Raw genomic sequence first — 72,089 nt, 5'->3', positions numbered from 1 at the left:
TTGGGAATAGAGAAGCGCTTGACCACAATCTCGCCTGATGTTAAGCTGAGATGTGGTTTAAGATGGAACGCGCTTCCCTAGAAGGTACCTGTTCACTCTACGCTTGAAGACCCCCACATTTTATTCGTCGGGGAACACAGATTCAGGAAGCATATTCCAGTCAATTTATCTGTTTATTTTCAGTGATTATTTCGATTCTCATACAACAAGTATTAACAACTGTAGTATTTGATGATTTACCTGTATTGGAGTATTTGGGTTGCGGGGAGTGTCCTCGTACATACGTCCCTGTTTGTGGAAAAGACAAGAGAACGTATATAAATGCTTGCCGATTGAACTGTCTGAATAGCAAGAGGAAGAAGGAAGACTGGGTTTTTATTGATAGGTATAATTTGCCATTTAAATGTATTCATTGTAATTGAAAAACAAAGGATAAATGAGTAACAAAAATCTTAAATAACGAATAAGTCACTAGCGGTCTTACTAATAAAATGTTACCCATTCGCTTTGCAATGGATTAGTTATTGCAATAACCTGTCTTGTTTTTATGATTGACGTTTCATGTGAGCAAGAGCAGGACACAGCTATGGTAGGAAATGGTAGAAATTTATCCATTGTTTAACTTTTTATTAGTAAGGCCGTAATTAAATATTATCGCTTATTATCTAAGATCGCTTTACTTTTGTTTTTCCAAATCTCTTTTATAAGTGCTTATAAATGAAACTGTAATATCACATAATATAGTTCATAAATACTCTTTGGCGTTTCCTCTTTATTTATTTTAAAACAAAAAAAAACTTGCTAGTATTTCTCTTTATATTGGTAGAAATTAGTAGAAATATGTGTAGTGATATTCCATAGAGGTAAGTCATGAGGTTTCAGATCTATTAATGGTAGTAAACATAGCGTGAGCCTTAAAAGGAAGAAACAGCATTTTATTAATTTTGTGAAAATTTTAACCAATGCAACCAAAGTAAATATGTTACATTTGCCCTTATTTTCTAGAGTATTATATATAGTGTAGAATAAACATTCAAATAAATAGTGGGAAAGCGTTACATAAAATGTTATTACTATTATTTCATAGTTTTTATTTTCTTAAGCTCGGTTTCCTTTTTCAATACTTTTAACTTAATCTGGAGAAACAGGAGCTTAAGGGTTAGTTTTACCAACTGTTGATAATAATAATGCCTATTTAACACATTTTGAAGTATCCTTTTCATTCATTATGTAATTTAAACTGCTAGATAAGTTGAAGAAAACACATCTAGATGCTGTCAAACGGTCATTATTATTATTATCATTTTAACTGACAATTAAGCTATAGAAAACCATATCTATAAGTTGTGAAGCAGCCTATTAATGTTTATAAACAATTTCTTTCAGGTATGGACCATGTATTGAATACAGTATCGTTTTTGAAGCGAAAGGATTTGAATAAATAAAAATAATTTCAACAGAATGTGTATTTTGTTTCTCTAAACATAACATTATTATGAAGACGATATTTGTAAATAATTGATTTTGTTTTAAATTAGTAATTTATACAGGGTGTAATCGTTAAGTGTGCATTGTACCAATATTCAGTGAAATCAGGAGTTACCCTTCAAGAAAAAGCCATTGAAATAACCCATTTCGTTTTTGTACGACAATAATTTGCAGACGAAAATAGCCAGTCGTAAAGCACTTTTTCTGCGAACCGTACAAAATATCACGTACAAACAATAAGGAAAGTAATGTACAGAAACCTTGGTCGGTTTCGTTGCAGGCGATCCAATTTTAGATAAAACTTCCGTATAAACCGTGCATTTGATATTTCACTCATTTTTGTTTACGAACATTGGCAAAGGTTCGCATGTTCGTTTGTTTATTTAAAGATTTGAAACCTTTGGCAGCCACATAGATATGATTGGAAGGAAAAACATGGAAGTAACAGGGAACCTTATTCTACCTATTTTTATGAAAACGTTTTAGATTGCACTTTGGTTATTGAAGTGAAACTTCTTTAGGCGCGTTGAGAGTAAATTCAAGCTCGCAGCATGGCCATACCGTCACGCCAGAGTAAGGCGACGATTTTGGCATCTTTAAATCTTGCCAAAAAAGTTTCACTTCTGACACGTGCGCTCGGCAGACACGCTATTTTTTTACTAATTTGACTATTTGTGTGTATAATTACTGTAATACTGTAATTTCCTGTAATATAATGCAGTACAGGGTACCTTAACCAATAAAATACTTTTGTCAACGTTTGATAAGTCTCAATATCTTGACTTTTGCTGAAGATTCGTACCTCTGAGTCAGAAGTCTGTTTGTAAATTTAAAATTGGTTTAAATTTACAAACGAATACATTTTATATCGATGCATTCATCAGTCCACGCTTAAATGAACATGATACTCCACTTAAACTGATCCAATATTTAGAACTCTAATTCCAATAGCGTTTTAATTGAAGAAACCTTATTTATAATGCACTTAGCTGTAATTAAGGCCAGAAAAATAGTCCTATTCAAATTCTAATGCAAAGTCTTAGCGAATTAAATATCTTTTATCTCTGTTTTACATTTAAAACAATGGGGTCTTCCCTTTGTTTGTTTCTGAAACGAAATTAAAGTCTTGGATTTCCTCAAATGCCACGTCAAGGGGACGCGGTTGTTCATCCTAGCTGATACTTCTGACTTTGCTCGTAGTATACTTTTGTAAGAATTGCATTATTTTTCTTGTATAAAATTTGTCATTTACTCATTACCAAAATATTCATTGCCACTTTGCTCATCAGATAGAAATAGTAAGTTTTGATAAAAACAGACTAGCATTTTCGTGGATTAGGTGGTATCTAATATAGGTGGTAAATTCGAGTTTGATTTTAAGCGTGTATTATACATTGAGAAATTAATTAATTTATGCATCGGGATTTTTGAATAAATCGCGATAAAAATCCATAAAAATACTATAATTTCTGAATGCCAGTGGTAAAACTTGTGGGTAGGAGTTACTAATATCCTTATAATGAATTGTACTTAAAAATAAAAATCTGTTTTACACAGATGTCAAAGCTACACGTTTTTAATATTCCAATGATAATTCATTTAAAAATAAGTAGTTATTCCAACGTTTTATACTAACTTTTCTGTTTCATTTTGCTTTCAATCAGAAATTTTAATGCGAGCAAACTAGGAATATTCAACGCAAATTTTTAAAATCAATATCAGCTTGATTCAATTGAATTTACTGTCAAGTTCGGCAAGTTAGTGGCAGCATTCCGCTAACAAGCTTCGCAGTTTCACTTCACATCCCATTCATATTGTATACTAGACTTGCTGTGCCCCGCGGTTTTACCCGCAGTGCTCCGCTCCTGTTTGTCTTAGCGTGATGATATATAGCCTATAACCTTCCTCGATAAATAGGCTATTTAACACCGAAATAATTTTTAAAATCGGACCAGTAGTTCCTGAGATTAGCGCATTCAAACAAACAAACAATCAAAACTCTTCAGCTCTATACTATTAGTATAGATATAGTATAAACGTTCGGCCATTAACATCACTTGAATGTCGTCATTCAATGAACACGCTAGTCATTCAATCAAATATCCGATTCAACTAGATAACGGCGATATATATTATTCATTGACGAATAATAATGTCTTATAGCAGCATTAATTCCAGTGTGGGAAAGTGATGGCGTTAGACGACCTATATAGCGCTGTCATTTTTCCACACTGGAAAAAAAACGGCTTCAATACATCATGGTACGGGAAATTTCTTGATGACAATATTTGAAAGGTTAATGGATTTTTCCGAGAATTCAATGTAGGACGGGGTAAGGACAAAACAGTAGAAAGATAGTGGGAAATGTTTTGTTTGCTTTTAAATCTCATTTCTAAACAAAGTGAAAATTTATTAAACACAAAAAATGTACCTATACGCTCTCGATACTAATATTATAAAGTTGAAGAGTTTGTTTGTTTGTTTGAACGTGCTAATCTCAAGAACTACTGGTCCGATTTGAAAAATTCTTTCGGTGTTAGATAGCCCATTTATCGAGAAAGACTATAGGCTATATATCATATATATTATCACGCTAAGACCAATAGGAGCGGAGCAATGCCGGTAAAACCGCGGGGCACGACTACACATCTATAAATTAAAAGTAAAATGAAACACATGAGGCATGAGCAAGAGTCATGCCTCTGAGGCATGTGCGTCTTGAAACGAATGAAGCCAAATTAAGAGATATTCAAATTCAAATTTAAACTCAAATCAGTGACGTCATCAGAGTGCAGTCGCATCTTGGTCATACTTTACAGTTTAAAACCTTTAGGCTTAACATATTATGTATTCTGTAATATTAAATTTTATTAGAATAGCCTTAAATTATTCAGTTTAAATATCAATTTCCATGTAACTGTACAAAATTAATAACGGAATCCTCAACCCGACGTTATTACAACACTTGAGAATACAATTAAACTGGATGGAAAACTATTCTACGATATAAAAGGAGAAGTACAAAATAGGTAAAAACTCAGTCAGGAATATGATTTGATTAAATGATTATACAAAACAGTTGTGTTAATTAAATAAAACTATAACATTGATATTTGAAATATTATATTTCATATTTTATCTAATATTTATAATCTGTGGCGTCGTTAAGGCGTGAAAGCATGTCAAACAGAAATACAATTTTTGGCAACATTTATTAATTACCTTATACTTGCATTGGAATATTGAATTGTTTGCGCGCTTGTCAACCCATCTTTTACACGATAAAACATACATAGCTGCATTTGAAAATGGTTTCATAATCTATTAATAATTATTGTATTTCATAATTTACCCAATCATAAACTAGAGCCCGATAATTTTATGATTAAAGAAACATCAAGCTCAACATGTTACCAAAGATCCATCCAAGACCATCTCATATCGCAGCAAATATTCCAAAATCACGCAATCTTTATTCATAGTTATTTCATCGTATTGGAGGTTTAATAAGCCGAGTTACTATAAAACTTAGTAAATAATCAGCTTCATTACTATGCCTCCCTCGTTCCAACTCTCCACACGTACTTCCCCAGATTTTCCAAGAGTTCCCTAATACCCTCGGGTTAGAGAACTAAAAGTAACAAAAAACTGCACGCGATAGTTAATTATGGAGTGAAGTGTTGATGGGTTAATAAGGTCGGTTTTTGCGTGATACGTTTTAAGTGGTAACGCTGAACATGTTAGGCGCATGACTTGTAAATTTTGATCTACGGGTTTTGTTATTTGTTGCGATATTGTTTGTGTTGCCTGATTTATATTTACTTTTTTAAGAAGAAATACTGTGTTAATTCCAATTAATTTTATTTACTTAATTTGATATTTTTTCAGGAATCATGACCAAAGGGATTTGGCTGAAATTATAATTTTCTAAAAACGATTGTATTCGTCTTCTGTTTTAAACTAGAAGTACATTAAAACTTAATTTTGAGCTAAAAGCTCCACAATATACGAACTTATTATTTATTTCCAAATAAATTATATTAAATTTGAGTAAAATCTCAGTGAGATAATCAATAAGTTTTAGTGAGCGTGAGTATATTATATTATTATGTATCATTATAATACATTTTCACAAATAAAATTATTTATCACTGATTTCACATGCGCTTGATTGGTACTTTTGATAAATACAATTATACATTTTAAACAACATATGGTAGAACATTACAGAATCATATTCTAGTCACATTTATATAATGTAAATTAAATGAACGTATAGCATTAAGCAGAATCTTTTAGTTCAGCAATAGCATATGTAATGTAGAATATCTCTTTGAAGTGTAGTTTCTATCAAAACTTCACAAGTTTCTAACTACCTCTGAAAGTCCCCTTTGCTTAATGGGGCAGATGCATTTCACATCTGTTTCACTGATCGATATTCTTTAGTCATTATCTTTTTGTGTGACTCTTATAATCTTATCATATTAATGATAATATTCTTTTATAAGTATTAATTAATAATGTTTTATAGCAGAGTGATGTATGTTCGAGCTTAAATTATTGTTAGACTAGCTTTCGGCCCGCGACTTCTTCCCGTTCCCGTGGGATTTTCGGGATAAAACCTATACTATGTGTTAATTCAAGTTTTTATCTATAAGTGTGCGAAATGTCATTGTAATCGGTTCCGTAGCATCCTCATAAACTTTCGCATTTATAATATTAGTTAGTAGGAGTAGGATAGCTTTGAAATTGAAACACTAATTCGTTTCGTAAATTGTGTTAACACTTAACGTGATTTATTTGCTTTGCCTATTGTTTATCTCGCGTGAATTTTTGAATTTGATATGTCCCTACAAATTGAAAAACATAAATATTTGTTTATGAATAACTAAAAATTAAAGGTTTCAAGCGCGAACACAAGAATACCTTCTGAATTAACAATAATCTGATACTTTGTTCTATACTTATAGCTTTATAGGCACTCTTATTAGCTTTACTTAACCATAAATACATAAATACTACCAATATATTCCTAAAACTAAATATTAATTGCTCTACGTTGGGTAACTAGCCAACTCCCAACCAATATGTCAATTTGTGGCCACGTGTTCGGTAGGCTCGATTGATGTATGCCAGTTGATTAGTTGCTATTTTAAATTGATATTGTTGTATTTATTATAGGTACTTGGTTAAAACTTAATTCATCGAATAATGTATAAAACTACCATTTTAAAAACGTATTCTAATTGCCCGTATTTGACAGTTTACGTGACATTTTAATATTATCGTGTAATACTTTATTGGACGGATAAGTTTTATCCAAGCATTGAAAAATCGGCCCTAAAACAGATATTAAAGGAAATGTATAGTTATAGTTAATACAGGTAAATATACTGCGGTAATAGTAAGAAGAACATCATGAAAAATCCTTGTTATAAACAAGACAAGAGTTACATTTTAGTAGGGGACAAATTGTCTGCAGTGGCAAGGATCATAACAAAAAACATTAAATTAGAAGCATTTAATTATAGATATATTTACAGATTTTCAACACCAAATTTCATGGTAACTGAATTTAGCAGTATTTTCAACATAACACGTTCTCGAAGAACCTACACAGAAAACCATTCCATATAAAGCGCTATCTAAAAGAAAATCTCAATACCGCATTAGGAACGGAACAAGCGCGAAACTATGAGATAAACTGTACAAACATGAGATCGAACAGGCATTATATTTTCGTTTCTATATTCCTGCTGTATTTATAGTTGTTTCATAACAATTCCAACGCTAGGGTGAAACGAAAGACAGATTTATTACACACCATTTCTAGGTACGTTGCTAGTTGAAGACGGCAGAAATAAATCTCTTTTATGTATTCTTTAATTTCTTGAGACGCTGTTTTGATAAACTTAGAATGGTTGCTACGGTGTTTCGAGTTTTCAGTAGTACTTGCGTATTTTAATGTGTGTTTTAAAATCGCGTTATGGTTATGTACTTATTAGCAATTGAAATATACATAATACAGATTGTTTTCTGTTGTTTGTCGATAGAGAATGGAAGTTATATTGATAGTCGTTGGTAAGCAAAGCACTTATACTTAGAAAAAATAGTAAAAGAGGTTACGGGGATCTCATTTCTACTATTAAGTTTCTGTATGAGCACTTTAAGGTGGAAAAAAACTGGCATAAAACTTAAAGAAATTTTAAAAAATTCAATTTCAAAAAACCTGTATGTATATTGTTTTTACGCTCTTCATTCATCACATAAACCGTGAAAAGTGGCAGTGTAAACGGAAATTCAATTAAAAGGAAAATAAATCTAAAATAAGCCATTCACTAAAGTAATGCTAGTATAAAAGTGAACTAACGTTTCAAGCCGTTACACAGCTTGCTTAAATACTAAACGCTAATTGGCTGAATAAAACTAAGGTGTTCTTAGATTTACCGCTGGTAGAGCCTTAAATGAGTTCAAATGTTTTATAGACTGCACGAACGTACGCTACAATAATACGGCTTTTTAGACTGTTTTAATATGAATTCTGTTCGCAGATTTTCACTGCAAAAATTTAGTGAAAACGTGTACATGGTGTGTCACATTTGTACAATATTAATGCTTGGAACGGGTGCAAAAATGGTTAATAGAATATTTGCGTCTCGGTAACACGTGGTTTATTCAATCGGTTTTGTTTGCTTGAGACTTCGTTCGTGGATGTGACTTTTTTGCATGTAAAGCTAGTTTTTATTTACGAAATAAAATTAGTTGAACTAGCCTTTAATATAATGAAAAGGTCTTGTTTAAACAACTAGATTAAAAGTCAATTTTAAATTTAAACGTTTAAACGTTTTTCATGAATATTTAGGTTTAAGGTTAGTAACTACGAGTCTATAATTATATGTAGTTGCTCTACTACAGAAGTAGTATATAGAAATAATGTACAAACTACAGTTCTACCATCAGGTGTTGCATTTATACTTTACCATAAAAACTTTCTACTTTTAGTGTCCATATTACACTTTTCTTTTATAATGTTTTATTTGATCGTAAGACCCGGCTCTCAAGCTTGCGTCTTTCGTTTTACTGCAGCGACCCTTGGGCTATAAGGCTACTTACTATTATTATATTTATTTTATTTTTCACTGAAATTTCGTAATAGATTCTTATGTATAAAGTACTTAACTAGTTATTGTATAAAAATTATGTATTATGTTATATGCAAATTGCTTTAAAGAAAAAGTTTAGCTTTTGTGATGTCCCAAGTTCTCTTTTAGGGTATGGGTCAGATGCATTATTCATTTTTGTTTCACTAATCGATTTTCTTTTTTCTTTACAGACACGAGTTAACATAAATGATTTCATCCTTATTTCCAGCTAGCTATCAGTTTTAGTACATGAAATTAAACAAAAACATAATTCTTAAAAAAAAATTAACCGCTTTCAAATGGTCTGAAATAGACAAAGAACACACTAAACACAATCAGTCAGTTCACCCAATAGAAGTTATATATTAAAATGGTTGAATTGAGAACCTGTTTTTTTTAAAGGCGGTTGAAAAGTAAAACAATCTTTGAAATATAATACTTCAGTTAATTCGCAAGCTATTTAATACAACCAGTCTTTCCATCATTGCACTTGTTAAGAATCACGTTAATTGTCTGAATAAACATAATGGTTAGGGAGCCAGGTGCAAATTTGGTTAACTATTTCCTCTCAAGAGATAATTCGTCAGACGCATGAGAGTATAGTATTATAAAGCCTCGTGAACGTCAGCTGGCGCTCGGTTGGGGGGGTGAGCGGTTGTAGCCTCCCACGCACATAGGAAAAAAAATACATTCATTCATTCATTTCCTCTCAGCTAAAAATTTGTCAAATTGTAGCTAACCCAATATCTCAACGAAAAAAAATAGTCAGCTGGTTACAACATGGTGTATTATACGTCAGCTGGTGTCTCGAACATGAAAGTTAAATTTAAAGTAAAATTTATTTTACGTTATTTCCTCTCAAACAAAAATTTACTTGATGATAGCTTATATGTAACTGTGGATAAATATATATGTCAGCTGGCTGTATCTTGGTGGAAAAACCGTCAGCTGATACGGGAGGCTACAACCGCTCTTCCCCCCAACCGAGCTCCAGCTGACGTTCACGAGGCTTCATAATACTATACTTTGATGCATTTTACTAATTACCGCTTGAGAGGAACTTGGTCATAAAATCTGCTGCTGGCTCCCGGACCATAACGCTCTTAGAGAAATTGCGTTAAAATGTACTGCAATGTTTCGACTTACAGACGAACTTTTGTTCTAGAATTATATATATAGTTTGAGTGCTTGAAAACGAAATTGAGTTAGGTTTTACGTCTAGTTGGCTTGATGTTTTGCGAACATTTGCGGGAATATTTCTTGTGTTAATTGTTTCGTTGAAGGCGTCTTAATTTTGTGGCTAACGAGGTGGAAATTCATTCAATAATTGTTATTTTTGTAACTAAAAAGTAAACAACTTTTGTTGTCAGAACTAGACTAAATTTAAATGGGATTACATGGGAGGTACCAGCTTACAAATCTCCATGCTATTGTAAAGCTGAAGAGTTTGTTAGTTTGTTTGTTTTAATGCGCTAAACTCAGAAACTACTGGTCGGATTTGATAAAGTATTTCATTGTAAGGTAGCCTATTGTTTTATCGAGGAAGGCTATAATTGGCTCTATATCATCACGCTAAGACAAACAGGAGCCACGCTGGTGGTAGCAGTAAAAAATATTAAAATCAGAACGGATTTTAATGTTGAAAGTTCTGTGGTAACGAACTAAAAAAAAACATCTAATTGAGAACCCCCACCTTTTCTGAAGTCGGTTGAAAATACGATTATAATTCACAACGAACTTGATTATCGAAATACGATTTGCGCATTAATAATTATAATGTACATAATTATATAATCAGTGCGATACAAATAAAATAGACTGTCAAATTGAGTGTAATTCATTAATATTGGTTTATCAACGTCAACAAAATGTATGTAATTTATCTTTTGTTCAGTTCAATCAAAATTTAATGTTCAAAATGCTATTACGATTTATAACTATTTTTTAAGATTTTCATGTCAGGCAGTAATAAGGAAAATATTATGGTAACTGTGCAATACTATGCAATATAGTCGTACAAACGTATTTTTATTTTAGTTTCAATACAAATTTAAATTACAAAGATGTTATACAATTTTAAGTAAACAATAATTTTAAGAATACAACGTATTAAAATAATTATTATTTAAACAAAAAACAGTTGAAAGTTCTGAAGTTTGACAAAGCCAGAAAAAAATCTGTCGAATTGAGAACCTCCGCCTTTTTTAAATTCGTTTAATAAAATACAAAAAATATTCCATAGCAATGGATTGATATTCGCTATTAAATAAATATAACGCGTTCAAAACCAGTAATATATTTAAATACAAACAAAACAATCGGAATGCTTTTAACAAGTTAAACAAATCTTTAAATTAACATTGGTTTAGGACTATTTGTATTACAAAATATAATCGGGAATATCATTTCGGTTATTGGCAAAGTTTTGTATTAAATCAACGTAAAAACCATTGGAACGGATCGCTTTATGTTTATATAAAGTTTGTCTATTCAAACTGTTTTCGTTAAATACTTGCTGTAATTGAGAACCTTATAAAAGTTCTCGAACTTACCTTTCTGGGGTCAAACAATCTAGGGAATGAACTTCTTGTTGAATCAGACGGAATTTTCTTCCTTTATAATTATGTTTTATATTGTATTGCGAAATCAAATATTATCTCTATCTATCGGATATATTCTTTATAGTTTTGTCTATGCGAAGATGTTATTATAATACTATACTAGTAGACTAATAATTAATTAAATAGGTACATAAATTGAATGTAGACGATTTACCTATCGGTCGCTATTCCTGGCCTAAGTATATTTCTACATTTTGTTATTTAAGAGCCAAGAGGTAAAATTTTAAACATGATAAAGTATGTTAAAAACTGCTTAGTCTAAATTAGATACCTGTTTGCTAAATGTAACTTTAAATAATATTTTATGTTGAATTAAATAATTACTAGAAAGTTAGCAAAGCAAGGTCGGCCATAATTGGTTAAACTTCAAAGTACCAGGGCAGCATAGGTGTAAAGAAATCAAGTGAAGCCGTCACCTTTATGAGCCCTCTCATATTCCATACAGGAAAGCCCCAGCTAGTCGTAAAGGCACCTCCGTTATAATTCCGAGAGATGAACAACCTTCTGAATTTATGCGGAAAACGCTACGCAAAGGAAGGTACGTTATTTATATTAAAGTTTAAAGCAGGTAGCGCGAGGAGCAAAATTTTTGTTGCGAAATTTGCATCCCACGAAAGACTAAATGAATATTTCAGTGAATTTACATTTTTCTAAAGTTATTCTCTTTCGGGATGGAAATTACATTTTTTATAATTTAACACGATCAGTCGCGTGATAAGCGAATGCAATTTGTTTAAAATGGTTTTGCTTGATGATAGAAAAAGTGAGATTGTAGCTTATTATATTAATTATATATTCTCTTATAGTGGACGTTTGAAAAATGAGCTCGTTTTATTTTCTTCAAGACTATTATAATACGTACATTATTGAATAGTCAAGACAATATTTCACCTTTGAAATAAAGTCAAAACGCGGATAAAATTCTAAGTAGCCCTTACAATTGTAGTAATCGAATTCGATTGTATAATAAGCAACAAAATTTATGTGCACCATCAATTCACCTTACATTAATTAACATCTATACAATAACGCTCTAACGAAACAATTACACCATAAAACGAGGTGTACAACGAACCCAATAAATATAATCCAGACAAAAGAAATTAACGTAATAACACCCCTATTAGTGACGATTTAAAATTCAAATTCGTAACGGTAAAACAACGGAATCCCATACTAATGATGGCAGCACGCGGTCTCAACATTAAAATAAGGAGATAAAATGGCTGCAGAGTAATGGGTAGTGTCATTAGGGGTGATTAGGGTGTCGTGATAAGAATCACGTTACGTTATGATAATTTATTTATAGCCTGATGATACTGTAGTTATCTGATGTAAGGAAACTTGGCTAGTGACCTTTAGTTTGGTACAAAGTAGTTGGTCAAAGCCATGAACTTGGTAAATAAAACCACTGAGTCCCGATATTGATAAGTAAGAAGTTACCGTTTACAATTAGGAGCTAGTAAGTTTTATTAGTGACCAGCCATTCGAAATGGTTTTTGTTTCACTTGTCACTAACTAAATTGTCGAGCTGTTTACATGGTCAGTAACAACAATACGGTCAGGTATAGACTAGTCGCTTAAAAAATAGATAGATCGATTTCTATTATCTTGTACTATTCACCATCACTATCCAAGCACTTATGTCACAGTTCACACAAGCACTAAGCACTTAGTTACTAAGCCCGTGTAAACTGGCCAAAAATCTCTTGTTCAACAGACGGCCCAGCTATAAATTGTTTATAACAAAAACAATTGCTTCAACAACCTGGGCAAGCAAGCACTGGAGGTAAACCATAAAAATATAAAAGAACCTTCGATAAATCGGAGCGGAGCACGACTAGAATGCATTTTATTTTGCACAATATAACACAATAGAAGAGCAAGCTATCCCCAAGGAAGGCGTATTGAGTGCTGCAATTACTTCTTGGAAATAAATGACATATTGGATTTTGTCTTGCGTGTTTCATGTGGACTTTATTGGTAAATACGGGTTGAAAGATGTGATTTCTAATAGTGGTTTAGCAGCTGTGACTGTTATACAATTTTAGAAATAATTAATATAGCTTAGAGTGTAAATAGGATTGTTTGGAATAATAAAACGATATTTCAAAACTATACTTTATTATCTGAAAACATACTTTACAAATTAAAGGTCTTCCGGTTTTTACACAATTGATAAAATCTTAATAAAAATGAATTGCAAAATGTGTTGGTAAGCGCATAACTCGAGAACGGCTGAACCGATTTCGATAATTCTTTTTTTATTATATTCCTTGAAGTACGAGGATGGTTCTTATGTAGAGAAAACGTAAATATGATGTACCACGGGCGAAGCCGGGGCGGACCGCTAGTGTTACAATAAAAAGCTGATGAGCTTTGCCAGTGAAGGTCCTGTTAAGGTCGTTCCATTTCGAAGATTATTATCTGAAACAAAAGAACATACATTTTAATTATTGAGTTATTTTTGTAATAGGTAACCTTTAATAAAAAAATAATAAATTTAATTTAAAATAAAGTTTCAAAAATGATCAGAGATCTACATTCGAAGGGTATGTAATTTATTTTTTAGATATTGCTTTTTGTTATGTGTAAATATTATTTATGCAGATAATATAGATAACATCAAACAGCATCGTTAAAACCGCATCTGTCACCAAAGAAAAAACATTGCAATTATCCGGCTTGAAGGACCATAATACAGGGTGTAATTAATGTAAAAGTTAACAAAGCTGTCTGAAGTGACGCTTCAACCGCATATAAGTGCTATTATGTAAGGAAATATAAAATTATGAGTGCACCATGGATCCTTTACACTGTGGTATATTTTGCGCTCATTTAGAAGTTCTTTGGAATTGTGACTACGAGTGACGATTTTATGTTTCATACACGCGTTTTTGGTCTGTGCATTTTGGACATAGACACATAGACACATTGCTGTTATAATAACAAAACAAATGAAGCCTTAATTATGAAAAATATATTTGATGAAATAAAAATTAAGATGCTATAAGCAAACATTAAATGTGATAAATTGTAAATTGTAACAATATGAGTTTTAATATTGTAATAGATTTTTAATTATATTTTTAAATATAATCATTTTTTTACAATTTAATTTAACTTAATAATAACATCCTGCATAGTGTATACGTCTTCTTGAAACCGATATTCTAGATCTATTCCTATTTCCCGTTCTTAAAAATTTGTCTTTTGGAAGCACTCAACTTACCATACAGCAAACACTATATCAACACTAGTTTTGCATAAAAACGTCAGCAAACAAAATTAAAACGAGCTTAACTTGATCGATGCAAGATAAATATACTCGATACATATTTATGAGCGAATATGTAATGAGATAGTCCAGCTGGCTAAATCCCAAGTGCACTGGTTCTGGCATTCCAATTTTCTTATATTACATTTGTTTGATATCATATAATATAGTGTTAGACGTAACTTTTGATTTAATATTTTTGTGGATGAATAGTTTTGTCAATGTAGTTGTCATTATTTCATGTCTGAACATGCTTAGCTGTCGAATACTATAAAAAGCCGCTTTCCTTTGACGCATTCGTGGCGCATTCGTACGAATCGGACGGCCTAGGAGATCGGACGTTGTTTATACGACGTTCGACCCAACTACCCTCACTTTGCTAATTAATAGTCGTTGACTTGCTGCGATTTGTTATCAACTACCTACAACAATTAGGTAGCTGTGTAGAATCGCAGTATATTCTTATTACATTCAAACTAATATTTAACCCGGTCTCGCGTGTAATTTCTTATAATAGCACTATTAATATTCTATCGTGTTCTTGCGTTTGTATGCAATATAATAGTATTAAGTTTATCAGTATATGAATAAATCACAATTTAATTATTCTAAAAATTGTTCGATTTCAAATCTAGGACACAAAAATAACCAAATATTATGATTGTAGGTTTATCTGTATTTAATGAATTTAATTTTTACTTTTTTTAGTCACTTGTTTTAAGGTAGCAGGAATGAATAAAATGGCACATATTGCTTTTTCCAGCTTTCAAATGGTAGGTAAGTATATCTTTTTTTTTTTGAAATTGTTTAGAATTACAGAAATATAACTCACACATGTTTACGTAGTTTAGCTACCTAAAAAAACCGGCCAAGTGCGAGTCGGGCTCGCGCACAAAGGGTTCCGTAGCAGCAAATATAATAAATTACAGTTAAATCAACCTATCTCAAAAACTATAAGAGATACTTTGATCAAACCAAAAATCGTTGAAAGAGTTAATTAGCATGCATCACCTCTATTTTTTTTAGAATTTTATACCCCGTAGTTATAAAAATAGAGGGGGGGGGACATACTTTTTACGACTTTGAGAGCTGATATCTCAAAAACCGTTCACTTTAAGAAAAATGTTTTTTAGAAAACTTTATATCATTTTAAAAGACCTTTCCATTGATACCCCACACGGGTATGTACATCGAAAAAAAAAATTTCATCCCTCAGTTACATGTATGGGGGGCCCCACCCCCAATTCTTTTTTTTACTATTTAGTGTCATATTTTTGTAGCGGTTCATACAACACATATTCCCATCAAATTTCATCACTGTAGTACTTATAGTTTCCGAGTAAATCGGCTGTGACAGACGGACAGACGGACAGACGGACAGACGGACATGACGAAACTATAAGGGTTCCGTTTTTGCCATTTTGGCTACGGAACCCTAAAAAAAGATTTTCTTCCAACAGCGGCCTACGATTTTACAATATACAAGATATTAATTAAATTCGTATTAAAGAAATGGAGCACAGATTGTAATATTACTAAATATGACATTTCCCACAGCGTAAGCCTAGTTATGAACAAGGCTTAATTAAATTTACTACGTGTAAGGTGATATTATACTAAAATTATAATGGAACTACTTTCTATAGAAAACTATGCGTTGTGAATTCTTTACTATAACAAAGATTTTATTATTTATATCAATTACTAGCGGTCCGCCCCGGCTTCGCCCGTGGTACATATTTCCGTTTTCTCTACATAAAAACCATCCTCGTACTTCAAGGAATATAATAAAAAAAGAATTATCGAAATCGGTTCAGCCGTTCTCGAGTTATGCGCTTACCAACACATTTTGCGATTCATTTTTATATATAAGATTATCTGTATTGTATTATCCATATAATTTTCAATATTGAAAACGAATTCACATGCTAGGAAAATTATTATCTTGATAAAATATATTATTTTACGTATCTACAAGTTTATAAAATTTAATATTAAAGCATAGTTAAATTAATATTCCAAGTATTACTGTCACCACATTTTCTGGTAATTGTAAAGAATAATTTTCGAGCAATTCCATTAGCATGACATCATACAGCGAAAAGAACTTTCTGGAACTTTCTTTATCTTTCTAGAAGGTAATGCTGGTTCTAGAAATATATATTTAATCACCCGCATGGCTCCGCTCTTGTTGGTCTTAGCGTAATGATAAATTGCCTATAGCCTTCCTCGATAAATGGGCTATCTAACATCGAAAGAATTTTTCAAATCGAACCAGTAGTTATTGAGATTAGCGCGTTCAAACAAACAAACTCTTCAGCTTCATAATATTAAGTATAGATAAAAAGATGTGTGATACGACTTATAATTTAACACTTGTAATCAAATGCACGACGCATGTCTATTAATCAATACTAATTGTTCAACGACTGACGGTCATACTAATCTTAGTATTACTATAGTATTATAATTATCCGTGGTATTACCTGATATTGTTGACAAGCTTGCTCATTAGTTAATGATGCATGATGTCACGCAGTCAAAATGTGGATTTAGGCTTTATATTTGTACTAGATTTAGTAGGATTTGAGAGAATAGACGCTAACAACGCTATCCTTTACATTGTTTTGAGTTACTAATTATTGAGTTTTTGCAAACTTACGATATTGTGTGTCATTTTTTCTACTGTACGCATTAAATATGATCTTGGAAAATATACATTTCTGTGTATTTAAAACACGTTTTTTAATCAAATAAAACACATTGTGATTTTGAATGCTCTTATTAAAAACTTTTGACAACCTTTTAACTTTACCGAGAGATCAAGATCTGTGTTGATTGGTAAATTTTTATTTAAATTTTCAATTAATATCGGTAGCATACAGTTTTTCTATTGCGTATTTTATACGTTTCCCATTGGTTAAGAATATAATATAAGAATTATCTATTTCTGATAAAAAATAATACGAGAATTGAGACTATTATAGCATGTAATGGAATTGTACAAGCTGAAATAAAAGTAAAAGAAAATTTCCACTCGCATGAATCTAAAGGAGAAAGAAATAAAGAGGTTGTGTTTAATTTGCTTCTAGACCATTTTAGTATCATTTTATTTAACACTATAATTGTACAATAGCTTGTAATTTTATTTTATAATGTTTAAAGTGGTCATAGATAGCATACTCAAATCTGTTATGTTTATATTTAATAGATAAATAATAAGTGATTATCATATTTAGTCATTACAATACACTTTAGTAGACATATTAATAAATTAATTACGTAGGTAACCGATTTGAAAGTGACGAAGTAGCTTAAGAACCACAATAGATTATTTGTTATCATAATTATCATAAATGAAGATTAAAATAAAAAATTGACATGATAAAAAGCAGCTATAGAGTTTTTAATCGGCTCTGAACGGTAAGAACTGCTTTCCGACCGATGGTAAACATTGATCTATGTGTTTCAACATTTTAATAAGAATTCTAGTTCAATAAATACATGTTTTAGTTTGCGTTTGATATCTACAAAGAAGGAATTATGTAATAACGACGTAACACTTATTTCCTCACTATAAAAACAAATTTGTCACCTTCCGTACCCGTAAACATGCCCATAATCCGAACATTTAACCCAAATCTCGGGAAAACCCGTAACAATCTTAATACAAAGATTTTTTATAACCCCGTAAATCCTGAAGTGGACTGACGGATCCGGGATAATGCTAAAAACCCGGCGAATTTGCTGACGATATTTAAAAGAGATGGAAATGACCCGGAAAAGTGGTGTAATTCAATGAATGGAGTCTATTGTAAAACTCTTAATGTGATGAAGGCTATTTTGGTAAGTATGCGTTTTTGTTCGGATACTTTTGCCGCTTTTGATAAGTAATAGAGTTTTGTATTTGCGTTTTAATGAACTGTTTCATGGGATATATAATATATTTGTGTAGTATATGTGGCGCAAGTTGTAGTAGTAGCTATAATTGTAAGTGTATAAATAAGGTAATACTATAATACAATTTTATTAATATTTTCTAATAGCTAGATAAATAATGAGATTTGAATTTTGTTACTGAGCTTCTACAATCCGATTAGTAATTTTAAAGTTTTTAACTATTAATATGAAAGAAAATGGACTCAAGAAATATCTTGACTTGTGTAACCTAACTCCTTACGTAAAGTACCTACGTAATAATAAGTTTATTTAGGTAAAAATCATTAAAATTAAGCTTGTAAATGTGGTAAAATGGATCGATCCAAGGAACAATGAAAACTCATTTTATCTCCCAAGTTTTTTATTAAAATATCATATAAAAATATATATTAGTACGGGCCCTCTCTACCACCTTTACGTCGAAGGCAATAGAACAAAACCGTCAAACCCAAAACTGTTATAATTAACAACGAAACAAAATCCATTTTTATCGCATGAAAATTGAGGTGAAATCGAAATAACTGGAAATTTTGTGCAAAATTCTTTCACATTTCTCGTGACATTGATGTGACAAAAATTGCTGTATTTTTCTGATAGTTTTTTGTTTTTTAATTCGAATTCGAATTGAGGACTATATAATGTAAGTGCACACAGGTGGGTTTAAAAAATATGGAAACAGCAATTTTCGTAATACTAGCTAATGTTATTGCACATATTTTGTCTCAAAATTTCCATACACTAAATGGAGTGTTAAATATGTGTTTCTATAATTTTATTAAAAGATTATCTTGTGGAAAGGTTGCATGCGTTTTACATGTATTTTCTATTCAGATTATAGCTATTTCAGACACTAGTGTTTCACAATGAAAATGCTACTTATTTAGTTCGTTTGTAATAGTTTTAGGTTGTGAAGGCAAATAAATGAACTTTTTATTTTATTTATTTTTATTTTCTAAGATTTATTTATAAGTATTATTAGGTATATTTAATTAGAAAGAAGGCCTAGAAGCCGCGTTTTCTATCCCATTCTTATCTTGATTTTTTGTTCTTTATCATATATATATAAAGCTACACTACCACTCACTGACTCACTGACATCGCTTTTCTCGGAAACTATGCGGAAAGTGGGGGGGATAACGACGTGATCGTGTAGAGGTGCGCCGAGCGACCAGAGGAAAAATATAGCGATCTCGATCACCTTCGAATACCGAGTGGACCCCTGGAGGTGCGCAGAAACGGTGGCACCTGGAGGGGGGGTGTCTGAACAAAAAATGCTCGGAACTGGTGGCGATTACCAGGGGTGGTGGAAAAATGGGGATTTTCGCGAAAACAAGATGGCCGCCGTACTTTGCCAAAATCGCCGTTTATGAATCCTTACGTCTCAAATTTGGCACACGTGCTCTGTTCGAGCCGGCGAATCGATCGGTGCCCCGTTCGAGTGGCTCCGGGCCCCAGTTTCCAACTTTCATACAACGCAAAATCCAACGGCCCGCGGAAACGGTGCGAGTTGGGTGGGGGGTCCCGGAACTAAAAATGATCACCACCCTGGGACGCTACCAGGGAGCCGTAGTGGGTCGCTCGATTTTGGAATTTTTCCATTTTTGGCGCAAACATAAAAACGTAAATTTAGACGAGGTGGCGCAACGGAGAAATACACCAATGATGCATTCGTACTCGCCCAGCTCCCAGGATATCCAGAAAAATACGAAATCTTAAACTTTCCCTCATCTCTCGAAGACGGTCAACGGCCCGTGCTCAAACTAAACTTGTAGTAAACCTCGAGCAATTACCACAGATAGTGAAAAAAATTCAAAATGGCGGAAAAAATGGCCGCCGCCATACAATTTCTAAAACGGCCATTGCTGGACCGATCACGCTGAAACTTGGCACAGGGGCTTTAATCGAGCCGCACATTAAGGTGGGATACTCATAATTGAATTTCCACGGCTGGTTTCCGAGTTTCATACAACGCGAAATTCGACGGCTCTCCGAAACGGCGCGAGATAGGTGGGGGGTGTAGAACTAAAAAATGATCAGGAAGATGGGGCGCTACCAGGGCAATGGAGAAATTTCAAATTGGACGTAATTTTTTTTTTCAAAAATGGCCGATTTTTCGAGGCAAGATGGTGGCGCCGGTTACTTTACGATCGGTCTGAAAATTGACTTTTGTGCTCTGATCGGCCAGATTTACAAAACTGCATACTCAGAATTTCTCTCCGACCCCCGGTTTCCATTTTCCATACATCACATAATTCAACGGCTCTCTGAACCGGTGGCAGGTAGGTCGGGGTCGCCAAAGTAAAAAATGCTTCAAAACCTGGTCCGCTTCCAGATATATAAAAATTTTTGTTAAAAAGCGAAATTTTTTTTTCGAAAATTTTGTATGGAAATTTCCATAGTAGGAAGGGTAATTGAATAGCAACGGCAAAAGACGGCACCGCGGGCTGCTTGCTGCCCGCGCACCGCGCAACCTCGAAGGTCGACAGCCTCCCGGAGTAGAAAATATTTATTAACTTTTGAACTACCGCACGAGCCAAGCGAGCGAAGCGAGCGAATCACGGCAGCGGCTGGCGTAAATATTCAAATAGGTAGCGAGGAGCGAAGCGACGAGCGAGTTAGGTTAACTTTTGAACTAGCGCACTAGCCAAGCGAGCGAAGCGAGCAAGTCACGTCAGCGGCCGGCGTAAATATTCAAAGAAGTAGCGAGGAGCGAAGCGACGAGCGAGTTAGGTTAACTTTTGAACTACCGCACTAGCCAAGCGAGCGAAGCGAGCAAGTCACGTCAGCGGCCTGCGTAAATATTCAAAGAAGTAGCGAGGAGCGAAGCGACGAGCGAGTTAGGTTACTTTTGAACTACCGCACTAGCCAAGCGAGCGAAGCGAGCAAGTCACGTCAGCGGCCGGCATAAATATTCAAATAGGTAGCGAGGAGCGAAGCGACGAGCGTGTTAAGTACACTCTTTAACAGTTTATTATGAAAAGTCACTGCCCGCTATCGATTAGACACCTCAAAATGATGAAATTGGGGGATCACGTTTCAAGAATTTAATAATCACTCCTTGCCGATTTCGGCTACAGCGACTGCTATGTGTCGTCGTTACGGTGAGTCAACAATGCCCTGTCGTGCGCTCGGAGATGGCTAATATAGCCAATTTTAGCGAGGAATGTGCGGTCACATTTTGGGCAGGTCAAAACACCTCCTTGATAATTATAATAAATTGCCACAGGTGGTCGGGCTTTGAGCTCATCGCGTTTGGCATCCAGATCCCTGCAACGATCTTCCTCAAAAGCATTGATGTTTTGCTTTAACAGGTGTCTCCACTTTGAGCGATCATTAGCCAGAGACTCCCATCTTGAGGAATCGATGCCACCTTTTTTCATGTGCCGCTTTAACACGTCCTTGTACCGTAGCAGTTGCCCTCCGTGCTTACGTTTGCCTTCCTGTAGCTCACAGTAGAAGATACGCTTAGCTATCCTTTCTTCAGGCATCCGGAGCACATGGCCACACCAACGTAATTGTCGTTGCATGAGAACTGCTTCTATACCGACGGTGTTAGCGCGGCGAAGTATTTCTGTATTTCTGACACGGTCAGACCATTTAACACCTAGTATATCACGAAGGCACTGCAAGTGGAAGCGATCAAGAATGCGGATGTGTTTACGATAGAGGCACCAAGTCTCCGATGCATATAGAAGATTGGGCAATACTATAGCCTTGTAGACTGACACTTTTGTCGCCACTTTAAGATCATGAGAGCAAAGTACCTTCCGTCTCAGCTTACCAAAAGCAGCCGACGCCGCGTTAATTCTAGCATTTATTTCGCATTCGAGGTCGCACGTCGAAGATATGATACTACCCAGGTACTTAAACTTTCCTACCGGCTTCAGGACATCTTGGTGGAGACAGATATTCAATGGTTGGTTCACTGAACCCGATGACATTACTTCGGTTTTTCGGATGTTAATCTTGAGACCGAATTTGCTGCATGACTCACCAAGACCAGTCATGAGCCTTTGAAGAGAGTCAGAAGAGTCCGTTATAAAGCACAAGTCATCCGCATACATAATTTCAGTTATTATGGTATGAGAGACTTTAGTACGAGCACGTAGTCTGTCCAAATTGAAGAGCTTCCCATCCGTTCGAAACCTAATCCTTATTCCTACAGGAGCCATTTCGATGCAGTCCTTAATTACGACTGCAAAGTAGATTGCAAATAGTGTTGGTGCAAGAACACAACCCTGTTTAACACCACAGCTAACAGAAAAGTAATCTGATTGCTCTCCACCAACAGCGACGCAACATCTCATGTCGTCGTGAAAGAGCCTTATCATTCGAAGAAACTTCTCTGGGCATCCTACTTTTTGCAGTACTATCCATAAAGCCTGACGAGGAACACTGTCAAATGCCTTCTCTAAGTCAACAAAAGAGAGAAACAATGGTCGACTTTGCTCGCGACTTTTTTCCTGAAGCTGTCGTACAGAAAAAATTGCTTCACAGGTTCCTCTGCCAGGACGAAAGCCAAACTGGGTCTCCGGAAGGAGCTCTTCTGATAGTTTAAGAAGACGGTTGAGCAAGACTCTAGCAAAGATTTTACCAGGTACAGAAAGGAGTGAGACACCACGGTAGGAATTGCAATCTGATCGACTACCTTTGTTTTTGTACAGAGTGCAGATGCGAGAGATCTTAAAATCAGGTGGCAGCAGTTCTTCGTTCCACATTCGCACAAAAAACTGCCAAATAGTAGTATGTATCTCATTTCCACCATATTTAATCAATTCGCCAGGTATATTATCCACGCCAACCGCTTTTTTATTACTCTGCCCCCTGATGGCTCCTATTACCTCCAGCAACGAAGGTGGTTCTTCCAACTCTGGAACTTCCGGCGAACTAGGGAGATTATTTATGTATTGAAAGTTTGGAGTTCGGTCGGTATTTAGTAAACTATTGAAGTATTCTGCCCATCGTCTTAGAATATCTTCTTTGGCAACAATAAGTTGAGTGCCGTCATGAGACCTGAGGGGCACACTGTTACGCGGTGTTATTCCAACCAGTTTCCTTAGTTCAGCATAAAATTCACCCAGCTGCTGGGTGCTGGAAAGCCATTGTAAATATTCGGATTTACGGAGCCACCAGTTGTCTTTAGTGTCACGTGTTAGTTTTCTTAGGTCTGAATTACTCTTTTTAATTTTTTCCAATAGATAGTTATTTCGATGTTCATTATGATCATATTGTCTAAGGAGGGTGCGATGGTGACGAAGAGCTTCAGACAACTCGGCATCATTCTCATCAAACCAGTCTTCATTCTTACGTTTCGTAATACCTAAGGCCTGTTTAGCCGTTGTTACAATTTGTGATGAGAACTTACCCCAACAAGCCAAGAGGTCATCGTCGTTATTCCCCGACAGAACCTCATCATTTAACATATCTATGTACTGTTGGCGAGTATCAGGATCCCAAAGCTTATCCACATTAATACCCGTGGGCTTTACTCTGCAGGATCTGCGTGGGTATCGCATGCGGAGCCTTAATTTTATTAATATTAATCTATGATCTGACCAACAATGAGCACCACGCATCACGCGAGTTATAAGAACCTGGGACATGTCAACTTGTCGAACAATTGCGTAATCTATCAGATGCCAATGACGTGACCTAGGGTGCATCCATGTAGTTTTATATTTGTCTGGGAGCTGGAAGTGTGTGTTAGTAATAGACAGGTTAAACTGCGTACACAAACTTAGCAACAACTGGCCATTGCTGTTCATGTTCCCCACGCCATGTTTCCCCAGAACTTTGGGCCACGCCTTATAGTCACAGCCAACCCGCGCATTAAAGTCGCCCATCAGTAAAACTTTTTCTCTAGGTTGAATCTTCGCAAGAGTTCGAGTAAGTTCATCATAAAACCTGCCTTTAGTTTCGTCGTCCTTATCTAGTGTAGGTGCATACACACATATGATGTTGAGATAATTGTTATTGGTCATATGTAATCGCAAAGATATTATGCGGTCTGATATGTACACCGGACACTCCTCAAGTCTATTTGCAATTAGAGTCTTAATGGCAAATCCGACGCCAGAGCGCCTGGGTTCAGAAGCTGAGGTCCCTTTCCAATAGAACTTGTATCCACCGCCTTGTTCTACAAGCTCGCCCTCGTCAGCTAAATGAGTCTCGCTGAGTGCAGCTATATCCACTTTGTACCGGCCGAGTTCACGAGCTACGACGGCAGTCTTTCTTTCTGGACAGAGATTTATGTCAGAATCGAGTAATGTACGCACATTCCATGCGCCAAATGTCATGAAAGATGTAATTATTTGGTTTCTCTTAATTCTTCGTCGACCACGTGGAATTTGGGATGCCTTGGTAGCCGTGGTTACTACCACCCTTTAAGTTGTGGGATAAACATTTTTTTGGGACACCTTTTCTAGTCCCGTCCCCGGCTGGGCGGGGGAAGCAGAGTCACCCTAAATAGGGCTGCTTCGACACTCGGTATGCTGCCGAACCTGTACTGTTATCCCAAGTGCAGCGCAGGAGCGACCATCATTATCCAAGCCGCCTGTGTGCAGGTTTCCGACAAAGCCAGGTATGCATCACAACCTGACCTCTCTACTTCTACCTATCGCCACAGGTCTTAAAGAAGTCTCGTAGTCCTTATAGCATAGCAGTCTATTGCGCTACGATATATTAAGGTGCAAGAGCATACGCGCACATGCAATTGCACACACTCGTCCTCTCTCTTCTGAGCCCAGTGGAACGGAGACCGCTACGACTGGAAAAGAGATTGGATGATGTGTCTGGCCGACGGTCTCTTTGGCACCTCAACCGTCGCCCTAAGCCTTCCACCATGCTTTGCTATCTCGCCGAGTCCGCCAGGTCCGTTGCATATCTGCTATGGCTGCCTTCATCGCCGAGACAGTCTTTGTGCACTGTGCAGGAGGTGTCTGCGATTAGACCATGTTAAGCAAACAAGGTCCCCCCTCATCCAGGTTTCGCCCGCGAGCCAACGCGGTTTCCCGGGGTGTGGCCGCTGCATGCACTACAGCTACTTGGAGCCACTGGTGAGAGGATTATGGAACACCTACGGTTTTTGGAGCACTATACCCTCATAATAGGGTGGCTTATAGTACTTCCGTAGATGCCCCACTACACCCCAAGAATTTAACCAATATTTGAATAAGTAATTTATAAACAGTTTCGACTGACTGTAGAATCGCTGTTAGCAGATGTAAAAAATGGACAGGAAATTGGAATGCATTTTCAAATGACTGAAGATTTCTGCCCTGGGATGAGCCGCGAGCTGCTTGCAGCTCGCGCACCACGCACCCTCGAAGGTAGACAGCCCCCCGGAATAGAAAATATTTGAATGGGAAATTTATAAGCACTTCCGATTGACTGTGGAATCGCTGTTAGCAGATAATAACAAATTGACGGGGAATTTTAATGCATTTTCAAATGACTGAAGATTTCTGCCCTGGGATGCTTCCGCACCACGCTCCCTCGAAGGTGGACAGCCTCCCGGAGTGGAAAATACTTGAATGGGGAATTTATAAGCATTACCGACTGACTGTAGATTCGCTGTTAGCAGATGTAACAAATGGACAGAAAATTCGGATGCATTTTCAAATGACTGCCCTATTGCTTCCTACCAGGGGCAAAAGGGGCTCGCGGGCTGCTTGCAGCCCGCGCACAACGCACCAGCTAGTTACTCTATATCCTTCAGTAGTCAAACCTTAACAACCGACGTTCAAAAAGTCGAGGCCGTTAGAACTAGAGATTGGACGAGCGTAAAATTTTCAATTTAAATGCACATTGTATATGGCAATATACCTCCTATCGACGAAGAAAATATCGGCCATAGCTGTTTTGTAATAAAAAAAAATATGGCTAACCTACCGATATATTTTTTAGAATTTTATAATATTATTAAAGGTATAGGTTTTTTTTATACATCAATTTCACATCATCACAATCATCATCAATACCTCAATTTTGTAAACATATTCTTCACAAATTGTCTTCAAAATGCATAATCAATAAGTTCTCTTAAAAAAAAAAACCACGCGTATACTTACAAGAATGTACAAAGTTTGAATTAAATCTGTCCCTATAAAGTAGGTCAAAAATGAGTGTTAAAAATCATATTCAATACCTCCTCTTTCATAATATATGTATAGATTCTGTCGACGTGTATGTAAAGTTAGTATTACTTTTACCAATATCAACTATCTCATCACAAAAGGAATTCCAAACCATTAATAGCAATGGAAACGAATAAAAACCATTCGTTCTTTGTGAGGGAGATTGCATGTAGCCAAGGTATTTAAGCCTAGTAAAGCGAGTCAGCGAAGAAATTGCTGGCGACGCATTTCGCCTCGGTGACTAAAACAAATGAGCTTATTATCTCCCGGGTTTGAGATAACGGCTGGCTCGGCCTTACTTTTTATGGATATTTAAACATTTTGTCACCGAACTTTCCTTTGTGTGGTTGGTATTTTGATGACTTTTTGAAATGTACTGAAAGGTTAGGAACAGAAGTTTTGGTAATTTGGTTCAACTTACTTGGTGTCTTTGCCAGTACAACTTCCATAAAAAAATACATTTGCTCTTATGGAAAAAAGATAAAAGTTTATTGAACTTAAATAGAACAAAAAAAAACTAATTCAGTGCTTGATTTATAAAATGCATTTGATAAGGGGGTAACAACGTAAATATTTACCAAATATTACACATTATTATTATTACTATAGGTCTACCAGAATCTGATGGCATATTTATATTTTAAAAATAAAAGATTTTCATGTGGCAACTTTATTTGACAACTATCATATTGGTTGTCAAATTATTGTGTTGATGATTAATTTTTAGGATTTTGTCTTCAAAATCTTCGAAATGTCGATAAAACCGCTGCGATCACAAGCAAGAGGTGTTGTTTACAATGTGTATAGAAAAACATTCGATGAAGAAGGGTCAAACACATCACAATTTTCAATTTTAAAGCGCGTGAAAGATTTTATTGCTAAGTTGGACTTATCCGTTTTGATACTTTAAATTAATAAATAATAATGTTGTTTGTTGATTAAAATATAATTTTATGAAAACTTATTACATGAGTTTCCATTCTTGGCTATTTGTCAAGTCCAAGGTGTACAAGTCAATTTTATAATGTGTTAATACTTACGAAAATAAACATGATTTTATTTTATTATTTTTTTATTTTATAAAAAATTATAAACAATCGTTAATTAATATAGTAAATAAGTTTTGATCTGCATTATCATTACATCCATATTTTCACATGCCATAATAATATACAATATATATTCAAATATAGGTATGTGTAAATACATAATATTATGTATTACCTTTAGAAAAGTAATATGTATATTATACATGTAATAAGTACCTACGTAATATTAAGTGGATATCTCATTATTGAATACAGTATTATTATATTGTTTAATGTGACTAATGATATTGAGGACAAAATAAAAAATACGCAGTATCAAAATCGTTCAGTCCATTTTCCCTAGGGTTGCACACTCAAAATTTTGATTTCTCTAATTGCCATCAGATTCTGGTTTACCTATAAACGTTACATACGATCAAGAAAATTAAAAACAAAAATAATAGTCACCCTATTCAAAATAATAAATCCAAAAAGATAACCAAATGAAAAGGGTACTATCAAACCACTTGTAATAAAAGTCCCGAAGCCACAAACAATAAAACGTATTAGTTTCTAACAAAAATCACGCGATAACGTAGCCATTCATAAAGTTTTGTCGTCAGCAATCGGTTTTAGATCCGCCATTATGAATCCCTCCTATTGTAGTCACGTATGACAAAAACTTGTTCTTTTAATAGAAATGACTGTAAGGATAAACGCTCATTTGAGTTTATTATGTTCACAATTATGTTACAGGAAGAAGAAACAACGTCAACTAGCTACCTATTCTTTATGGTCCCTTTGCATAGGCAGTGTTGGCCCAACAAATGATCGTCGGTGTTTGCCGCCATTACGACCATTATAAAAAACATACAAAGACGGTCGATCATAGACATTTAGGCCCTCTACACTATGGCTATTCTCGCCTCTACTCGTCCAACATTTTTTCAGCAACAAAATTGAATAACATATTTAGGAGTTGCTGTCAACATGTTGCAGGCAACACTGCGTGCTGCAGAGCTGATTACGCATGTTGAAAAGTACCTATGAGTTATATTAAGAACAAAGTTTACAACAATATTGTTGTTCAACTGTTGCCCAACAATTTTTATCATGAAAACAAGGTTCAAAGAATAGTAACTTATTATCATTTTAATTTCTTCTCTTCATACTTCTGTTCTTAAATATTGTCATACCTTATGTTTTTTTTGGAACGAAGTTCCTTATCGCGCGTTGTGAAAGGGGGCTCGATGGAAAAAATTCTTACGAAAAGTTGTCACGACACTTTTTGCTAGAGTTGTAAGCCGTGCGGCGTTCGCGTGGTTCTCTGTCTGTTTCTCTCTAACTTAACACTTCGTCAAGGGACATCCGGATAGAATTCTATCCGGATGTCCCTTGACATCGCTCAAGTATTTTTTTATTCTAGATAGGGAAGCGCTTGACCACAATCTCGCCTGATGGAAAGCTAAGATGCGGTCTAAGATTGTACGCGCTTCCCTAGTAGGTACCGGTTCACTGTTCGCTTGAAGACCCCCATATTGTACTCGTCGGGAAACACAGATTCAGGAAGCGCGTTCCAGTCCCTTGCGGTTCGAATGAAGAATGTCGATCCGAACCGTTTAGTCCGGGTACATGAAACGTCCACCATATGGCGATGCCTAGAATCTGTGCGCCTCGACGATCGATGGAAGAACGGGCCACTGGGATGGCGGAACAAGTTCGTGTAGTTCCGCAGTTAGTATATACAAACATAATACCTTATTTATGTTTGTATTTAGAATATTAGAAACTGTTAACAAGGAATATAATTTCGGATACTTTGACAGTTCGGAATTGAATTGGAAAGCTAAACGTCACAATTGTAAATTATTAGTCTCTAGTATTACTCTATTACGCAAACTACGACACTGTTTAAATGAGGTATTGTTCCTTAATGTCAACGTTTGATGAGTTAATAGTCTGGAGGTAGTTAGTCTGAGGCAAATATTGGCTAACAAGATAAAAAGTAAAACAACTAAAACCCAACTACGACAAAAAAAGACGCTGAAAAAGTATAAAACAAAAGTTAAATTGATGAACTAATAAAGAAGCTATGAACGAAAAGATGTGAATTATATGCAATCGGCCCATGAATACAGGTAAAGTCACAAGCAAATGCTAGTAATATATATATATTCAAAATGTGCAAGTAAAAAGCTTTCAAATGATACCAAACACGGCATATTTATCTTAACTTTATTTTTTTACTCTGTATGTTTTGTCCGCTAGAGGGCGCCACATTAGATTTTGTGAAACCCCATATAGCCTATAACCAGCGGACAATTAAGACGCTTCTAATGATATGTCATTTGTCGAATTCTGATAAGTAGTTTAGAAGTTACGAGGGAACAGATGAACATACATACATACATACATATATACATACATACATACATACATACATAGCCTGTCAAAATCATAACCCTCCTTTTGCTTTGCCGTAGTCGGGTAATAAATGATGAGCTGCTATATAAGTATCAATTGAGAAGATTATATCTCTACTAAATTATAATAATATTATTGCTATTTATTTGTATCAGATACCTATATTATTACTGAAAACGTGATATTGTAATGATAACAATCAGTTCCATCACTTTCTGATGACGTTCCTAATAGCCAATTTACACTTACGCTTACATTATTTATTATTTTAACTAAGAGAATAAACAGAAGTAATAACTATCATAAAACTTCAAATCTAAAGTGTATTCTAGCTTTAATGTACAGACATACAATATTATATTAAAAAAGAGCGTGTATGCCGAGCACAAGTGTCAGAAGTGAAATTTCTTTCGCAAGATTCAAATATACCACAATCGTCGCCTTCCACGACGTGACGGTATTGCCATGACACGACCTTGAAATTTTACTCTCAACGCGCCTAAAGAAGTTCAAAAACACATCATTTTGTATCATCAAAGAATCATGCTCAATGTACGTCAAGCATGCCAAGAATCAATTATATTAATGAAGCGACAACCCTTAAAGAGGTCGGTGTTCGCGCTTTTAGTTGATTGTGGGTTTTATGATGTTGCAAACATTTCGTAAAATGAATCGGAAATTGAAAGAGCTCGATTTATTGTTAAGCGTTTTTGTGACCCGAGGTTGGGAACAAAATATGTAACCAGTTTAAGACGACCTGGGTGGGTGTAGGAGTTATTTTAAAGCAGGGATCATGTTATAATGGTTGATGTTTCAGATTTAACATCCATTTTGTATGATACATTCAGATAAAATATTTAATACGTCTTAAAAAGGAAGAAAAAGATTTTGATCCTCAATATTTTTTTACATTTTTCCATGCTATACCGTACAACACAAAGCCTTCACAAAGCCATTCATTTTGGCATATAATTTATGATTTTATATATTTTAATCTATTTAAGCGTTTTTATTGGTTGACCATAAACTACCAATAGTTTTTTATTACTGTGAATTTATCATGTATGCTAATACGTATTATCTCAATTGCAAAAACTATTCAACAAAAGCATAATCGTCCACAATCTAATTCCCATAATTGAATCAAAACAAATTATCCTCTCATTGAATATTGAACCTTAACGCGTAATCAACGAGTATAAATTTAATTGAAGGCTGTGTCTTCCTAAACATGATAATTGCTATTGAAAAATGAACCTTATGTCTGAGGTATAAGAGTGGTTTTTGGGAGTTACACGTTCCCAATACTTCGTTAGAATTCTTGTCACGTTGTATGGTGCAAAAGTTTAACTAGTTGTGTCGTTCTATGTGATTTCGGCAGTTTGCTTTATTCGATAGAAATGGTTATTGGCATTGTCTGTTTGCAAATGGTTTGGATTTATATGTGGTATAGAAATTTTATGTTTTAAATGTAGTGGCTAGGCTATAACTAAGTGGTTATTGAAATATTGACTAGTCTAGTCTAAAGGAATAAGCTTCCTAAGAATAAAAGAGAACCAAGGAAAAAGTAACACATAATATTTATTAAAAACTAGCTGCTTTACTCGGAATGACAGTAAATAATAAATTAAAGATAAATAAATTCAATATGTATTTCAAGATTTATTTCGAGAAAATATCCATATAACTAGAGGTTTTATAGTTCACAAATTTAATTTGATATGCATTTGTATAAATATATTTTGAGATTCGTAAAATACGTATGTACCCGGCTACTTAGGTACTATAGGTTATACATGGTGTTCACAGTTCAAGCATGTCACTGTTCAGTGAATTAGCCGTCAGCTTATCGGATCCAGTTTCACGTGACTGATGTCTTCCGGACACTTAATTATTTGCTACTATGTGGTGTGTGTGGAGATTAGTGATAGCTCTGGCGTTTCCTTTTGATGACTTTAATATCATTACTAAGTGGTAAGATGAATAGGTAAACAGGGAAATTATACATCGAGTAAAGATATAAAAAAATTGAGTTAGTATAAAGACTGTTTGATTCACAGACTATTATTGATGAAAATATTTTAGTAACTCCTCTAATAAATATTTTTTTTGCAATATATGCAATATACATAATATATAAAAATAAGCATAGTAAGTAAAATATGTATGTGTGTCTCTATTTTTGAAAACTATTTATTTTTTATGGATTCCTTGCAGCCATTAAATTATAATTTAAACAATATCAATTACCCCCTCAATAATTATTCTTTAGAAATATGTTTGAATATATTATGTTTTGAGGACACAAAGGTGTTATATTTTGTCATCGTAACATAATAATAATATTATAGCTATAAAAGTATTTTTACGATACAATTATACAGGATGTTCACAATTCAAGAGTCGGTCATCGGACCGCCGTCGCGTGACTGATGCCTTCCGGACACTTAATTATTTTCAGCTATCCGGAGCGGTTCCGGATATCAATTCTTTTTGTTACGGACGAACGGATTTAACTGTTTGGAATTTAGAATTCTATTTGTGCGATGGAATAGGCGGTTTCATTATTTTTAGGGTTATAGATTTTTATGCAATAATTGAACAGTATTTTTGTATAGCTACATTGAGGTAAGTAAATATTAAACTGCTTGTGTCGTAATTGGTTCATATGGTTAATTTCATATTGATATCAAAAAGCCTATACTTATAATGTTTTAAATGTTAACTTTAATTTCGTTATGAATACTGAATAGCTCCTAACAGGAAAGGGAAAAGTTTGTTTGTTTGAATGCGCTAATTTCAGGAAATTATGGTCCGATGTGAAAAATTATTTCAGTGTTTGATAGTCCATTATAGAGGAAGAATACAACAACATGTAACTATGACGTTGTTGAAACTGTGGGGTACAGTTATTTAGTAATGAGAAACCAATAACTATTCCTAACACTGCACTCTCCGTCATACAAATCGTTCACAAACCATTCAGACAGTGTAACCACGCGTTCACAGTTAACACGGATTAGTCCCAAATATGATTTGGCCACAAACCAAATTTTAACTCCCCGTATTCACCACAATAGCAACTAAACTCGCAAAGCGCTATGATATGTCCCGATTTGGCTAATTAATATCCGTAGTTTAATGCCGTTTGTGGTCACCCTATTGTAAATGTTCGTGTTATAATGTAACGCTTGGATTTTATGATCGCTTACGTCAAATATAGGTTAATTTTGTTTGTAATTTCAACGTAGTGGCGTTTAACTTTAATGTGCCATTTAAATTTATAATTTAGGGAATGTTTATATGTTTGTATTCATATGTATGTGAGTCGTATAAGCGTATGAGCAAGATTTCATAGAAAACTTTGAACTAAACATATTTTATTGAGTGGTTAGTAGGTATACTGCCCGCTATCGACATTAGCTATGTGTAAAGATATTTTTGTCAGCTTTTTCTGTTGAAGCAGCTTTCCGATTAAACAAAATTAAGTAATATTTTAGAACCAGTTAAATATGTAATAGGAATAATTAAACAATTTTGAGTTTTATCTTTCAATCTTTAGCGCAAAATATCAGATTCTCTAAACAAATGAATTCCAAAATGGCATAATTTATACCCAATTAACATTTTATTAATAAAAACGAATTCAATGATAGAACGAAATTACAATTCAGCATTCGTCTACAGAAGTCTTAATATCGTTTATTCTTATTGAAAAAAATCAAAATCGTTATGCAAACGAGCCGTCTTATTGAGTCATTTTCGTTTTATTCTTGTAAGGACCCTTTATTGGCGGGTTATTCGATATATTATAAACGTTTTCATAACTTTTGGATATTTTCGTTTTTGAAGTTACCTAAACTTCTTTAGGCGGGTTGAGATTAAAATTTCAAGGTCGCGTCATGGCAATACCGTCACGTCATGGAAAAGGTGAAGATTTTGGTATCTTCGAGTTATGCCAAAAAATTTCACTTATGACAGTGTGCTCGGTACACACCCTCTTTTTTATCTGATAGTTAAAAAAATGAGGTTTGAAAATTACTGCATATCCTGATAAGTAAGTTCTCAGTAATTATATCAGGAGGTCGTGAAACTGGTAAAATTATTAACTCTTTATAGTTTTTTATATTAGCGATTTTATACATGTTAGTTACACAACGACTGCCTTTAAAATTGAACCAAACTTCTCTTGCATTCAATGATACTCTATAATAATAAAGCGATTAAAAATGTAGTAATAAGAAATAGTGAAAAGAAAGTTCCAATATAGTCACTTATATTTGCATGACAAGCCGCAGGATAAAGGTAAACTTTCAGCATGTTATCTGAATGACAACGTAAGTATATATTTCAATTTTATACATAACTAGCAGTCCGCCCCGGCTTCGCCCGTAGTACATATTTCGCAATAAAAGCCTATGTTCTTTCTCAGGTTCTAAAGATTATCTGTTCCAAATTTCATCAAAATCGCTCCAGTAGTTTATGCGTGAAAACCATACATACATATACATAATTACAAACCTTTCCTCTTTATAATATTAGTATAGATACAGTTGTATACCTATAGTATGGAGGAATGTCGATTTTTGTTAATAAATAATTAATAAATCGCTATAAGTAACACCACACTTTCTCTTAATTCAATTCATTTCGCTTATAGCGCAAAATTCAATGTTCCTATCACGACTTCTTTCAATCCGTCTGTTAATCAACTACAATATAAACTCGATACAAAGAGATTTGCTTATTACTGAAACAATTGAGTATTTATTTTTGCTATATAATATCATTTATTAAGAACAATTATTTCATATTTTTGTGATAATTTTATTTCATTACTAGCGGCCCGCCCCGGCTTCGCCCGTGGTACATAATTTTTACGTTTTCTCTACATAAGAACCATCCTCGTATTTCAAGGAATATAATAAAAAAAGAATTATCGAAATCGGTTCAGCCGTTCTCGAGTTTTGCGCTTACCAACACATTTTGCGATTCATTTTTATATATAAGATTTAGCTTTTACTAAATACTAGGTAAGGATTACTTCAGGAAATCGCACGCACATAGCAAACGTTGAAAGAATGTTTGAAATCAGTTCAGTAGTTCCTGCGATTATAGCGTTCAAATAAACAAACACATCTAGTTTTATATGCTAGCCTATAGATAACTTACAATTGCATTTTTGTTGTAGAAAAGCTATTGATTAAGGTAATAGTCAGAAAGGTAGAAAGTCCGATTCATATTTTAATAACTAGCTGCTCCGCGCGGTTTCACCCCCGTGGCTCCACTCCTGTTGCCCGTAGCGTGATGAAATATAGCCTATAACCTTCCTCGATAAATGGGCTATCTAACACCGAAAGAATTTTTTTAATCGGACAAGTAGTTCCCGAGATTAGTGCGTTCAAACAAACAAACAAACAAACTCTTCAGCTTTAGAATATTAGTATAGATTATTAAGGCGTTACCCGGCAATTTCGACTATGTTCAACCTCTATAAAGTCTGGTACAACAATAAGCACAATACCGAAAAAAATATATAAAATAGGATGGTCTTTGATCTTTAATTGCTCGCGAGGACTTTTTTCCAAAGTTAATAGATTTCTAGAAAAAAAATGTGCCGTGGTCATCGATTTTTCCGCAAATACTCTATAAACTTCGTAACCTGCTGACTTAGAGCTCTAAAAATTTTATGTTTAATAAATTATCAGTTACACAACAGTCCCTGACGAGGATTTTTTGTTTCACTGATTGGTATCTTCTTAAATACAAAATGCGAGGAAAAAAGAAGGTGCAGCGGGAGAGGTTTGAGATCCGTCAAGTATGGTCAAGGTTATTAGCGCATGTTTAAGCCTTAATTACTTACCTCAGTGTTGTAGGACGTCAAGAAGATATAGCACTACTTTCTTTGATTTTAATTATTATTGCTTTAATTTCCCATTTCTCATTGAAAAAAACAACAGCAACTAAATTAGAAATATAAACCTTAAGTGCTTCGTACGTGTTAAGTTTCAGTTTTATTTCGCTCTACTTATGGAGAAGTTATATTTTCTTCGATGTACGTTTAATTTTAAAAGCACACACTTTCTTATAGTTTACGATCAATATTGTTTATTTCTTATACATTAACGGTGATACGGAGAAATAAAGTGAATAGCATTGTGCTGTGAATTTTATAATAATAGTTGATTTTTTTGGACAATTGATTGCCAAAATCATGCTTCTCTTTATACGACTAGCTGCGCTCCGCGTCTTCACCCGCATTGCTCCGCTCCTGTTAGTCTTAGCGTGCTCATATTCCTCGATAAATGGGCTATCTAACACCGAAATATTTTTTTCAAATCGGACCAGGAGTTCCTGAGATTAGCGCGTTCAAACAAACAAACAAACTCTTCAGCTTTATAATATTAGTATAGATTTGTCAAAGACCTAATGCGTAGGAAAGGGCTTAATTAAATCTGTTCGCAATATTTTGTCACGTACGAGATACGTGGGAGGCAAGAATTTTGATATGAATAATTTATTATCGTTTTAATATTGCTCGCTACAAGACATAATTTTATCGAAGTTTTTCATGTGATGAATTTTGGCGGGTTGAATTTTTATTAAAATGTTGATTCGTTGTAATGAGATTTGTGGTATGTATTATGAAAATATATGTAAAAAAAGAATCATTGTCATTGTATGTAGGTTATTTAAAAAATTTAGTAGATTCTAAAATCTATCGTGGTTACACTAACTAACTATTCTATCACATATTATAATTATTTAAAACCCCAGAAACTTACCAACAAAACCGTAATCGCCATCAAAGTTTCAAGAACAAAAGATAGACACACACTCCCACTAAAAACTATAATTACAATATTAATGTGTAGGTAATAGGTATGCAGCAAACACTGAAACACAGACTTAATTTATCGATACAGTAGACCCGCGTTACACCGGCCCCTGGCCTATCCGTCGCCCCGTGTAGGTAATCCGTTATGTTTATAATTCCTGAATCCCTATTTTTTTTACAATTTTACGTCGATAAAGCATGATTGAACAGTGAACAACCTGTACAAAAAAACGTGCCACTACTATTGTGCTCTACTCTAAAATCTTTTATATATAAAAATGAATCGCAAAATGTGTTGGTAAGCGCATAACTCGAGAACGGCTGAATCGATTTCGATAATTCTTTTTTTATTATATTCCTTGAAGTACGAGGATGGTTCTTATGTAGAGAAAACGTAAGAATGTACCACGGGCGAAGCCGGGGCGGACCGCTAGTATTGTAATAATTCCAAAATACATAATGAAGTATGATTTGTACCTACTTCTGAAACAGAACTACCTATTACATCTTATCTTATCATTAGGTCAATAATTTATTGAATTACAAGGTACTCTCGCGTAAAAACGTCCGGACTATAGGAGGATCTCTAGGCAACACCCTATAATCCGAAAATTTCGATACTTCGACAGGGCCCTGCAAAACGATTGTCAGAATACCGCGGGTCTACTGTAATTAATTTAACGATACAAGACTTTATAACTTTCATAATTTACACGCATATAAAACACATATAATCAAACTTCTTTTACAATCCATACTAATATTATAAATGCGAAAGTAACTCTGTCTGTCTGTTACTCAAGTCTCAATCACGCCTTAACTACTGAACCAATTTGCATGAAATTTGGTATAGAGATATTTTGATACCCGAGACCTTTCTCGGGTATCAAAATATCTCTATATAAATTAGGATAACATAGGATAGGTTTTATCCCGGAAATCCTACGGGAACGGGTTCTTCTTTGAAAACGCGGGCGAAGCCGCGGGCGGAAAGCTAGTACCATATAATTACCCTTTTTAAGACATCTCTAAATAAATCTTACACGCTCCCAGCCTCCAATCCTGAATGTCAGAAGCGCACCTGCTAATGAAAAGGATTTAGATGACAAGCAATGTCAGGTAAAAGCTATGTTAAGGTGATGAATTAATTTTTCTAACATTTACGGCCCTTTTTAAACCTTCGTAATTTTTATATTATTAAAGTTGTCGTGATGAAAATTCTTGACAAGAAAGTTCAATAGTAACACAATACGTCTACCGTTTAAGAAACATGATTCCATGATATTTTCTCGATAGAAAAAAAATACAAAGTTCTCATTGTTATTTTTTTATAATCTCTGGCATCTTCAAAATAACAAACGTAAAGTTACGACTTTTTGGATATTAACTATAAAATATACAACCTATACGTCTACCGATTTAGAATTTTGAAATATGCGATGGTTTTGAAATAAACAAGAAATACTTGAAATTAGCGCGCGACCAGCCAATATAGCGAGAGCCGCCCTGTACCTTCCTACCCCGATCGCTGCACGAGTCATTCCCGCTACGGCCGTCACACGGGGAACTTGTGTCGCTCGCGCAATCGTAAAAAAGGGTGACAACACGATAAGACAAAATGGGGACAATAAAGAAAATAAGAAGAAGAAACATAAAGGTTGGAGGAAAAAGAATGCTTACAATTGGAACAAATTAATGAAGTAAGTTGGTTTTATTTTAAATTTGATGATAATTGTATTATAGACGATGTTTGATATGTACCCCTGTTTTAAGTACATAACGAATGTGTAAGATATTTTCATTTATAGCATAGATAATCTTTTCAGAAATCCGAAATCCAGAAGGAAAATAAACCCACTGATTGTTCACAATGTGAACCCACTCCTTCGTAAGTACCTTTATTCAGTCAAAAATGTATGTTATCAACGTTCTACTGGTTTTATCGCATGATTCCATTTTTAGCAAAAAGCAACAAAGTGCAAAGAAATAAAAAATCATGGTGAACTTAGTGGAAGTATGGCGGACATAATATGGAACAGGAGCTCATTGGAGTAGTATTATATTTAAAAAAAATACGAAATAATTTCAAGAATTACATTTCTTAGAAGGTGGTAGATAAGTATGTTGTATAAAGAATTTGATGTTGATATTTATTTCATTTATACTTACTACACCTGTGCGGGAAATTGCTTAGTAATAAAACAGGTTTATATTCATATTTACATAGTAATGTGAGTTTTCATTTCGAAAAATTTTGTGTAAGTATATTAAATTGAGTTCCTGGGTCTGTTAGGGTTCCTGGGTCTCGTTCCTGGATCTGGAAACACAATTGGGCCCGGAAGATGGCGCTGCAGTCACTCCTCCTAATGACATGAACCGATTTGGATGAATATTTGTGTGCACATTTCATTTTTGTGGGATGATTGGTTGATTCGCTTTCACATTAGCTAATATTATGTATTTTTGTTGTTAGAAAGTAAACTTAATTTAATGTTTATAATACAATATTATTGGTATAAATAAGCCAGTGTTCGTCTCACATTGCTGTACCTGCCTACCTACCCTACCAGGGCCTAACTTTGTTCTGGCTATTTTATTTTGATTATTTGTAATGAATAATTACAATTATAATAGAGTGCAAAAAATAAATACATGCGTCAATATATTTTGTGTTTTTTTTTAAACAATTTTTTTATTTAAAAAAATATCATTCCGACCGCGGCTTTGCCCGCGTGGAATTAGGTTATATCGTGAATCCTGTTTTATCCCACAGACGTGTTCAGTTCGGATAAAAAGTATCCTATGTGTAAATCCAGGCAATTAGCTATATTTTATCAAAATTGGTAATGTAGTCTTGACGTGATTAAGTAACAACTAACAAAAAAATATACAAATTAACATCCAAAGTTTCGCATCAGTTTTACTGTATTAGTGATACCTTCCACTCTTGACTTTGACTGAGAAGAATTAGGGTTTATAACTTCTTTCAGAAATAGTACCTTTCATTTCTGGGCATGATGTAATATCTACGTCAGCATCAAATTCTATCTAAATCAATTCAGTAGTCCGCGTTATTGAGTACCATTTCATTTTTTCAGAGTAACAATATTTTTTGTTATTTTAAAGATTATTTATAACCTGTATTATTTTGTAATAAAGTAAACATTACGAAATAATAATAATTATTAATAATGTCTAAGTAGTTGTTAAAAAGAAGATTATTTGTTTATAATTATAAGCAAGAAAATAAAACCAATAAATCAACAATTAAATAAATGTATAACAATATTATAACTGTATGACGACTCCATACATGTTTGTCCCGAGTCGGCCAGCGGCAGCGCGGCGAGTTTGCAAGAATGACTTCGCGCACACCCGCGTTCGCGATAGCGAGCTATTAGACTCCGCCCGCCAAGCAGTGGATTTTTTTTTGTGTATCGTCTTAAGCCATTTGTTAGAAAACGTAAGCTGTATCGAGACTTAGATCTTTATAAATAAAGCTTGTGAATCTTGATAAAAACTAGTAAAAAAATAATTTTCGGAGTTATTTAATCAATATTTGAGGTTGTACATATTGTATAGATATATTGTAGTACCTAGATAGTTTATAATCCATACTAATATTATAAATGCGAAAGAAACTCTGTCTGTCTGTCTGTTACTCAATCACGCCTAAACTACTGAACCAATTTTCATGAAATTTGATATGGAAATATTTTGATACCCGAGAAAGGACATAGGCTACTTTTTATCCCGGAAAAATGACGCAATCCCGGGATAAATCCCATGGGAACGGGAACTATGCGGGTTTTTCTAGGACCGCGCGGGCGAAGCCGCGGGCAGAAACCTAGTTAAAATATATTATAGATAAAGTGCAAAGTAATAAACATGGTGACAACCTTTCTAAAGCTTTGTATGGTACATACTAGTTTACCGCCCGCGGTAAAAAAACCGCATCAAAATCCGTTGCGTATAGTTTTAAAGATTTAAGCATACATAGGGTCATAGATAGGGACATAGGGACAGAGAAAGCGACTTTGTTTTATACTATGTAGTGATGGTAAAAAGTGGCTCGGCCGAACAAATTGCGGAATGTGCGCTTTCGTAGGCCAAGCCACGTCCACACTGACCGAGCTGCTTTCGCGCAGCAATTGCTTCGAGGCTGCTCGCTTTGTGTAAACCCGCCTAATTGATAGGCGAGTGACTTACAATAAAGAAGACTTTATTTCACTTAAAAAAAACAAAAGAACACCTTTGTTCAAAGGTATAGAACACCAATCTCTCGAAATGTAGGTACCTAAATCTTAAATGAAAATAAAAACTAATTACTTTCACTATTAACACACACGAGAACTTTTAAATTAATCCCAAAAAGACAAATACTAGAAATTTGTTTCGTTAATCAGTATGCGACGTATGTCGTGAGTCGTGACAAAGTTTGCATTCAAAATTCTTGGGAACTTTCAATTCTTCGTGTTTAATGAACTGTGCATTCAGCGTTAGTTAGTCGTGTGGAGTGTGTCTGCGGTTTTGGTTAAGAGAAAATGTAAATAAAATATATGAGAAATTTAAAATAAAAGCGTAAAATTTCAAAACTTCAAGAGAAAAATATTATTGTAGCTTTTTTTAGGGCCGGCGCCCACTGCCGGCACGGCACGGCATGGCACGGCAGAGCATCCCGCGGCGTGCAATGGCATCCCGCGGCATGCCGTGGCATCCTGCTAAAAGCCCCACTAATGCTGCATAAGTTTCAACTTTATTTCAACTAGCTAGCAATCATAATTCCTCGACCCCAAAGCAAGACACGTCATGCCGCCGCATCCTGCGGCGTGCCGCGTCATGCTGCAGCATCCTGCGATACGTCGCGGCATCGTGGCATCGAAATAAAGTAACTTGAATTCTAAACTGATTGAAATAAGATTCAAAATAACTTCATTAGTAATAAAATCCTCTGCCCTGCCATGCCACGCCGTGCCGGCAGTGGGCGCCGGCCCTTAAACAACTTTCAAACACAGATTATACCTACTAATAATTTGCTGTGCCCCGCAGTTTCATCCGCATTGCTGCGCTCCTGTTGGTCTTAGGGTGATGATAAATATAATCTATAATCCTCGATAAATAGGCTATCTAACAACGAAAGAATTTTTCAAATCGGACCAGTAGTTCCTGAGATGAGCGCGTTCAAACAAACAAACTTTTCAGCTTTATAATATTATTAGTATAGATTATTTTATATTGCATTATTTAGTTTCGTCCTTTTATATTTAAAAGGAATTTGGTATGCAGATACACTCTGACACATCCTCGTAAATATAGATATGCTAAGCAGCTACGATATTATAGTGTAGGCGTCACAGGAAATACCTAAGAATGTAATATATAGAAATAGACAATTAATGAAATAACATTTAAGTTTATCTTTTTGAATTTAAACCTATATCATCATCCAAAAGCTTTCAGAAAGGTTTCTTCACAGTCATATTTCTCTGATTGCAACTACACTATAGACAAATATTATATTGAAGGAATAACATTTTTAGAATCGTTATGGAAATATATTTACAGAATAACTGAAAATTCTAGGATCATTATGGAAACATATTTAAATACCACGAAATATTTTAAATTCTCTTACGTCTAGAAATTTCCATACAAGGAAGGTTTAAAACCACTGAGACAGTTAAAAACGCGTTAACATTGTAACGGTTAACCTACGTTCCTGTTGCCACAAGGAAAAACTTATTTTCAGACTATTTTAAAACAATTGCCAACTCCCAAAACAATTTAAATTTGGAATTTAATTTATAAACTATACACGAGTCTACATTGTTGCTATTTACGCTAGAAAGTTATTATAATGAAGTGATATTATTGTTATTATTTTAAATATAGAATCGTTAATCTTTTTCTCATGATAATACTGTCATAGCTCGGGTTTAAAATGCTTATACCTAAAATTAAAGCATCATAATATGAAAAGATCAAACTCAAACTCAAACTCAAACATTTATTTATTCAATTAGACTTCTTCGAGAAGCACTTTTGAAACGTCAATGTATCAAATGTATGATCGTATTGTATTACCGCAAGATATCGCAACACAAACACATCAAAATATTTACGATTCGTTCATTATTATCTCCTAATAACTTGACCGCATACAAATCTAGAGACTAACCAAACTTGCTGGCAAAAAATTAATCTCCACCATTATTATCACAAGTATGTATATATAGTCCCTCTTGTTGCGTCTCGCCTTGTAATTAACATTGCTAATGCATATGAGCAAGGGCTACAATTTTTAATTACAACCCAGTCATTTGAAGTGTATTGTAGGGAACGCTAGGGTGCGTACAGACTTGCTACGTCATCGTATTGTACTGTGCAGTTTTATGGATAAACCTTTTTTTTTTTGTTCAAACTTATAATGCCTGAAGACGTGAAGATTGATATTTAGTTTATCGTGAACAGACAGGTATAGACAGACTGTTTTATATTATTATGTAGAGATATAAAACTGAATTCTAAATATAGTGCCGTTCGACTGGTAAATTATGAGAAGTTTTTGTTATATTACATATTTATTGAAAAGTGTGAGTAAGTATGTTGATATTTTTGAAGTGAAACTTCTTTATCGGGGGTGGACAAAAATTTTGTGTAACATTTTTGCGTTACGCCGCGCGCGTGACATTTTTGCGTTACGCCGTACTCGTGACATTTTTGCGTTACGCCGTACTCGTGACTATATACATTATACATGTTATATTAAAGTGATCAGCAAAATCAAAGGGTTTGTTTTAATTCTAATTCCAGTGAATTTCTAAAAAAAGTAAATAAGTAATTACATCTATTTTTCTAATACTTAGGTGTAATAATGGTATTTATTTTTCTAAGTTATTTATGATTAACCTCACTTTTTGATTGTATTTTTCAATACACTAACACGTGGGTGGAATTATGGTATCAATTTTTTCTAATACTTGAATGTTGATTGTGGTATTTATTTTTCTAAAATTGTATTTAAAGTTAACCTCAGTTTTTGATTGAATTTTTTAAAACAACAACACGTGGGCGAGATCATGTTTATTTATTTATAAATTCTTTATTGCACTTAAATAAAAAAGAAATACAGACACTTAAATATAGCTTAAACTAAGTACAAATGGCGGTCTAACGCTTTAGAGCGATTTCTTCCAGACAACCTTTGGTACAGTAGAGGAAAAAGTATAAAATAAAATAAATGGGTAGTGCAATAATAAATAATAATAGTAGGGAAAACATACACATACATATTTATATTGTTATTGATAATAAATAGTGAAAGGGGAAGAGAAATACAAAATACCATAATATGACATAATACATATTAATTAATAATTTAATAATAAGTATATAATATAAGTAAATATTATGTTTGGCTATGACTAAGGAAATGAGCTTTAACCATAGTTTTGAAACTTTTTAAGGATTGAGCATTTTTAATAGAATCTGGCAGGGAATTCCATAGTTTAGTAGCATGCACAGTGAAAGATTCATCATGTTATTTATTTTTCAAGTTATTTAAGCTTAACCTCTGTCATAATATGTATATACTATGTGCGTCATTAATTTCTGACTGTTTCGAGATTTCGACATTAGGAATTTATATTTATTACCTCTATTGTTCGAACAAAAATAAGTTACCGCCTTTAAGAACTTGCCGACAATGTAAGTACAGTATTGTTTCTTAGAAAACATTTTAGGAGTATACGATAATAAATCTATGACTCACGTTAACACGTGTTTGCTTGATTGGTGTTCAATTATGATTTTGTGAATTCAATATTTATAAGAATAAACCTCAAACTCTTTATGTCCAATCAAAATCCGCCTAAGTCGAAATCCTTTATAAGTTGAAAACTCTATATAACTCGAATTTTTTGGCGTCTCCCTTGGTCTTTTGAACTACCGCACGAGCTGAGCGAGCGAAGCGAGCGAGTCGCGGCAGTGGCCGGCGTAAATATTCAAATAGGTAGCGAGGAGCGAAGCGACGAGCATCTTAGGTTAACTTTTGAACTACCGCACGAGCCGAGCGAGCGAAGCGAGCGAGTTGCAGTAGCGGCCGGTGTAAATATTTAAATAGGTAGCGAGGAGCAAAGCGACGAGCATCTTAGGTTAACTTTTGATTTTTGAACTACCGCACGAGCCGAGCGAGCGAAGCGAGCGAGTTGCAGCAGCGGCTGGTGTAAATATTTAAATAGGTAGCAAGGAGCGAAACGACGAGCGTGTTAGACTAACGTATTTCTGTAATATTGTATACAAGCTGTGCCGCGCGGTTTCACCCGCGTGGCTATGCTCCTGTTGGTCTTAGCGTGATAATAATATATAGCCTATATTACTCGTGGATAATGTAGCTTTCGAATGGTGAAAGAATTTTTAAAATCGGTCCAGTAGTTTATGAGCCTATTCATTACAATCAATCAAACAAACAAACAAACAAAGTTTTCCTCTTTATAATATTACTGTAGATAGTAAATTATTTTTTGAAAAATAAGGTCATAAAGAAGTTTCACTTCTTACGTGTGTACTCTAGTACACGCACACATTTTTTTTATTTAAAGAAACATGTATCTAGCTAAACATAGATGATATTATGTAGATAGTTTATTAAACTTTCTTCGAAATTGAGGACATCATCAAAGAAATCACTTTATGGCGACTACTAACTCGCACAGAAATACGTTTTAATCAATAGACAATACGATTTAATATTATTAACCTGTGAAAAAAATTGCTGAAACAAATGTCCTCGTATAAATATGTATTATTAGTATTAAACTATACCAACAACTTCTATTCATATCGATTAAACAGACAAACATCTATAACAATTTGCTTAGAATAAAAAGTATTTATGGGAGTTCTATTTATTTTATTTTAAGTAAAGTTACTCTAACGACAATTCTTAGTTCATCTTGCCCATTCTAGATACACATAAAATCTAAAGCTCAAACGGTCCAGTCTTTAATTAACAGAACTAAATTAAATGGTTCTTTGTCACGTTATATTATGTACAGTGAAGTTACTGACAGTTCTTGTATAGTTTGCGAGAGCAATTATTAATTTCCTTTATATTTTGTAGTTTAATTTTGAACGTGTCCTTGCGTAATTGGAATCTATTATTAGAGTGTAGTTATAAGACTAGTTCTATTTTAATTAACTTTATTTAGAATTGACTGACCGGTTGGCTTGGTTGGTAGTGGCCCTGCCTTCCAAGCCAGAGGTCGTGGGTTCGATTCCCACCCGGGGCAAATATTTGTGTGATGAACATAGATGTTTGCTCTGTGTTTGGGTGTTACATAATAATATCTATATTTAAGTATTTATTTAAAATTATATATGTTTGTTTATCAGCCATCTGGTTTCCATAACACAAGCGAAAGCTTAGTATTGGATCAGATCGTGCCGTGTGTGAAAATTGTCCTGAAAAAAATTGTCCTGAAATTAAGTTTGTATATCACTACATATTATAAAACACTATGTCTACGTCTGTCTGTTCACGGTAAAAATCTCTGCACGAATTTTTCATGCGGCGGAAAGCCATAACTTTTTATTTTATGATGATAAAAATTAAAAACTATGACGCTTCAAAAATGTAATGCAACCTCTCACATTTGCCAATAATAAGGTGCAAAGTATAAAGAAAATAATATTAATTAACAACTTATCATATTAGGATAGTATGTACAATAATTTTTCTATCACAAATAATCTACCTACTCATATTTTTCATCTGTTCGATACTGAAAGGAAAGAATATCGACATGAGTTACCATTTAAAATTAAAATTAATCATACACGAAAACCCTAACTACGAATATGTCTATATATTCTCAGAGGTGTTGTCAATTTAATAGCTTCCATGTCCACTTTACCTCTATCTAGTACTAACATTAATTCACATATTTCAATCAAATTTCGTCCCTACATCTAAAGTAATTAAGTCCACAATAGAGTGCGCCTCACGAAATATGATTTCAGTGAAAATGTCAAATTTTAGTCACAATAATTAATTTCGCAGTAGAGTTTTATAATTATGTTCTTTGATAATGTGGGCATGATGGTTCTGTCAAATGTTTGGTAAGTAATTATGAAGTCACTTGCGTGATTTTAATTACTGTAAAATAATAAATGGGTAATTAAAACGATTCTTGTAACGGATTTAGATTTTTAAATAGTAAATGAAAATTATGAACCTATAAGTAATTTAGAAGAGTAGGTATCGTATCATATTATTGATTGTATTTAACTTTTCCTTTGGCTAAAAGTGTTCGCAATTTAATATGCAGTTTGAAATTTATAAAGAACTAGCGGTCCGCCCCGGCTTCGCCCGTGGTACATATTTCGCAATAAAAGGTAGCCCATGTTCGTTCTCAGGGTCTAAAGATTGTCTGTGCCAAATTTCATCAAAATCGGTACTGTAGTTTATGTGTGAAAACCATACATACATACATACATACAAACCTTTCCTCTTTATAATATTAGTATAGATGAAAAGTGAAGTGATCCTTTATAAAACTGAAAGAATATATGAAATTTGATTGTTCCGGTGGGATAACGGGTAGACAAGAGGCTAGGTGTGGCCCCGGTGGCGGTGTGGCGAAGGACGCGGGTTCGAATCCTGCCTCGTGATAAAACACGTTCTATTTTTTTTTAATTTCTCATGTGTTGAAAATGTAATTTATTTTGACTAAATTAAGTTAAAAATTAGTGATTAATTTTCATCAAATTATTATCAGGGTTTTATGCATAAGTCTCTCATTGTAAAGTATTGTAATACGATTAAATATAATAATTTAATCAGCACTCATACTCATAAGGTTTCCAATTTCATAGTATTACCAACTGGAATATTATAATAATCCCGAATAATATGAACGGCGAATGCGTGGATAAAGTTTTATACACGAAAAGCTAACTTTTTACTCAGATTTGTGCCAAATTCTATTCAAACTTTTGCTTCGTAATATATACTGTGATTAATTATGTTTGAAACAACTAAAATTCTATTTTAATATGTTATCGTTCTCATTTTATATTATATGATTACACACAGTGATGAAAAACCTTTTTACGTATTAAAAAAATGCAAAACTTACAAATAATATTTTAACGCGTAAAAAAACTACGATTCAAACATTAAATACGTACAGTGACATCTCGTGTCAGAAATGAACAAGTACAAACCTTTAACAAATATGTACTACCAACATAATAAGCCTCAAATAAAATTGTATGCAATCTTCTCCCTTAAATACAATGATATAACGTCGAAATTAGCATAAAACATATACAGCGACATCTCTGGTCGAATACAAGTACACAGACTTATATTCATTACAACATTAATTAGCCTTAAATGTAAAAGAAATTGCATGCAAACCTCTCCCTTAAACACAAGAACGTAACGATGAAATTAGCATACGCAATAGCCCCTGGGGTCCTTAATCATCATCACCTAGAAACGCACTCGAGACAATGCAATTAGATTAAATGATACAATAGACGCGCTGGAGGCTGCTTATGGCTCAAGTAAGAGGATAATCCTTCTAATTTAAAATGTCAGTTTGTATGTATCTAAGATAATAGAGCCAGGTTAAAATAAGAATAGGATCGATTGAGCGCCATATTGTGACGTCATAGCTGTTTAAACAAACGCATTAATAATATAAGTAAACTACCTATGTAATATTATATTTATATGTTACGGTTTTCTGCTTCCACAGTAATTGAAAAGCTTTGTTCAGTCATTGTTAATAGCATGCAGATAGTAATCATGATACCAATTAAAGGTTATGATTTGCAGTTAAAATATTTAAGAAACAAGTTCAGATTAGATAAGTACATTGTTTAAATATTCTGTTTGTTTTATAAAAGTACAAGTAAAGCAAAAACAAAACACAATTATTACAAAGGCAAACGCAATAACTTGAAACACAAACGAATTCATAATATACCTAAATCTAGCAAATAATATCATCACCATATATAAAAACATAGAATGTCTTACAAATTCCCATACGTTATAATATTTTCGTTTATTAAAAACATTTGATATTTTTATCTCGAAAACACTTAAATCGCTTCATGTAATAACATATGCCACAGAAAACTCGTGGATGCGGCATTCCGTGACCAATCAGGTCAAGTGAGCAACCGACGCTAAGACTCCCGGCTAATTTACTTGAAATTATCTCTGCCTACACGGTGAGGGAAAATGTATTAAATAACGGGTATGTTTCATACATTTCTATGTTTTATTTTAGCTATATTAATTTTATTTACTAGCTGTGCCCCCGTGTTGCTCCGCTCCACGATAAATCTATACTTAATTACTTAAGCTGTTGAGTTATGTCTTGTTGCTATGAAGCTGAAGAGTTTGTTTGTTTGAACGCTGTAATCTCAAGAACTATTCCGATTTGAAAAATTCTTTCGGTGTTTGATAGCCCATTGATTGAGGAAGGCTATATAATATCATCACGCTAAGATCAGCAGAAGCGGAGCCACGCGGGTGAAACCGCGGAGCGCAGCTAGTAGCTTAAATAACAGTTAAAATATAATGTTTCAATTCGAACGCGTGGTTCCTGAGATTAGCGCGTTCAAGCAAACAAACAAACTCAAATAAATATGTACAGTGTATTTAAATTATACGTAAGCAAGTAAATCATTCTTACATACTAAACACAGATTTTTCTCTTATTTCTATCCAAAATCATAACTCAAACTTTCAGTAGCAGCTCATACGATCACCAATAAAGCAAAGAGATTTGCAAGTCATGTGTATTATAAAAGATACGCTCGAAGAATATCTAAAAGATAGATAAACTACATAATATATGGCATACCAGTTGCTCTTGCAAAGTCATAATAGTTTAAAGGTGCTACCACATTATAACTTTAGATGAGCATAAAGTTTTAGTTACGTAAACTGCGAAATACTCTGTTGTTTACATTAAAACAAGGTGCATTATAGTTATTTAGATTTTAGGAGAATATTTAACATTTATGGACTTGCTTTTATACAGATTAAGACTACTTATTTTAGAGTCTCATTCTAGCAATTTCAATACCTATAATATTATTACCTGTGTATAATTCACATTTAAAGTGTGTAAAAGCATTTAATTTCAAACCATAGGCAGCTTAGAAAAAGTAAAAGACATCAATTTTCCAGTATTCATTATGCCTTAAAATTGTTAACCTCGGGATTGTTTCCTAAATTACAGACTGCATTAATTGGCTGAGTTTCATTCTTTAAAAATAACTTAATTGCAATAGAAACAATCTCTAAATCAATATCTATTCAACCCTTAATGCGTTTTTAAGTGTAAATAATTTTCTAGTCTATGAAGGTTTTTGAAGTGAAACTTCTTTAGGCGTGTTAAAATTAAAATTTCATATTTTCTCTTTGTTAATATTTTTTTATGTCATTTTATATTAACTCAAATATACTTTATTTCAGACAAATGTAGCGTTACCTTTAAGTGATTTTCACTCGATACAATCTACGTAAAATGTAAATTTTACTTGGAAATCGGGAACACATCGAGTTGCTTCAGCAAAAATCAAGTTGACGATGTTTTTCACGTTAAAAAATATATTATACACGTTTTATAAGTTGATTGAATTTCAATAAAAAGATACGTGCTGCCAATATTTTCTTTCGTAATAAATTGGCAAAAGTATTCATGTACATATAAAGATATAAAGACTACATATAAAGATATAAAGACTATAGGTACATATAAAGACTAGCTGCGCTCCGCGGTTTCACCCGCATGGCTCCGCTTCTGTTGGTCTTAGCGTGATGATTATATAGCCTTATAGCCTTCAACTCTGAAAGAATTTTTAAATCTGACCAGTATTTCTTGAGATTAGCGCGTTCAAACGAACAAACAAACAAACTCTTCAGTTTTATAATATTAGTATAGATATCTAGATGTACAAATAGGTCGTTCGTGTATGATTATGAATTCAGTATCACAACGTATTGGATATAAAAATGTATACAGTCTGTCTACGAGTCGAATGTTAATAAAACATAATAAATTGTATTTTTATCGAATATAGAAATATACTTTTATGACTAGAATATATTTGTGAAGGAATATCATTAAGATTTACTAACATAACGATGAAAGAAGAAAATATTTGTTTGTATATGTACGAAAACATTTAAAAATACTTTCTTTTATCAAGGACTACAATACGAGAAACATGAGCTAAAATTTATCTTCCAATTTCTAAAATACAAGTATCATTCGATTTATTTAATGTTGTATAACGAGTTTCAATAAAATCTAAATATATTGAAGTGAAACTTCTTTAGGCGCGTTGTGAGTAAAATTTCAAGGTCACGTCATGGCAATACCGTCACGTTATGGAGAAAGGCGATGATTTTGGCATCTTTTAATCTTAACAAAAAAGTTTCACTTCTGACACGTGTGCTCGGTACACACACTCTTATTATTTTTTTCTTTATTTGGAACTAGCTTTCCGCCCGCGGCTTCGCCCGCGTTTTCAAAGAAAAATCCGTTCCCGTAGGATTTCCGGGATAAAACCTATCCTATGTCCTTTCTCGGGTATCAAAATATCTCTATACCAAATTTCATGCAAATTGGTTCAGTAGTTAAGGCGTGATTGAGTAACAGACAGACAGACAGAGTTACTTTCGCATTTATAATATTAGTATGGATAACAAACAGTATATCAATAAGATATATTATAAGATATAATATAACAACAAGATAAGTTAATAATTAAGATATAAATGTAACTTCGCAATAATATCTAATTACATTATTTGGGTTAAAACAAAACTTTCAGGTTAATAGTGTATTCATGTGCAGATTGTGGCAGTAACAATATAATAATTCAAAGAAATAAAAATTACATTTAACAACAAAGAACAATAATTCCCATTCCTTAAAAGTTTGTTCTTTAAAATTTCTCTGCAAGTGTTTCTAACGGGGATAAAACGTGAATTCTTCTGCAGAAGTTTTGAGACAAAACAAAATAATTTTAAAAGGATTGTTGCGAGTTATGTGGTATAGCGGTAAAAAGTTTAGAGCAAAATGGTTCGATCAATTTGGAAATAAAGTTATTTTTAGAAGAAAGAAATAAAAATTGTAAGACTGGAAGAGATATAATATTAAAAATGTTTTTACGAGCATACTCTTGTATTTATTTATTATCACTTTAGTAAAAAAAATACTAATGATTGTTGCTCTATCATGAAAAATGGTATAACTTGATCCTGGTTAGGAATAGGCAAGGTTCAAATTTGAAATTGTATAAATTTCTTAACATTTTACTGGATTGAAAAATATTTTCTCAAATCAAATTTGAAAATTTTCAGGGTCAATCGTAAATATAAATGTGCTTTTTGTGTAAACTAATTGAATCTCTATATCTATAGATATTATGGTTCCCTTTATTTGATATAGGTATTGTTATGTAGCCGTAGTATTCTAAAGTCCAGTTAACAACCTATATAACACTGATGAAAAGATTATTATTACAGTTTATAACCAGATCTGTAATAGTTAAGAAACTTGTGTAAATTTTCAAAAAACATTGAATACAATTCTTGTACCACAGCACGATGAGACAACTTAAATTTCATACGACGAGGCCTTTAGAGCAACTCTAAAACGTAGCTAGAATATATTTTATTTGTGTCTAGACTTGATCTAGCTTAATCTAAAGTTCTCAGCGTTAAATATGAGCTGGCATCTTAAAACGTTGGCGTTTTGTATAGTCTGTTGTAATTTGTTAGGTTTCAAAGCTAATTTTGTTTGACTTAAAAGGTCACAAATGTAGAGATTTGCAATGAAAAGCCTCGTGGCGCGGAGAAATTCGTCCGTAGTAGTGGGATCACATACGGTCTTGATATTTGACTTGCCGATAAGATGACGGACGCGGGTTCGAATTTCGCCTCATGATAGATTTTTTGTACTGTTTTATACTTATCTACACATATTTAACTGATACAATTTTATTTATGAACTAGCCAACCCGGCAGACTCCGTTTCGCCACCAGAGACACCTTTTTTTTGCTATATAAACCTCACGGAGCCCGAGACCTTTCCAACGAATGCAAAACCGTGGAAATCGGTTCGTGCGTTCTGGAGTTATAGCGTCAGGAAGGAAAACCCGACTTATTTTTATATAGTAGAGAGAGAAGACGTTTTTATTCATCGTTTAATACTACGCTCATGCGTTAACCACTTTACCATAGATTAGTAAATAGATATCTACGTAAAGCGACGACGCTTCATAAATCCTTACTTCTGAACAATAAATACTCTATTTGAATATGCAATAAGAAATAACTCCATTCAACAATACAATAACCCTTAAATCATTTGTTATGTAAATGATCAATCAATGTCCTCAGAGATTTGATAATGCTCGAATGAATTCTTTTAAGTATAATAAACCGAAAAACACTTTGAATGTTTTCCTCGTCTTATTTTTGCAACTTATTTATGTTTATTTTTACAATTACAATGGTCTTTGTTTTGAAAACATTTGAAACATTCTTCTAATTAATTTCTGAGGGTTTATGCGAATTGTTTATATTGTAATGGCCTTGGTTTTTAGATTCAAATGTACATCTTGGATCTAATTATTAAGAAGGCCATAAACATCTTGTAACGTTATTCTTCATCATAACTACATAATATAAAACAAAGTCGCTTTCTCTGTCCCTAGTCCCTGTATGCTTAAATTTTTAAAACTACGCAACGGATTTTGATACGGTTTTTTAATAGATAGAGTGATTCAAGAGGAAGGTGTTAGTGTATAATTTATTATGTTTTCGACAAAGCGGGCGAAGCCGCGGGCGGAAAGCTAGTATTTTATAAATTGTAGGTAGGTATATGTTTAACAGTTACAAATACAATTATCTATTTAAAAAATGCGTAAATAATCGATGTTTTACGTTATCCGTTTTTTTATTATTTTATACATTAAAAATCGATTATTTTTTATTATTTTATACATTTATAATCAAGGTCAAAAGCTGGTTGGAAAAAAAAAGATCCCATTACATTTTTCATACGCCTTCCCCAATTTTCGACTCGAATTAAATTCTAATTGAGGTTAAATACATCAAAATTCATACGAGCAACCCAATATAAAGTATGATCAAGTTTCGCACAGTAAATCGTAAACTTTTACCGAAAATTTGCCTGAAGGCGGTCCCTGAGGAAATAACAAAATTTTGATATGGGCCAGCCGTTCGGAACTCGGTTAGAGGATATTATAATTTCAATTTTAAATATTATTTACTCGGTTTGAACTAGGGTTACTCATTTGGTAAATTTAGTAAACAAAAATTTGTGTACTTCACACAAATTTTTTTTTGTAGGTACTAATTGCCTCGAAAAAATATCAGATCATAACATTTATAAATTATTATATAGTTTGTTGACAAAGCTCTTTCTGCTTGAACAGTTAAAGGTATCTAAACTCACACACACACACTCAAACATATTTTATTATTTGGCCCATTAGACTAAATCATCCTTTATATATAGTCATACTAGTGGGCCGCCCCGGCTTCGCCCGTGGTACCTACATGTTTAAACTATCCTATCTCTCAAGTTGGATCGAACTGCACATGGTGTGCGAATTTTATTATAATCGGTTAAGTGGTTTAGGAGTCCATTGAGGACAAACATTGTGACACGAGATTTATATATATATATAGTCATATTAGTCGTTATGAGCTCTATAATAAAGTATTACTTTAATCAAATACTGGTCGTCGTCTTTAATTAATAATAAATTAGTAATCTCAATTATTTCATTTTAAAAAATAAGTTTTCGAATCGATGAAAGCTTTAAAAACTAGGTTTGTGTTAGTATTTATAATTACAATAGTTTAAAAATCAAAAGATTTAAGTTTGATATTATACACTCTAGCTTATATTCTCAATAACATTTTAATACAAAACTTTTAGCAACATCGAGGCGTAAAGAAAAGTCACACAATGTATCGTAGGTTCAATTAATCAACGTCGTATTCACATGGGATACGAATACAAAACGATTTTTTGTTATAATTCATTGAAAAAACGTTTTTGTGTAGGTACGATACTGAATACATATTATATGTTTGAGATGTATGCGTTAATGTATAAATAATTGGTATCAAATTTTACTTTAAAATTGATTTATAAGGCGTTTTAAGACAAGATGATGTTTTTACATGAATATAATAATACTTGTTTTTATCCTTTTTATAATATGTAAGTAATCGATTGTGTTACCTGATAAAATAGTGTTAACATATAAAAAATGGAAACGTTCTTAAAACAATGATCAATTTTGAGGTCATTTACTCATAATATTATACAGCTGAATCCTACTAATATTATAAATGCGATAGTTTGTGAGGATGTGTATGTGTGTGTTTGTTACTCTTTCACGCAAATACTACTGAACCGATTACAATGAAATTTAGCACACATATAGAGGGTAACTTGGATTAAAACATAAGATAGGTTTTATCCCGGAAATCCCACGGAAACGGGAACTATGCGGGATTTCTTTGAAAACGCGGGCTACGCCGCGGGCGGAAAGCTAGTTGGGTTTTTAAATGAAAAACACTTAAAACAACTCTTTTAGGTGTTCTATCAAGATTGAAAATCATTTGTTTAATAACATTCTACAATAACAAATGATAAAGTAAATTGAATTGTGTCTACTTCGTTTATAAAAGTAAACGAGCAATAAAAAGTAAGTAAGCAGCATTAAAATGCATAAAGCGTAAAGTAACAAAGACAATCTCTGATCTACCTTTATCAATAAGAGTTCAATAGTTCGCAAGTACACACGAGGAATAGTTTGCCAGTCTCTTGTGGCAGTTGTTTAGAAGTTCCTCTAAAACTTTGGAGTTCGTAAGTTGTTATTGTATATTGTTTCTTTGACAATCGCACGTGTGTAATTAAATATTTTAAACATGTCCTTTAGAAGGTGGAAATAAATAAATAAATAATAATAATAAATATTATAGGACATTATTACACAAATCGACCTAGTCCCACAGTAAGCTCAATTAAGGCTTGTGTTGTGGGTACTAGGCGACGATAAATATAATATTTAATATTTAATAAATACATATATAGATAATAACACCCAGACCCAAGAACAAATAATTGAGTTCATCACACAAATATTTGCCCTGACCGGGGATCGAGCCCGGGACCGTCGGCTCAGTAGGCAGTTACTTTACCACTGCGCCAACCGCGTCGTCAAATGCATGATTAGAGCATAGTTTTGTTTACAAAATCATTATAAACAGAGAATGTTTGTAAAATTTTAATTTTAGAAGATACAATTTGGCGCTAGGTTATGTGTTTTTCATTTTAAAATATAGGTGAAACTCACAAATAATCTAAAGATACAAGAGATAAGTTCTATAATATATTAATGTTTACAGACGAGTAATATCGAGTTTTATGATGCAGTAGAGTCAAAATAATAATTGATTTGAAATAAATAAACTGTTGTATATAAGGCCGCCTTTCCATCTGCAAGAAAACTTGCGCAAGAAATGTCCGACAGTCTGTCTGACAGCACCTTGCAAGTCTCCTTGCAGGTGGAAACACGGAATTAGACTTGCAAGCTGCTTTCGGACAGACTGTCGGACATTTCTTGCGGAAGTTTTCTTGCAGATGGAAACGCGGCCTTAGTAATGTAATAATAAATTATTATACACGTACAATAAGATTGCATTACATAATATACTTAAACGCAAATTATAATATCAATACTTAATTTCTTAATGAGTCAATTTTATTGATTGCGATGTATAAATAATATTATTATCTGTCACACAAACTTACAATGTTATAAAAAATACTGTAATTAAAAGCACAGTAAAATACATGGAGTGTCATGATACTCCAAAAGTTCTTAGAGTTATTAACTCCAACTATAGCAATCTCGTTGCCAAATTCTCAATACTCAACAGATGATAAATAGCAGAAAAGTTCCTAGAAAGAGTGGCGTCAGGAAGTTGCAAGCGGTTTATCTCCAAGTTGCAGAGCGGTTGCGGGACTTCCGAAGCACGATATGTGGACATCTGCGCACATTAATATACGTCGTGGAACAGAAAGGTGAGGAGTCGCTTTAGTTTTTTTTTTGTTTGAATTTTTTTTGGAATCTGAAGTAAATAGAGTCTGCTTGATTATTAAGCTGTAATGACATTCTATATTGACTAGATTTTTTAAGCTATTGCATAGCTTTTATCTTAGACTTTGAGCGCGGCGACTGAATGTAAAAATTCCGTTACGAAAAAACCTAACACCCCCCACTCCAACCGGCACAGCGATGCGATGCTATGCTTTACCGCGGCAGCCCTCGAGTGTTTTAAAGTGAAACTTTTATTACATCGTTTCAAACTTTTGGTCTGTGTAGCGCATGTCGCGTGTATCGCGGCTGCCGAGTAGGTATACCTACTCGGCAGCCGACCGTCACGCGACATGCGCTACACAAAGCAGTGTTCGGAACCGTTCGAACAGTTTCACTTTTACCGTGGTTTCATAAAACCACACAACATTTTTTTTAATTTCTCAATTACGTTCATTGTACATAATAATTATGTTTATTTTAATTATTTTTTTAAAACTGTTGCAAAAATGAAGCGATATGGAATTCACAACTGACTTATAACCTCAATGTTGCGGTAAATTTACATGCCGTAATTCTACGAAGCATGAGGACATCTGTGAGCATTAATACACGTCAAATGTAAAACAGAAAAACTATAGAGCTGTGTTGCTGAAATTTTTATTCATTTTGCTGACGACTTTTGTATATGAAAGCTTTTGAATAAAATATGTTAGTTTTTAGTTAAATACATAGTTTAAAAATTTTATGAGGTTGATGAATAGTTTTGATATAATATAATATTTTAATTAACTCTTATTTTAATAGAACGTATAAGTTTATTTTATTAATTGTGTAAAATAGGGAACTTTTAATAATGTCTGTTTATGATGTAAGTACTGAATATTATATTCGTTTTCATTATAAAATATAATATTACAACCACTCCACAAAGAAGTAACTTTTCACAAAACTTCCACAATTTTAACTACACCTGCAATCCTATCCTTTATTTTAATTGTCTATAATTTGAAAGCAGGTCACGCTACCGTAACAACCGCAAAAAATAACAAACAACACCACTCCACGGCTTTATCTGAGACGAGATTGCATTCGTTTTTACCGCGTTTTATTACAACTACGTATATTCCGCTGGTTTAAAATCTTTTGATGTCTAAGCACTGCTAACAGAAGTTTAATTTTAACTGTCATGTCGGAGTAATTTGTAGTTTAATATCTAGTGTGGCTTTTATTTTGCGGACGTTAGTCGCTGGCGGATGCAAGTTGTTATTTAGTGTAATTGACACGTTTTAAGTGTACAGGGAATACATAAATCTTGAAATATTATACGCGAGTTTGCAATGAAAATGTTTGTTTTATTTTATTATTTTAGTTCTATAGCATTCAAATGCTTCATCTTATATATAAAAATGAATCGCAAAATGTGTTGGTAAGCGCATAACTCGAGAACGGCTGAACCGATTTCGATAATTCTTTTTTTATTATATTCCGTGAAGTACGAGGATGGTTTTTATGTAGAGAAAACGTAAATATGTACCACGGGCGAAGCCGGGGCGGACCGCTAGTAAATATATATTTTTTAATATATTGATCAATCGAATCCCACCTCTTGTTCGATTTTTTTTAATGTTTGTTTAATGCATTTAGGTGAAATTGGTATGCAGATAGATTATGGCGTACTCTTCAATTATTTCAGGAGCGACATCGTATGGATGTGTTTATTACAGCACTCTACAACAGCTGAACAAAACTCGATGAAATTATTTATCTAAGTAATTAAGTATCAAAGTAAAATAAAAATAAATAAATGATACAAGGTTTGGTTTACAAAAGCATTTTCGTGTACTAAATACGTGAGTAATAAATGAGTCATATTTTTTTTATTATAATACGTATCAAAATAAATATTTATAAAAATACGTAGCACTAAAAACATTCCTATCTTTTTAACATGAATTCTATAAATGACTCACCAAATAGCTTCACCATTCCTAAAATACATGTCATTAAGAGGTTATTTATGATCCGAATAATTAAAGAAGATATAGATTTATTTAAAGTGTCCTAAAAACATTAGCGGTTGAGATACTTCAGTTAATAAAACATGCTTTTACACGCTCTTTGATCTAAACGATGAATTTACGCAGTTTTAAATTGGTTTGAATGTCTGGTATTTTATAAGTTTTTTAAGTATTACTTGTAAACTACTGCTTTCATTTATTAAAAGCAAATGTTTAATTTGATTTATAAGAAGGGAATCACAGATGCTATTTCGCGGATATTAAAACAAACTAACAAATAAATAAAAACTTAAACTTTTATTTATTCAAATACATTTCTCCTAGAAGCGCTTTTGAATCGTCATAACATAGTTTCACCATTTACCACCGTGTTAAAATAGATTTTAAATTAAAACCAACTTGAGGTCAACCATAGGCTACTTTCTTGGCAAATCAATCCCCACTACGCCTTATACTATCACATAATATCCTACTAATATTATAAATGCGAAAGTTTGTGAGGATGTGTGTGTGTGTGTGTGTGTGTTTCACGCAAATTCTACTGAACCGATTACAATGAAATTTAGCACACATATAGAGGGTAACTTGGATTAACACATAGGATATATTATAGGATATATTATATATAGGTTTTATCCCGGAAATCCCACGGGAACGGGAACTATGCGGGTTTTACTTTGAAAACGCGGGCGAAGCCGCGGGCGGAAATCTATTACATACATACGTAAATACAGTAGGATTGTCTCGTAATTTTTTCTCCCACTAAAGATTATACGAAGGGGATTTATCCGCGCGTAATACAGGGTAGATCTAATATTATAAGTAAATGTATTCAAAAAGTCGGAAATGAGACGCCATAACGAGTGTAATAAATCAGCGCGGACTCCTGTTTCGATTAATTATGATTAATTACACCGTGACAGGCTTCCTTGTTACTTTAAACCGCCATTTTAGCTTTAGTTCATATTTTGGGATAATGTTGCCAAGTGTAAGTTTGCGGAGATTGTTTTGGTGAGAATGTGTGTTATTTTTTAGAAGTTCTTAAAAATAGGACGCAATGAGGGCTTTGAAAAGTTCAATATATTGTGTTAATCAGCTAATCTATATGTTTATTGTGCCGTGTATTAGAGATTAAATCGATGTTTGGTTTTACACGAGTATTATGCATTTAGAAATTTCAGCTAATAAATCATTTTAAGCCATAAGTACCTACTTTTATGATTTTTTCATAGAGCTATGAGCAGAATTAGGCGCTTCAATCTTCATTTTCAAATAGTTATTCAAAAACCATTACGTATAAACATTTAACAAAAATAATATATAAGTATTACGACTATTACGATTTCTGTTTAATAATAAAATTAAATAATGCTGTTTCATTTCTATTGTTCTTCTTATAAAAATTAAAAGAAACATCTTTACAACCGACTTTCACTTTTTACTATTAAAATTATTTATCTTCTAGTACTCTATCATCATTATCCTAGTATTAAAGAACACGAATAGAAATGTTATTTATCAAGAATGTATATCTACTGACGTTAATTTGTGAGTCTGAATGCTTTCCCTTGTTGTTTTAATATAATTTATCATAATTAGAGTAAAAACCTGTTGACAACTCTGTACAATGATAAATTGTATGAAGAACTAATTTATGTACATAGTGTAGGTATAATATAAATATATTTATAGACATAAGACAAAGCTAAGCTATAGTATTTTGTTGTTTGATTTTACGCGAGTGGGTATTACCTATACATTAACGGCCTTACTAATAAAAAGTTAAACAATGGATAAATTTCTATTATTTTCTACCATAGCTGTGTCCTGCTCTTGCTCACATTAAACGTCAATCATAAAAACAAGACTGGCAATAACTAATAATCCATTGCAAAGCGAATGGGTAACATTCTATTAGTAAGACCGTAAGAAATTAAAGATTTTAACGGATTTTCAACATGATTTATTCATTATAATATTATTCCCACGTTTCGCACACTTTGCAGCGAGCGTGATCACGGGGAAAAATCTAAAAATATGTTAAAAATCTTTAGTTTCCAATAGTGTGATAAAAATAGTGTGAAAAAAATTATTTTTTTCGTTGATCACTTACTTTCAGAGATTTTAACTACTGAACCAATCTACTAGATTCGCAAAATTAACCATAATTAAGTCACACGGGAATGTCCCAGGTTGTTGACCCTTATCATTTAATTATCGCTAATGCATAATTCATTGAATAATTGATTAATAGACACCCCCGTGGCTCCACTCCTGTTGGTCGTAGCGTGATGATATATAGCCTATAGCCTTTCTCGATAAATGGGCTATCTAACACCGAAAGAATTTTTCAAATCGGACCAGTAGTTCCCGAGATTAGCGCGTTCAAACAAACAAACAAACTCTTCAGCTTCATAATATAAGTATAGGTAGAAAACTCTATCCAAACAAGAATGTGTAAGTATTTTAGTACTGTTAATACATACACCTATATTTATGTTTCCATTTTAAGCATTTTAGCACTTAAAATATACAAAAGAAGTATTTTGTATCCCGCGTGAATATCGTTTTTACTATTTCATCGTAGCTTTAAGATTATTACCACTTTTATATGTATTCAGAAAATAAGTTATTTCAATTTTCGTAAAATATCAAACCACTTCAACTTATTTCGTATGTATTTTTATCTATACTAATATTATAAAGAGGAAAGGTTTGTATGTATGTATGGTTTTCACGCATAAACTACTGGACCGATTTTGATGAAATTTGGCACTGAGAACATAGGCTAACTTTCATTGCTAAAAAACACCACCGCGGGTGGAAGCTAGTAGAAAAATATTTACGATTTTATGAAATTCTAATTCAACCTGGACGAAGTCGCTGATATTTTATACTTTCATAATACAGATTTCATAATACTTTCATAATACAGACTTTCATAATATTTTAGCATAAAATCCAAATACAAGGAAATCCCCAGGACATAGTGGAATACTAAAAATAACAGCTGTAGAACACGAACTCAATTTACAAGATGTGACTCTGGATGCAAACTTCTCAATCTTATGAGATCAATTTTTCAATTCCCGGTAACCGAATAAATACTGTATATTTTTATAGGACCTGACGTATTGAATTATTTTTGTTTGTGTTTGTTTCTATTTATGCTCTATTAAAAAATATAATATTTCGTAGCGCTTTTTAATGATTTTTAATATTGTTCGTTCAAGCAAATATTTGTTATGGTCAAAAATATGAAAACAAAAAGTTTTGATGAACAAATACCACATACTATGAGATTTACCACTGTATATGGTGAAACTAAACTTACAAAATGACAAATCCTTTTATATTAGAGGAGTAAAATGTATTACAAACAATTAACGAACAATATCTAAAAAACTGCAACTCATAACATTAGTAACATAGTCTTTTTAAAATCTGAATTCTAAGAACGAATAAAGGTGGATTTGTAATAAAATTATTCAGAATTAGGCAGGATGAGCGACATAAAATTTGATTTACGTTCGTAACCAACGTAAAATACGTTAGAAGGAAATAATTTGTCGGCTGAAAGACAAAATGGGCCCTTTACTGTTCTGTAACGATTTATTTACATGCGGACGTTAATGTAATCTTTTTATATTAATATTTTTTCATAAATTAACCTATATTACTTATTATTATGGATGACTAGGTTTCCTTTACATATGTATATACCTATCCTACTAATATTATAAATGCCATTGAGGTATTATTACTACGTATAGAGAGGACACCACGAACAAAATCTGTGCGACAAGCGCGGCGGCGCGAAGCAGCTAGTGAGTCATACACTTTGTAGATATTCTTCCTCTTTTTACTTATAAATTAAAACCAATTAATGCAACAAAAAAAATGGTTTGAGACGATTGACTCTAACTCGTGTTACAAATAGTGTAGTAGCGATGCCCTCTCTAGTACGTAGTACATAGTAACTCAATGATAATGCGAAAGTTTGTGAGGATGTGTGGGTGTGTTTGTTACTCTTTCACGCAAATATTACTAAACCGATTACAATGAAATTAAGCATACATATAGAGGGTAACTTGGATTAACACATAAGATAGGTTTTATCCTGGAAATCCCAAGGGAACGGGAACTATGCGGGTTTTTCTTTGAAAACGGGGGCGAAGCTGCGGGCGGAAAGCTAGTATATTATATAGGAGTAGAAATATAAAAGTTACAAAAGAAAATAATGTGTGCAATCGATACAAAATATGTTCGAAGCCGGCAAGGTTGCGTGATTCAGATAGTTTAAAAAAATGTAACGGATTTCATATTTTATTTAGAAAACAACAACTACGGAGTTTGTTGTTGACTGTTGAAAATATTTTCCAAACAGGTGATACTCAATCGATTTGAACGATTCAAAAGCTCTATTCAAAGAAGTCTAGTTAAATAAATGTTTGAGTTCGAGTTAACTCATAACTCGTGTATGCAGACTTTGTGTATCGGAAACTTTGGGATATAATATAGCGAATAAATCGTTTTTATACAGTTACAATGACATGAATTTTGAAAATACTTACCTACATTTTACTTGGTTAATTCAAACTCAAACATTCGAATAGAAGCACTTTCGAATCGTCAATACATATTTTTAACAATTACCACCGATTCGGAAAGCAGTACCTATCTATGGAGAAGAACGGGCAAGAAACTCCATAGTTGCTCTTTTAAAATCATGTCAATATTACAATTTTATTTTACATAATATGTAACTTATATATAACTACATAATATATCATAATATGCCAAAGAATTAATAAATAAATTATTTTAATTAACTCATAATATCTTGCTCCATAGTATCTTAAATTCCATACATTCATTAGTTGACATAAAACCCATTAAAATGGTATACTTGGTAGGCGGTTCCACACAGAGCAAGCAGCCTCGCAAAGCAATTTCTATGCGAAGCAGATTGGTCTATGAGGACGAGGCAGGGCCGAGGAAAATTACTTCAAACGCGCTTTCCTCGGCCAAGCGACGTCTACACTGACCGAGTTGCTTCGTGCAGCAATTGATTCGCGAGGCTGCTTGCTCTGTGAACCCGCCCTATTCCTAATAACAAATTTATGAGCAATTATCCAATAATTACAACAATTTACCAGGAAATTGTTATAACCCGACCATTTTACGACGCCATTTTGTGAACATCTGAATAAATACAAAATGACTGTAATTTGTAACCGAAGTATATTATTAAGAATGATTTATTATTTCGATGTCATTAGTTCTGGTTTCATAAGTCAATAAGACGAATGGGTTTCGATATAGGTATGTATCACGCAACGTTACATGTCGTACGTTTTAAATGCAGGAACATTTTTTGAGGGTAGTTTGAGAAATGAAAGTAAAAGGGTATGCCCAATGCTCGTGCTATGTTCTATTATAAAAACGATAATAGAAAAGATAATAATAAACAATGTTACTAGATATTCTTAAACAGAGATAATATCTTATGATTTTTTATAGAGACAAACTTAATAGCGCGATTTATTAGTGGTAAAAATTTACGTTTTCTCTCCATAAGAACTATCCTCGTACTTCAAGAAATACTTAAAAAAATAACGAAATCGGTTCCTGTGATGATTTCTGTAAAGGCTGTTTTTCTACATTTTCTACATATTATTATACGACCAGACACCGCACTATATATTCCTATAGTATATCTACTAAAACTATTAAAAAAAAATACGTGTGGCACTCGAGAACTGCCGCGGTAAAGCTATTGCATGCCATAGCATACCTTCAAGCCACACCTCCGTGCCCGTCGGAGTGGGGAGCGTGAGGTTTTTCGTTACGCAATTTCTGGATTCGGTCCCCGCGCTCAAGGCCCGCGATAGAAGCTATGCAATAGCTTAAAATTATCTTCACAGCTAATTTGGTATCGAGAACTCACAGGAACATGGAATACTCGGAATTAGACCACACAGCACGCACGCGTTGCAGTTCTTAGAATTATTGCCAATACTTTTTGGAATATAAAATAACATAATTTGTATGTACTTTACAACTCGCTTATGTATCTTATACATTTTCATAGAACAGTAATAAATATTTGTAACTAGCTGTTCCGCGCGGTTTCACCCGCATTGCTCCGCTCCTGTTGGTCTTAGCGTGATGATACATAGCCTTCCTCGATAAATGGACTATCTAACACCGAAAGAATTTTTAAAATTTAAAATTATTTTAATTTGTAAACAATATCTTTTTACACATACATTTGGATACACTTATAATAAAATGACTCTACAAAACACTTTCAACCTATCATTAACTATATGAATCTTAACTTACTTATGTATAGTATACTAGTGGTCCGCCCCGGCTTCGCCCGTGGTACATATTTCGCAATAAAAGGTAGCCTATGTCCTTTCTCGTTTATCAAAATATCTCCATACCAAATTTCATGCAAATTGGTTCAGTAGTTTAGGCGTGATTGAGTAACAGACAGACAGACAGAGTTACTTTCGCATTTATAATATTAGTATGGATTATTATCTGTGCTATTATCAATCTTATTCAAACATCCTTTTGGGAATCGAGTGAACACTTAAATCGTGTATCGCAAAATCTGATGCGAGAATGCACGTGTATCGAGTATTTGAAAAACTGGAGGGTAGATAGGAACGGTATAATATTCCCATCGGCAGGAGATTGTATCGTGTCGCTGGATTCATAATTTATAAGGATATACCTATGAGTATTGCGACGTACGAACATGGATGTTGGATGCTAGAAGGGACACTGGAATAGATATAAGAATTAATAAAATGTAGCGTTGTTTATGACTGTACGTAGAACATGCGGTTTAGTTCTCCATGACCTGAAAAATATGATGAAATTACTTTTTACAATATTAAATAAGGCTGTTAAACATTATGTTATGTTTGCATAAGTTATATGTACGTACCTACATAAATTAGTACTTCATTATCCTACTAATATTATAAATGCGAAAGTTTGTGAGGATGGATGGATGGATAGACGTTTGTTATTCTTATCCGCAAATAGTGAACCGATTACAATGAAGTTTGGTATGTAGGTAGCTGAAGACCCAAAATAAGACAAAGGCTATTTGTATCCCGGAATTCCCACAGGAACCGGAACTATGTGGGTTGTTACCTTACTTTTAATTTATCTAATACACAAATTATTGTAATATTGTTAACCTTCTAGTACAATTTAATTCCGTGGTTATCTTACTCTCATAGAATCAACACGGCTCCAAATATCTTCGCTATAAGCAAATGTGTACAACATATCGAGTAGTTATAGCACTTTGGCGTATGATTTTTGCGATTGGAAAGTATTATATACTATCCTCTTGACTCTGTAAGAATTCTAGTCGAGTAAGGAGGATATTATCTTCATCCTGATCCTATGAATCCTTCTTTAAATTACTACCGCATCAGTCTTTGTGTCTGTTAGTGGTAAATTCAAAAAATACTGCACAATTTTTCATTCTGTTTTCTCCAATGGACAGCATTACAATGTTCTATGTTCATTTTCAATGTTCATGGTTCTCGAGGTTGCTTTCAATTTTATATATTTAAGACAATCCTGGCGAATCCGCGGAAAGCTACCTGTTAAGTAACAAAAAAATTGAGTATGACCTATATGAAATGATGTATAAAATGACCGACGATTTGGATGATATTATTATATAATAATTTATATTTTACTATTATAATTTAAGTAATGTCTCATAGCTGGAGCTCACGACATCATACGCAATGTACCCGGGTAAAACGAATTCAGACACTAATATAAATTCTATACGGATTTTTTTTACAAATTCGATCAGTTACTGTTATTGTGTGAAAAAATAACATAAATTGTTTAAAAGAACTATCATTTTTTTCTCAATTTTATAAAAGACCGGACTCGGGATAGGAAAATAGAGATTTAATTACACAATATTCTTGATGAAACTTATTAAAAGTTCGGAACTACATTACACATAGGATGCTTTATCCGGGCTAATGGGTTTGGATCAACGGTTATAAGCACGTCCGAAAGTTTATAAATCTAAACTTATGTTTTTGGTGTTTAAAATATAATATTATTCAGCATAAAAAGACTTTTAGGAGCAAATCTCCCATGTCTATGCTCGCTGTAAAGCGTTCGAATGAATAAATCGCGTTTTTAAATTCGTTAAAAAGTCTTTAATTTCTAAATAACGAAAAAAATAATTTTCTTTTAAAACAAGACAATAATAAAATATTAATATGTTTCTATATTATGTTTCTGTGAATAATTTATAATATATACTTTAAAGCATTATAAAACTCGAGTTTAACCTCGTTTAGCTCTTCTTGTCCCCTTAAAGGTCAGGATTCGACCAAGCAATGACAAAAATAATTATTTATCTAATAAAAGATACCATGATTTAATATGTTTTCAGTATTTTCACATATTCTTAGAAATAAATGACAGACAAAGCACAGTTCTCGGAAAGGGATTTTCACAAACTTTTTCGTACCAAAAATACCTTTTAAAATATTCATGCTTTTGAGTTAATCTCAATGAAAACAAGGAAATATACAATGAGTGTGATATTTATTTTTAATGTGGTCTTAGAAATAACCGTTTATTTGATTTGTATAAATAATTTCTCAGAAGAATATTTTGGTTTTGGCGGTTTATTTCTTGTTTTATAAATAAAGTGACAAATTTTTGTATGATGTAGAGAGTTTATATTGTAATGATTTTGTGTTGAAAAGTATTAATAAGTAGTCGTTGCTTTATACATCCTCAATTATTTGAATAATTTCTTGAATGTGATTTTTAGTATTTAAATAGATAAATAAATGCCTTTTAAGTTTATTAAAATCATGATTATATTCTAATTAGCAGTATTTAACAGACGGATTAATTGTTTTGAGTCAAATCAAATGCATATTTCATGACTGTGTCTAATGCTTTTCTTCCGTTTTATGATTGATATGATTTAATGTATTTTTTACACAATATTATTCAAAAATATAAGCATTTGCAATCCTTCTCTTTATTAAATATAAGTATGTAAAGTTTCACTCTCCTCCGTCTAAGCATTATTCGTAAAAATTTATACAAAGTTTTTGCTACATCATTACCGTCATTACGTAATCCAAATTAAGATCAATACTATACACAGATAACATTATACAACTACTTAGATAATCCCAAAAATAGTAGCTTTCTATCTTTTGAGGATGATTAAATTTCTCGATCTCATGGCATTAAAGCAACCTAAGGCCCTAAGCCAGCATTGACAAAGCATCGTTCCACAAAGACGTGCACAGAAAGGGGTAACAAATTGAATTATAGTACGCGATAAGGGTGCTTTTCCACTAAATCTGTGCTGTGAAAAATATGTGTGGGGATTTCCATCAAAGCTGTGCGAGCAAATTGTGTGAGTATGCATTTCGTAGTTGTGAAATGTCTTCCAATGCTCAAAATTATAGAACTAACTAACATACCTCGGATTAGGATTAGGATATTCAGTAACCTCGCATTAGGATATTAAGTAACATACCTCGCACTTAATATAGGTACTTTGCTTGTTTTGTATGCGCAAAAACTTAGCACCGCTGAGCCTGTGCTATAGCTGTGCCGATAGAGGCGAGGTAAATGAATCGATTCTATTGGTTCTTTAAAAACACATCCCTCACTACGCAGTCTCGCACATCTCTGGTGGAATACCACCTAAGGCGGGTCACTTAGAGCGGGCTGTCTCGCGAAGTACATGCTCGCGAAGAAATCGCATATGACGTCATTTTTCTCGGCCAAGCCACAGCCAAGCCACGTCCACACTGACCGAGCTGCTTCGTGTAGCAATTGCTTCGCGAGGCTGTTCGCTCTATGGCACTCCGCTTATGTATGTTACGAATACACTACATTAATTAAACTACATACTACATTGAATGTGGACACGTGTTACCAAATATTTATTTATTTAATTACATTGATTTCAGAAGTTTCTGAGTCTTAATGAGTCAGTATCGAAATTAAATGAACAAGCTTTAGGGAGCTTGTAGATGAAACACTATCATATCTCTGTAATAATTAATTTTGTAATAATTGTATGCATGGAGTGATGCCATACAATAACAGGACAGAGAAGTAATAAATTATAATGATTTTAAACTTGTTCTTCACTATAAATTCAGTGCGGAAGGAAAAAGCTCGTTTATTTGTCGGATAGTTGCAGAAATTGCAAACAAGCAATTAAGCTTTAATTTTTAAAATTTTACTAGTTTAAGAATACTAAATATAAAAAGGTTATTAATAAATATGAACTCTTATACGGCGTAAGCCTACGGCGTAGATATATGCTGTAAATTTATGAATTATATAAAATTCTACAGGTCTATCTATAAAAATAATAAGCGAGCGATGATTAATTTTTCAATATTACTAGTTTCATCTGTCCATTGCATTTTTGTTTTTATTCACCTCACCCACATGGTTATACCTGTGGATTATACTCTCCAAATAAATATACATATACTAGTTTAGGTTTCAACCTTCCAGGCCTTCTAACAAACTGAGCATCAGTCATAATATCTTCGTTTCGACGATGCATCTTAATCCCGCACAAGGGATGTCACAGCAAATGGCCTTGTTATCCGTGCCGTGTATGCAATTTGAAATGTAAATGCTGTGTAGGAATCAGCGTTGATAAGATGCTTATCTTGTAAGCTTACTTCTGTACTGAACAATGAAATGTTACAAGGACTGTATGTTTATTTGATGGTGCTTTTACACGTTCATCGTTTTTTGCCTCGTGACTCGACTTTATACTCGACGAAACATTTTTTTTATTTGAGAGTCGACGCGAACCACTGTTCATACATTCATTATCCCTTTGATTACGTTTGAAAAATCGGTCTAAGCAACATGCGTGTTCGTCATTCGCCCCGCTGTTCGCACGAAAGTGTAAATGCACCATGAGATTGTTATAGCTTTGAATAATTTGAAAAAAAAAAACATATATTGTTTATAAGATGTTTAAATTGTCTGTATGATATATTTAGTAATTTTCTTAACATCATGTAGATTGTAGCAAGAGTTGAATAATTTCGATGTCTATTAAAAGATGGACAAAACTTTCAAAAATAACATAATTATTTGTTGACATTTAAGTAAATTCTGTGCATTATTTATTGGACAAAGCTAGTCGTCCGCTAAACGGATGAATAAAATAAATTAGTCGTCCGATTACCGGATGAAAAAAATAATTTAATCGTCCGATAACAACTATTTATCTATATAGTTAGGTTATCGGGGTTTCTTTAGAGAACTGCCGCACGTATTATAGGTTTTTTGTGGGGGGAGGAGGGGGGAGGAGGGCACACGTAGGTATTTGATTTTTTTTTTGCGCGTCGACGGAGCCCCGCTTCGCGGGGCTCCTATTTCTGTGTAGTTTTTTTTTTAAGAAAGCTAACCTAACCTAACCTAACCTAAACTTGATTTTTTTTGCGCGTCGCGGGGCTCCTATTTCTGTGTAGTTTTTTTTAAGAAACCTAACCTAACCTAACCTAAAGGCTAACCTAACCTAAACCTAACCTAACGAATTAACCCGGCGAGCATGAGGTGTAATAAAGTTACATCAAGCATGAGGCAGGGTATGACATACCCTTAATACAATCTAGCATAATTTAGTATTTAGTATTATTTTCTTTACTTTGTTGATTATATTGTGTAAAATTATGTTTTGGTAGTGTAAAATGAAATAAAACAAGTTTAGAGTTCTACATTAATTATTATTTATTCTAGTTTCATATAATGATGAGATCATAGCAATTTTTTTTATGAAGTTACAAATTAGATGAATTTAACAAAAAATCTTTATTCTTTGGAATGTAATCAACTTAAAATTAAAAAATAACGACATCTTCTTCTTAAAAAACATATGAGTTGATTTTTTTTTTTTGCTAAAAAATATACTAATCACTAGTGTCAAAATCAGCACAATTTTCGCACATGAATTTTGCATGCTCCAGACATAAGGGCTTGTTACAAGTTTTACAGGAGTATTTGGTTTTTCTGTCTTTCTTGTAAGGACAAACCTGACATCTGACATATCGTCCGGGTGCATTCGCAGGTCTAGATGAGGACTCTCAAGCTGTTTTTCAATTCTCTGGTGGATGTAACTTGGAATAAGCTGTTTTGATTTTCTTTCATGTAGGTGTTCGGAAATCATTGATATGCCCAAGTTACGAATGAATTCTGTTCTCTTGATGGAAACATTATTGTTTTCTATATATACTGGATTCATCACCTGAAGAATCAGCCTCCAACATAGTACGGATCCATTCCTCATGCCTTTCGTTGTCCAATTTGATAAAAAACTAAAAAAAAAAACAGTAAAACAAGCAAATTAATGAATAAAAAACTGATTCGCAAACACAGATCACACCATAGAACTAAAAAAACAATATAAAATCAGTTAAAAATTAATAATGTATAATTAAATATTTACGAAAAATAAATACGTCAAACATGAGGCAGGGTCTAACATACCCTCAACACTTTTGCGCACGATTATCCCGGCCGGTGAGCCGCGCCACACTTCGATCACACCACCATACCACTCCCCGCGGCCCTCCTTCCAGCTACTGAGCGCGCTGGTAATGCCGCGCGAAAAACTTAAAAATTACACGACTTTAAAAATGTAACAGGGTGTGAGATACCCTGGCTCATGCCCGCCGGGTTAAGGGCGAATATCTCGGCCATTTTTGATTTTAGAGAAAAGTTGTTCCTATAAAACATGCTTATATTAGCGTAATCTTTACGATAAAACAATAATAAATAGGTGTTATAATGACACCAAGTCCATCAAAAATTTTCTAAGTCCTGCGCCCCCTTTGCTTTAGTCCAACCCAACTAGCTTTAGTGTTAAAAGGTTATCTATTAATCCGAATAATCGGACGATTAAATTATTTTATTCATCCGGT

General features: G+C 33.5%; 1 long non-coding RNA gene across 1 annotated transcript; it reads left to right on the top strand.

Moving 5' to 3' along the window:
- Nucleotides 1–38,410: 38,410 nt before the first annotated feature.
- LOC149478430 (uncharacterized) lies at nt 38,411–39,169 on the top strand. The gene is made up of 3 exons (XR_016317435.1): nt 38,411–38,592; nt 38,719–38,780; nt 38,855–39,169. It is a non-coding gene; the product is annotated as an uncharacterized LOC149478430 (long non-coding RNA).
- Nucleotides 39,170–72,089: the final 32,920 nt, after the last annotated feature.

The sequence above is a fragment of the Colias philodice genome, chromosome 22 (assembly GCF_061535455.1).
Source record: "Colias philodice isolate Cphi_HAF_F1 chromosome 22, ilColPhil1 Martin Lab GWU primary, whole genome shotgun sequence".
Classification (NCBI taxonomy): Eukaryota; Metazoa; Arthropoda; class Insecta; order Lepidoptera; family Pieridae; genus Colias; species Colias philodice.
Note: the sequence above shows the minus strand (reverse complement) of the source record. Positions and strands in the feature narration are given on the sequence as shown.